Source organism: Camelina sativa, chromosome 17 (assembly GCF_000633955.1).
Source record: "Camelina sativa cultivar DH55 chromosome 17, Cs, whole genome shotgun sequence".
NCBI classification, from domain to species: Eukaryota; Viridiplantae; Streptophyta; class Magnoliopsida; order Brassicales; family Brassicaceae; genus Camelina; species Camelina sativa.
In genome coordinates, this window is record NC_025701.1 from 25,344,328 (window position 1) to 25,412,251 (window position 67,924).

At 34.0% G+C, this 67,924-nt stretch overlaps 8 protein-coding genes and 1 long non-coding RNA gene across 13 annotated transcripts; 6 read left to right on the forward strand and 3 right to left on the reverse strand.

The window, feature by feature from the left end:
• On the forward strand, positions 6,803–8,068 carry LOC104757998 (photosystem I chlorophyll a/b-binding protein 5, chloroplastic). Its single transcript, XM_010480796.2, has 5 exons — positions 6,803–7,064; positions 7,139–7,271; positions 7,363–7,475; positions 7,557–7,753; positions 7,829–8,068. The coding sequence occupies exons 1-5, from the start codon at positions 6,880–6,882 to the stop codon at positions 7,969–7,971; spliced, it is 771 nt and encodes a 256-aa protein (XP_010479098.1). The 5' UTR covers positions 6,803–6,879; the 3' UTR covers positions 7,972–8,068.
• LOC104757997 (protein WEAK CHLOROPLAST MOVEMENT UNDER BLUE LIGHT-like 2) lies at positions 8,003–10,846 on the reverse strand. The gene is made up of 3 exons (XM_010480795.2): positions 10,611–10,846; positions 9,935–10,499; positions 8,003–9,856 (listed from the first exon to the last, which is right to left on the reverse strand). Exons 2-3 carry the CDS (start codon positions 10,472–10,474, stop codon positions 8,183–8,185), a joined length of 2,214 nt encoding a protein of 737 aa, XP_010479097.1. The 5' UTR covers positions 10,475–10,499; positions 10,611–10,846; the 3' UTR covers positions 8,003–8,182.
• On the forward strand, positions 13,152–15,786 carry LOC104757999 (F-box protein At1g53790). 3 transcript variants are annotated; one of them, XM_010480799.2, is made up of 6 exons: positions 13,152–13,365; positions 13,590–14,866; positions 14,955–15,036; positions 15,160–15,232; positions 15,313–15,346; positions 15,493–15,536. In XM_010480799.2, the coding sequence occupies exons 2-4, from the start codon at positions 13,692–13,694 to the stop codon at positions 15,223–15,225; spliced, it is 1,323 nt and encodes a 440-aa protein (XP_010479101.1). In that variant the 5' UTR covers positions 13,152–13,365; positions 13,590–13,691; the 3' UTR covers positions 15,226–15,232; positions 15,313–15,346; positions 15,493–15,536. The 3 variants fall into 3 exon arrangements, with proteins under 3 accessions (XP_010479101.1, XP_010479099.1, XP_010479100.1); XM_010480797.2 differs by lacking the exon at positions 15,160–15,232 and having other exon boundaries at positions 15,493–15,786; XM_010480798.2 differs by lacking the exons at positions 15,313–15,346; positions 15,493–15,536 and having other exon boundaries at positions 15,160–15,305.
• Positions 16,144–20,150, reverse strand: LOC104758000 (26S protease regulatory subunit 7 homolog A-like). The gene is made up of 16 exons (XM_010480800.2): positions 20,056–20,150; positions 19,475–19,610; positions 19,300–19,401; positions 19,045–19,162; positions 18,885–18,935; positions 18,497–18,799; positions 18,350–18,409; positions 18,171–18,261; positions 17,990–18,087; positions 17,843–17,908; positions 17,668–17,729; positions 17,416–17,560; positions 17,060–17,278; positions 16,803–16,984; positions 16,528–16,703; positions 16,144–16,449 (listed from the first exon to the last, which is right to left on the reverse strand). Exons 2-16 carry the CDS (start codon positions 19,570–19,572, stop codon positions 16,289–16,291), a joined length of 1,932 nt encoding a protein of 643 aa, XP_010479102.1. The 5' UTR covers positions 19,573–19,610; positions 20,056–20,150; the 3' UTR covers positions 16,144–16,288.
• Positions 28,076–29,870, forward strand: LOC104758001. Its single transcript, XM_010480801.2, has 3 exons — positions 28,076–28,712; positions 28,934–29,119; positions 29,235–29,870. The coding sequence occupies exons 1-3, from the start codon at positions 28,224–28,226 to the stop codon at positions 29,586–29,588; spliced, it is 1,029 nt and encodes a 342-aa protein (XP_010479103.1). The 5' UTR covers positions 28,076–28,223; the 3' UTR covers positions 29,589–29,870.
• Positions 31,144–33,329, forward strand: LOC104758002. 3 transcript variants are annotated; one of them, XR_762595.2, is made up of 4 exons: positions 31,144–31,274; positions 31,729–31,785; positions 32,401–32,524; positions 33,101–33,329. It is a non-coding gene; the product is annotated as an uncharacterized LOC104758002 (long non-coding RNA). The 3 variants fall into 3 exon arrangements; XR_002036192.1 differs by having other exon boundaries at positions 31,756–31,785; XR_002036191.1 differs by having other exon boundaries at positions 31,144–31,785.
• Positions 37,710–39,258, forward strand: LOC104758003 (probable BOI-related E3 ubiquitin-protein ligase 2). The gene is made up of 4 exons (XM_010480802.2): positions 37,710–37,847; positions 37,976–38,076; positions 38,171–38,511; positions 38,613–39,258. The coding sequence occupies exons 1-4, from the start codon at positions 37,795–37,797 to the stop codon at positions 39,117–39,119; spliced, it is 1,002 nt and encodes a 333-aa protein (XP_010479104.1). The 5' UTR covers positions 37,710–37,794; the 3' UTR covers positions 39,120–39,258.
• Positions 50,636–51,277, reverse strand: LOC109129947 (uncharacterized mitochondrial protein AtMg00810-like). The gene has a single exon (XM_019238995.1). The coding sequence runs from the start codon at positions 51,275–51,277 to the stop codon at positions 50,636–50,638; it is 642 nt and encodes a 213-aa protein (XP_019094540.1).
• LOC104758004 (heat stress transcription factor B-4-like) lies at positions 58,210–59,758 on the forward strand. Its single transcript, XM_010480803.2, has 2 exons — positions 58,210–58,582; positions 58,865–59,758. Exons 1-2 carry the CDS (start codon positions 58,304–58,306, stop codon positions 59,657–59,659), a joined length of 1,074 nt encoding a protein of 357 aa, XP_010479105.1. The 5' UTR covers positions 58,210–58,303; the 3' UTR covers positions 59,660–59,758.

Here is a 67,924-nt window from a genome sequence, read left to right on the forward strand (position 1 = left end):
ATGGAGGTTTGGAAACTGATCGGAGCTGGGCAATATGTCTCTCGTGGAGCTGGACAATCTCGCATCCGCAACCCTGTCCTACGTATCACTGCCAAGTTCCTGAGTAACACCATTTATGCTAGGGCTGAGACTAGCACATTGCAGCTACCTGAGTTGTGGATGTTCTTCCATGGTCTTTGCAAGTTCCTCCATCCTCAAGATTCACCTATCTATCAGCTGAATCATGATGTCAACTTTGGATTCCTGCTCTCTAAGGAGTTTGAGCAAGTCCGGAGGGACATGACATATGCTAAGAACAAGAGAGTTCTGATCGGCAGCTTGGTGACCCCTATCATCGAGTATTGTGGCCTCGCTTTGCCACCGCTTACCAAGTCTTCGAAGAGAAAGTTGCTTGATCTCCAGTATATGTTTACCAGTGAGATTTTGGTGCATCACAATTTCTGCTATCGCTTTCAGGACAAGACTGGTCACCTTCGATATATGCTGATCCCTAGAACGTACTACACTACTCTTCGCAAGGCAACGAACATTGACTTAGAGCCTCCAGCTGATATCCTTTGCGATATAGACGACGTTCTTTTGAGGAATGAACGTGAACCAGCAGCCATCAGATCCCCTAGCAGCACGCAACCTGCGGATGCATCCACATCGTCGCAACCAGCTCACTCTCTTCCACCATTTCCTCCTTTTGATGTGAGCCAGTTTCTTGCTACGACACCTAAGGAGCCACCTCAATCTGAGTTTGAGAGAAGGGTCTACGACACTCATAAGAAGAACAATCTGTTGCTCACTCGACTGGATACTTGGCTCCAAAGTCTCGCACCATCCTGCTTTGCACCACCAGCAGCAGCTCACACCGCTACCAGTGACGACGAGGACACAACTACTGAGCCTCGGGTCTGACCATTCTGCGACATCCTCACCATCTCAACAGTTCTGACCAGTAGTTGTCTCCTTCCGGTTTCTTCTGTCTCTTTTCAAGGATTTTTATTTCTATTTTTCATTTATATTTGTCGGAGGCTTCTTTTTCTTAGCTTTGCTTTCACACCGGGACGGAGTGAAGTAAGTCTGGGGGAGGGATGTCTCTAAGTTATTAATGTCGTTTTCTTTGGTTGTTTTCTTTTTATTTTTCATGTATTTGAGTCGTTTTATCGAGTCTAAAAAAACAAAAAAATTGGGAAACTATGATCATTTCTAGGAATCTGTTTNTTGTCTTCGGAAATTCCAAGTTGAAATTTCTCAAATTTTGAGATTTTTTACTATTCTCTCTTCTTCTTTCCAATTGATGAACGGATTAGTAAGAATAACTATCCTGAATGACTCTTGGAACTAGATTTAAGCTGATGTGGCTTGAATTTAGCATAGGCTTGTAACATAGGTTGAGCTTAGCATAGGAAATTTTTGATTGCCTTGCTTGTTCTCACATGTTGGTTACTTATTCTTTTGCAGAGAATGCCGAAACGAAGACGAAGTGGTAAGGAGACTGCCGCTCCTTCCGAGGAACAGCCAACAAGGGTTTGGAATGATGAGGATACTAAGTGCTTGAAGCTACTCGTACAATGCAAGATGGAGCCGACTCGTTTTGTCGATCGTGAGCTATTCGAGAGGATGGGTATGTTAGCAGATTTTGATGCGTTGGTACAGAGCATGGGATTTGGTACTTTTGCTGAGAAAGCCTGGGACTTGCATGAGCGGCTCGCATGAGAGTTTCTTGCCACTGTTCAAGTGGATTTGCCAGGCGGTTCTGATGTGGTGGCTGAGCAGTGTTCAATCAGTTTCTTCCTGCTCAAGAAGCACTATGTCATCTCCATGTTTGATCTCTGTGATATATTTGGCTTCCCTAAAAACAAGCTGTGCAAGATGGAGAAGCTCGACAGCAGGATGGAGGTTTGGAAACTGATCGGAGCTGGGCAATATGTCTCTCGTGGAGCTGGACAATCTCGCATCCGCAACCCTGTCCTACGTATCACTGCCAAGTTCCTGAGTAACACCATTTATGCTAGGGCTGAGACTAGCACATTGCAGCTACCTGAGTTGTGGATGTTCTTCCATGGTCTTTGCAAGTTCCTCCATCCTCAAGATTCACCTATCTATCAGCTGAATCATGATGTCAACTTTGGATTCCTGCTCTCTAAGGAGTTTGAGCAAGTCCGGAGGGACATGACATATGCTAAGAACAAGAGAGTTCTGATCGGCAGCTTGGTGACCCCTATCATCGAGTATTGTGGCCTCGCTTTGCCACCGCTTACCAAGTCTTCGAAGAGAAAGTTGCTTGATCTCCAGTATATGTTTACCAGTGAGATTTTGGTGCATCACAATTTCTGCTATCGCTTTCAGGACAAGACTGGTCACCTTCGATATATGCTGATCCCTAGAACGTACTACACTACTCTTCGCAAGGCAACGAACATTGACTTAGAGCCTCCAGCTGATATCCTTTGCGATATAGACGACGTTCTTTTGAGGAATGAACGTGAACCAGCAGCCATCAGATCCCCTAGCAGCACGCAACCTGCGGATGCATCCACATCGTCGCAACCAGCTCACTCTCTTCCACCATTTCCTCCTTTTGATGTGAGCCAGTTTCTTGCTACGACACCTAAGGAGCCACCTCAATCTGAGTTTGAGAGAAGGGTCTACGACACTCATAAGAAGAACAATCTGTTGCTCACTCGACTGGATACTTGGCTCCAAAGTCTCGCACCATCCTGCTTTGCACCACCAGCAGCAGCTCACACCGCTACCAGTGACGACGAGGACACAACTACTGAGCCTCGGGTCTGACCATTCTGCGACATCCTCACCATCTCAACAGTTCTGACCAGTAGTTGTCTCCTTCCGGTTTCTTCTGTCTCTTTTCAAGGATTTTTATTTCTATTTTTCATTTATATTTGTCGGAGGCTTCTTTTTCTTAGCTTTGCTTTCACACCGGGACGGAGTGAAGTAAGTCTGGGGGAGGGATGTCTCTAAGTTATTAATGTCGTTTTCTTTGGTTGTTTTCTTTTTATTTTTCATGTATTTGAGTCGTTTTATCGAGTCTAAAAAAACAAAAAAATTGGGAAACTATGATCATTTCTAGGAATCTGTTTCTTTGAACTAACACTCTTATGATTACTTTTGTACCTCTGATTTGGAATGAAGCTTGGAATGAACATGAGCAGTCTCAACACGCCCTAAAAGACACTCGCCAAGGAGGATACTAAGTTGAACCAGAAGTTGTCTCTAGCTTTGACAAGACTTAACCGGATTTAATTTCTTACCTTGGGGCTTGGTATACATCGGACAAGACTCCTCCCTCAAACCTCACGAGACATGCAACTCCTCACAAAGTATGATTCCCCTCTCTCATCCCTTCAGTACTCAGTGAAAAAAAAAAGAAGAGGATATAGGTAATAAAAGAAGTGAACCGAGGGTTGTTCGTAAACTCGTGCATCCTTCGGTGCTCATGGAAACCTGTCCGCAAGAAAAGAGCAAAGGATTGATAAAAAAAAAAAAAAATGATACCCTAGAAAATTAGGGAGAAATCAATCCTTTGGAAGTGAGAAAAGAGAGAGGAAAGGAAGCATGAGAAGGAGGTCTTGGGCGATAAGAGGTTGAAGGAGTCAAAAGGTTCAATGATCGATACTCCCATGGTAAGACCACACCTTTTTACTAATCTGATGTAGAGAGACAATGATGGGGAGACTGAAAGTTCTCTGAGGCCGTGGAGTTAGAGTAGGGAGTGTTGATCCTAATCATGGGCAGAGTACAAAAAGTAGTTCTTGATTTGATTTGATGAAGAGTGCAAAGCAACGGTTCCCAAGAATATGTGAGTTTACATTTTCAAACCTTTTCTCTGATCCTGAGTTTTTGTCTGTTCTTGCTTGAGGACAAGCAAAAATACAAGTCCGGGGGAATTGATGTGTCTGCATTTTATAGGATTTTACCCATAGTTTTTATATTAGTTTTGAGTCTTTTATTAAGTCCAAGTGTGCTTTTAGAGTCTTTTTAGTCTTTTGTGAGTCTGTAAAGGTTCTAGGCTACTTTGGAAGGAAACTGAGTGTTTTGGGGATGAAGACAAGCATCTGAAGCCAATTTGGTGAAGACTGATTAAAATAGCAAGCAGATGGAGCAAACAGATAAAAGCATCCGAGATCGGCTGATCCCCATTTGGGATCGACCAATCCAGTTCTCGACACAACTTTTCCTTTTTCGTTTTAAACCGACGTTTTAGGGTTTTATGTTATTATTTAAGTATGAGGCTCGACTTTGAGTTAGACAACTTTTACTCTATGCCGTTTTTGAGCACTTGTAAGCTTGGGAGAAGATCTCTTATCCTTTCTAACCCCTTGGAGAAGAATTCTGAACCCTCTTTACTTCTTTTTCAATTCAAACATGTTTTCTTCCTATTTGATTTGTGATTGTTTCTGTTCGATGTCTGAGTAGTCTCTCTGTTGGGTTTCGGGTTTCAGAGGGGGTTTTATGATTCTCTAACTTAGGCTGTTAGATTTGGGATTGATCTATTGAGTTCTTCATTTATTGTTGTGCTTATTGCTTAAACTAGATTAGCTACCTAGTTTATGATTTTAGGTTGAATTCATCTAGGCATCAAAAGTGTTGTTGAATTGCTTGAAAGAACATAGGTGAGCAAGGTGATCCTTAGCCAACGACAGTTGAAGTTGGGGCACCTTGTGAACATAATCAAACTTGAACTTATTGCTTGCTAGGATTGCTTAGAATCAAACGACGGTTTAGGATTTATTCAATTCCTTTCATAGATAACTAATGCTGCGACAGTAGGTTAGTTTTATATTTGAGATTTGAGTTCAAGAATGGTTCCTAATGCTATCCCGACCCATCACCTAATTTTGTGATCATATCCCCTAACTGATTCCCTATGCCCAATACTCTCTCTTAATTTTACAAACTCTTATTTATTTTTCGTTTTGTTCGGTTACTTGAATTACGATCTTCCTCATTGCCTTAGCTTAATTCGATCTATATAGTTTCATAGTGTAACCTAAAGTGCTACGACGACACCACTTGATCGTGGTTGAGTGTGCTTTGGGTTATTAATTGAACTCTGATCACGAATGGAGGGTGATAGATGGGGAACGCCGGACACCATCTTCTCCCTTTGCATTTAATTGAAGATCTCACCAAAAACCTAGTATGTGGGTAGGTTTGGTAAGGTAACAAAAGGGGAAAAATAAACATAAATAAGGGGAAAAGCTGTAACAAAGGGACATAGAGCTAAAGGAGAAGAGGACGCGATGACAGTCCGGAGCCGGTGAGCTAGACCTCCACCGGCACCGGCGGGCGTGGTTTAGAATGGTTGTCTCGATATTAGTGTCTGAGAGCTTCTTAGCGGCTATTGTTTTCCTAGTCTTACGTTTTTTTATTATTGTTATGTTTTAAAATTTGGAGAAATTTCGTTTCTACCCCCAATTTTAAATAGAAAATAGATAACATATTCTTCTTCTTTTTTCCATCTTCCTGTAAAATCTTATTACAATTCCTTTTGCTCACCTCTTTTCCATGTACACTGTAATTCTTTGCAACCTATACAAGTCTCAACAACTTCAGTTCGCAATACTGTCCATCACTTCGAACTCTTTCAAACTCTAGTCAGGATTTGCGGTTTATTTCATTTTACTTTCGGGAAAAAAGCTTAAAAATACCTCATCTAATTTTTATTTGGACAAATAATACCTCATCTTTTTTTTTTGGAAAAATAATACCTCATTTAATTAATCAATGTTGATTAATACCTCAACTTCTAAATGTTGGAAGTTTTATAACTAGCACGTGTGTTATTATTTGAGAATTACAATTTTGACCTTAAAAATAATTTTCTGTTTTCATTAAAATAGAAAAAATAAAAAAGGAAAAAAAATGTTTGACTACGGTGGAGACCACATCGGAAGTGGCTGACTCGGTGGTGATAGCTTACGAGGACGAGAGCTAGGTCTTATACACGTTTTCTCCTCTGGTCACGATTCTTTGAAGATGGTGAAGGTAAAGAGGCTTGACTCTAACTCGCATGTTGCCAGAATTATCACCGTCACAAGCTGAAACAAAAACCTATAAATTTTTATTTTAATGATTTGTTTCCATTAAGAACCACCGACAATAACATTAACAAAGCTTTGGAAAAATTGGGCATACCCATACAACAAAACCGAACTCAAATTGGGCAAATTGCTACATACCTACAATCATATATACTTATCTTCTGTTATATGTCTACAATTGTTAGATCTATAAATTTTAGTTTAATTTCGACATCTTGTTTATGTGTCTTTTCTCTTCAAATTGAAAGAGAAAACAAACCCATGGAGAAGTTTTATGAAATCTAATTAGTATTTTTGGTTTTGGTGAATAAAATGAACACAAATCCACACAGCAGGTTCTTACAGAAGAAGAACAACGAAGAAGACGACGTTTTCGGCATGTTTTTTTTTTGTTTGTTTTATAAATGTTATCTAAAATAAATATATTAAACTTTGTTTTTAAGGTCAAAATTGTAATTCTCAAATAATAACACACGTGCCAGGTATAAAACTTCTAATATTTAGAAGCTGAGGTATTAATCAACATTGATTAATTAAATGAGGTATTATTTTTCTAACAAAAATAGATGATGTATTATTTGTCCAAATAAAAATTAGATGAAGTATTTTGAAGACAAAAACATAAATATTATGAGATACAATTAAAACTTCAAACCGTTTCATTCTAAATAGACATAGTTACCCTTTTTTATTTATATTTTTCTACGGATTTTAACAAAATGACTAATTTACGTGGACCACGTTACTTTCTTAGCTTCAACTTGCCGATAACAATAACAGAGTCAGAGCAGAACACAAACGTAAGCAAAAAAAAAAACAGAGCAAAATGGCCGTTGTTTTACGTGGAGGCATCACCGGAGGATTTCTTCACCATCCTCGCGATGCTTCATCCTTCATCACTAGAAGAATCTCATCCGTCAGAGTCGCAGGAGGAGGCATAAATCCGACGGTGGCTGTTGAACGTCCCACGTGGCTACCTGGCCTCGACCCTCCTCCTTATCTTGATGGAAAGTGAGTTCCTTGTTGTCTTCATTTGCACAAAAGCTTTAAATTTAGACCAACGTTTTGTGTTCTTGAAAATAAAGGTTAGCTGGAGATTATGGTTTCGACCCGCTCGGATTAGGAGAGGATCCGGAAAGCTTGAAATGGTATGTTCAAGCAGAGCTTGTTCACTCTCGTTTCGCCATGCTCGGTGTTGCAGGGATACTCTTCACAGATGTAAATCACTAATCTTGAACATTCTCAGTTTTAAAATGTTGATGTATCTCAAAAACATGGCTAACTTAAGAGTTTTGTTTGGTTGCATTAGCTGCTTCGGACCACAGGGATTCGTAATTTACCGGTTTGGTATGAAGCTGGAGCTGTCAAATTTGATTTTGCTAGCACAAAAACACTCATTTTTGTACAGTTTCTACTTATGGGGTAATGAATCAATCAAACTCATTATCTAACTTTATTGTTAACCAACAAAAGCTTAGAATTATTCTTTTATTGTTTCCACAGGTTTGCTGAGACTAAAAGGTATATGGATTTTGTCTCTCCGGGATCTCAAGCAAAGGAAGACTCTTTCTTCTTTGGAATTGAAGCAGCGCTCGAAGGGCTCGAGCCTGGATATCCCGGAGGACCGCTTTTGAACCCGTTAGGCTTGGCTAAGGACATTAAAAATGCTCATGACTGGAAGCTTAAGGAGATCAAGAATGGTAATTAGACTCATTGGTTTGTTTCTTTAATTGTAATCTCTGTGTGTGTAACATTGCTTGATCGGTTTTTAACAGGTCGTCTAGCGATGATGGCAATGCTCGGCTTCTTCGTTCAAGCCTCTGTGACTCACACTGGCCCTATTGATAACCTTGTGGAGCATCTCTCAAATCCATGGCATAAGACCATCATTCAAACCCTCTTCACCTCTACTTCTTAAGTACATTCTTTTGTAGCGAAACTTCGATTACTCGACAAGTGTATCAATACCTTTATTTCATTTAAGAGTACAACAAATCTGGTCTAACCAACAAACACTTACACAAGTTCACTGTTCTCTCTCAATTCAGATACTCTGTTTCCCATTTCCATAACGACATACAAAATAGAACATGTTAAAAAAAGGACAGTAAAACCTACCTGTAAGAAACTCACTTGTTGGGAGACTTCTTCCTTGACAAGAACATGAAGACCTTTGGCATCAAAGAGAATCTTTTCTTTTTCTTTTTTGTTTCAGGAGTCGTCACATTACTACTACTGCTTCCTTGTTCACCAATTACAAATGATGTTGGTTTATGTAAAGCTGACTTCGACTTGCTTAAGTTCTCCTTATTCCCCCCCTCGGGACTCCTATTCCCATTTTCCGACCTCCATTTTCGCAACTCATGATCCATAACAACCTTCCCATCTCTAGCTTTCTCAACTTTCCCCATTGCATCTTGCAGCTCTACTTTTCTTATAGCTGTTTCTCTACTCACTTCCTCAAGATTTTCCAAGATTCTTGATTCTTCTTCCTTAGCCACCTCGATCTTGGAGACGATCTCCGCTAGTTTCCTGTTGGCTGCCTCTTCTACCTCATGTGCCTGCTTGCTTAGCTCGTAATATTCCTCAACTGAAATGATTATGCTTCTTGGTGAACTACTAATGTCTTCGATTTTGTTAGCACATTCAGTCTCTTGCAACGCTTTTATTGCAGCTAAGGCCAACTTTTCTGAAGCTCTAGCAGCTTCCATTTCCTTTTTCGCCTCGATTAACTGACTCTCTATTGCAGAGAATCCTGTTTTCGCTTTTTCCGACTCTTCCTTGGCCTTTCTCAGCTCCTCTCGAGCGGCTACGGCAAGTGACTTTGCCTCCTCTGCCTCTCTCGTCGCTTCTTGCAACTTCTTGGCTATTTCTGTGCATCTCTCCTCTCTTGATTCTTCGCTGTTCCTCTGTTTAGAATCTGATAAATCTCTCTTCTCCCTTTCGAGTTCTGACTGCAATGATCCAACAATTATCTTCAACGTAAAAACCTCGGAGTTTGCTTTCTCAATGTTTGATCTAACTTCTTCAAGCTCATTCCTCGCGGAATCAACAGCTGCTTGTATCTCACTGTTGTTTCTCTTTCCCATGTTCGAGTCTTTGTAAGCCGCTATTTCGGCTCTCAAATCTTGCTGAAGTAAAGAAGCAGTCTGTAGTTTTGTTTTCACATCGTCCGCTGCATCAATCTGTTGTCTAACCCTCTCAATCTCTTCTTCAACCATTTTGAGTTCCTTCTCCTGATTATAAACGTCTTGGTCCCTGGCCATGGCTGCATCGAATTTCTTTTCTTGTGCTTCAAGATGAGCCGCATGTGCTGACTCCAGCAACTCCTTAGTGGCAAGTACCTCTATCGTCAAACCTTCCATTTTCCTCTCTACATCTTTAGCTTCCGAAACTGAATCCACAGCTCTTTTCGCAGCGGAATCTTTTTCCCTCAACAGAGATTCATACTCCTTAGACATTATATCTATCTCTTCTTTTAAAGATCCTAGCTCAGAAACCGCTGAGAAATGCCTCGCTTTAGCCACCTCGAGCTGAGCTTTTGATGCAACACTCGACTCATCAGCTATCCCTTGCTCCATTTCCTCCACTCGCAGCTTTGCAAGATCAGAGTCTTGTCTCGCTTGTTGCTCTTCTTTTTCAGCCTTTTCTAGCTCAAGTTTTAGCTCTTGGACAACACTCCTTGTCCTTTCAAGCTCCATCACCACCTGCTGCTTCACCTCTTCCGCTACAACCGCTTGTTTCTTGTACTCAGGCATATCTTCTTGTATCTTCTCAAGCTCTTGATCCACTGTCTTCCGTCTCTGGAGACAATAATAAAACACAAGACTAAGAACAAGACCGGTCCAATGAAAATCAAGGCAAAAGTTTTATTTTAGTACCTCAATTGTCTGGATTTTATGTGCTTTCCAGTCTGTGATCCCACCAAACTTGGAAACTGCTTCCTTAACCGATTCAAACGGTGCGGCGGTATCGATCAAGATAGGACTTGTTGGTGACCCGAAACGCGGAGATCCAGAAGATCTCGGATGCACAAAAGCTCTTGGTGAGCCAGGAACTCTAAGACGTGTGAGGTCAAGATCTTGAATTCCTCCAGGTGAGCCAGGCAAAATCCTTGCGTCTTCGATATAGTCATCTACTCGAGAATCTAGCGAAAACGAATCTTGATGGTTTATCATGACTCTTGGTGCAATGTACACCTTCGGAGACGACTCTGCTTCTTGATGTCCATCCACAGAATCAAAAAACGGGTTATGTTCCGGTATAAGATTTGGCGTATCTCCAGCATCTTCCAAGTTTAGGAGATCACAAATGGATGAATCGAATACGATACTACCAAAAGGCGTCGAGGTATGTACATTATGGACATTGAGATCAGGGAGTAAACAGAGGTCATTGGAAACTTTATCATCATCCATCATTGGTCAGGGTTTCTCACAAACACAACTACACAAATGAAATTATTACACGCATTTATATAAGATTATAACGTGATCATATGAACAAAAAGGGATTCATTAATCAAAATAACAAAATGCGAGTTTTAACATATCGTACCTTCATAAAAAAGAAATACTACAAAATGCGAGACAAATCTTCTGGGAGATTTGAAGAGATATATAATCTTTAGATAGATCAGATCACACCAACGTACGATTATCAGAAATTGAAGATGAACAATGAGAAAAAAAATTTCAGAAACGAGACAGAAGAGAAAGATTTGAAGAAAGAACGAAAAAAAAAAGGAATAACGGAGATGTCCACTAGGGCGTGGAGGCCACGCCTCTCGTTCATATCTGTTGGTTCTTTTAATTTTCCTTTTTTATATAACTAATGTCAAATATAAATGGGTGAATTAGCTCAGTAACCAAACAAAAAAAATCATACAAGAATATAGCACTATATTCATGGATCATGTTTTGTGTCTTTTCGGTTGAGTATAGGGTTTTTCTCAACGGTCAACCTAATGGATTGATAGTGCCGGAGAGGGGTTTACGTTAGGGTGATCCACTTTCTCCTTACTTATTTATTTTATGTACAGAGGTTTTGATTGCCAATATTCGGAAGGCGGAGGCAGATAAATGGATTACAGGTATTAAGATGGCAAATAAGTGTCCGCTAATTACTCATTTGTTGTTTGTGGATGATAGTCTATTTTTCTGTAAGGTTGATAATGATCAATGTGGACTTGTTTTGGACATTCTAAAGCACTATGAGGCTGTCTCGGGACAGCAAATAAATTTCGAGAAATCTTCAATTCAGTTTGGTCACATGGTTGACGAGCTGGCCAAGATGGAGATGCAAGGGGTCCTAGGGATAACCAATCTGGGCGGGATGGGGTCATATTTAGGTATCCCTGAGTGTTTAGGAGGGTCCAAAACGAAGGTCTTCTCTTTTGTTAGAGATCGGTTGCAAAGTCGGACAACCGGGTGGACGGCGAAATTGCTTTCAAAAGGAGGAAAATAGGTGATGATTAAGTTTGTTGCGGCTGCAGTACCAACTTTTGTGATGTCTTGTTTTCGTTTACCAAAAACAATCACATCCAAACTTAATAGTGCGGTGGCAAACTTTTGGTGGAGTACTAATGGTCAGTCTGGGGGTATGTACTTGATAGCTTGGGAGAAGCTTTGTTGTAGCAAGCAGATGGGTGGTTTGGGTTTAAGGAATATTGATGATTTTAATACGGCGTTGTTGGCTAAACAATTATGACGGCTGATTGAGGTTCCGGACTCACTGTTTGCCAGGGTTTTGAAAAGTAGATACTACCGGAATTCAAATTCCATGGACCAGAATGTAACCCGGACCTGAATGTCTACCGGGTCGCGGTCTGACCGGCCGGTCCGGTCCGGGTTTAAAAACATTGGTTATAATCAAATTAGACAGACATAATCGGATAATTGATGTTAGGCGGATATTATTCATTAATTGAGGCGGAGAAGGTGGGCCTAGCGATTTTACAGGGTATAATCGAAATTATGCGGGGACTTTTAAAACATGCATGAAATAGTCAATTTGCCACGTATACCAACTAGATTAGGATCTGCATATATAGGCTAGTTTATAATTTAAAATTGTATAATTCGTATAAAAAAATAAAAATAAAAAGGATAAATATAAATGAATTACTTTATTTTTTTATATATTTTTTTTTCGGCCAAATTCCATTGAAATAGAAAACCCATTAAAGCATTACAAGTGGTTTACGGAATAAGCCCATCAAGCTGGACTTTTACATTTTAGGATAAGGACAAAATATCTTAGAATATTTTACACAACAAAAGTCCAACTTTAGGACACGTGTGATGCGTTTGATAAGTCTCCAATGCTCGCCGACAATAGCCTTCCGCCGCAAGCTCTGTTCATCTCATCACCGCTTCACCATCAAAGCTGATATCCTTGTAGATCCATAAAACTCTTTGTATGATCAGCTTAAGTCCGATTAGCCACTTGATAAGTCCTCTAACTCCTTTTGCAGAATTCTCTAGATGTGTATAAAAAGAGATCCAAAAACCAACAAGGTTGAAGCGTCGGAAAAGATGACAAGGGAAGAGGTTTTAGACCCAATAGCAAAACACGCTCTTCTGAATCTGTCTTCACCATCCATCAAGTTTCCAAACATCTCGATCCACGAACAAATAAAAGAAACCTTCATCCTAAGCCGATTACGGTACCAATAGGGTATGAAGCATTTATCCTTTTTTGCAAGGAAATCGAACAGTTGATGATCTCTTGAACCTCTAATTTTCACATTCGGCGTTTGTCTCCTTCATTTGAAGAGATTTAGTTACTGCAAAAGGGAAAAGCCAAAACAAAAAAAGAACATAGCCAAAATGGCTAAATGAAACTCATACTTAGACAAGAGAAACAATCGAGACTAAGCTGGATAATATCTTATAACAAAATAACTAGATTAATATCGAACAAAGTCCAATTTTAATTAGAAGAAAAACTTTCTCCCTCTAAAAGATGCAAGAGATAAGAGAGAAAGTTTTTTTAATTAGGGTTAACAAAGACTTTTTACTTTATTTTTCTATATATTTGTGTATTAATTATGAATTCAATTTTCTGGTATATTTTGATTTTTCTTAATTCGTATATGAATGAGAGATTTACCGAATGTGAGATAAGGAAAAGGAACTACAAAAATGTAAACAATGGCCCAACAATTTACTAGTCGAATGTCCCATGGCCTTTTTTATTCTGACATTGTATTATCCCTAAAAACAAAAGACTCTGCTTTTCCCGATTACTTTCGTTTAACCCCTCCCTCCCTTTATTCTCTATCTCTTCTCCCTCGATCGGCTCCTTTCAGGTTCGTTTATAAATTCTGGGTTTGATTTCTGAAAAATTGGAACTTTTGATTTGTGGGTTTGATTTCTGAAAATTTGGAATTTTTGAATTTGTGGGTTTGATTTCTGAAAAGTTGGAACTTTTGATTTCTGGGTTTGATTTCTGAAAAATTGGAATTTTTTATTTGTGGGTTTTAATTTCTGAAAAATTGGAATTGTTGATTTCATGATTTATGATTTTTGGTAGGTTGTAGTTTGAATCTGCTCTAAATAGGAGATTTTGATTACTACTGCTGCTGCTTCAGTCACCACAAGGTTTTGCTAGTTCGTGTCTAAAGCTTTTGAAGAGATGGCCATGAAAATAATACAAGAATGTCCGAACTCGGTGGTGGTAAGAGAAATCCCGACCGATCTCCTAATGGACATCTTTTCTAGAGTTCCTGCAAAGTCTGTAGCTAGGTTTTGTTGCGTATCGAAACTATGGGAATCCATAATTTGCCATCCTGATTTCGCCGAGTTTTACTTTACTATGTCTTCTTGTACTACTACTCCTCCTCGTCGTCCACCTCTGCTCTTTTTCACCTTGGAAGATGATGGCAAGTTATTCTTCTTCTCTTCACCTCACACTCCCACTCAAAAGGATCCACATCATGAGAACAAGGCCTCTCTTGTATCCACCCGTTACCATGTTCACCGTAAGAATACTCCCACTAATTATGCATCTGACGTGGGTTCTCCTCTTTGTGGATTCATTTGTCATCGAGACAGGGGAAGTCCAGATACAATCGTTATTTGTAACCCAGCCACGGGACAGTCTGTAACCTTACCCAAAGTGAAACTGAAGGGTATCAATACTGATACGAGACCTTTTTTAGGGTATGATCCGATCGGCAAACAGTTAAAAGTGTTGTGCATCAAGTTCGATATGATCCCGAATCCGTGTTATGAGCATCAAGTTTTGACATTGGAGGATAATGGAAAACGTTTGTGGAGAACAGTCCAATGCAAACCCCATTATCCTAAATCTGATGGAATATGTATAGATGGTACTTTGTATTATACAGCTGGGTTCAGTCCGGGGACAAGGGTTTCCATAATAGTGTGCTTTGATGTTAGGTCCGAGAAGTTTAGCTCGATCAACATAGATGAATGCATGTTGATGACTTATTGTACTTTGATCAACTACAATGGTAAATTAGGTGCACTTCAGTTTACTTCTTTCTTACGAGAACGGCTTGGGTTTTGGGTTCTACAAGATGCTGAAAAACATATATGGTCCAGAGATTTCTACATGTTGCCTCCTTTGCCGAAAAACAAATTTGAGAGAACCGAGTTAGCCATTGTTGGAATGACTGTTGGAGGTGAAGTTGTGTTGGCACCGTACTGTCTCGTAGATGAATTTTACCTTTATTACTTCAATCTTGAGTGCAAGAGTCTCAAACAAGTTCATATACAAGGTTTTGAGATGTTTAAGAATATGAGAGTTTACACCTCTCTAGAATATGCTGAGAATTTGAAACTTATGTAAGTGTTCATCTCTTGTTTTAAAACTTTTTCTAGTTATTTTTCAATTGGTTAGTGACGACTATATATTCCACTCTTTTATTCGAAGGACTGAGTATGATACAGGAGTCGACACATTTACTCCGGAAAGGAGGCTGTTTCAAGTCAAGTCTGCCACTAAAGCTAGCAAGGTAACTTTTTTATTAGTTTCCCGCGAACATATATAGCAGCAATTTAGGGGAAAGTTGAAGAAAGGGTTATGTTTTGTGGCCATTATGTATTGAGTGTTAGAAAGCTAGTTTTTTTCATAAAAGGACAAAGCACACCTGGTGAAAGGGAAAGAGGCAAGCAGCAATACGCTACATTTTGTTCTATTCTGAGTGTTTAGTGAGTATGATTAGCTTATTGTATATTTATGTATTCTAAACCGTGTTTATCTTTCGTTGCTCACTATGCTGTCTATGCAGTTATCGGAGCCTAACTTGTCAAACAAAGAGAAAGGTATAGCCAGTTATAGCGTATTGGAAACCCACTTACGCTGCACATTTGTTGCGCATAATCATTTGAAGATGTTGAAATTATTCTGCCTTATACCAAATGATCAACTTAACTTAACAACATCTACGACTTGTAAATTATTTTTGCAGCTTTTCATGGGAGGTTATTTCACAACAGAAACCGTGAACGAATTCATCTGTTGACTGATGATGGGACAGCGACAAACAATACCTTCTCCAGTAAGATCTTCGATAGGATTTGCCTCCACTCTGATAATATACCTAGGCAAAGCCAAGGATTGTTATTGGAAATCTCATCATTTTCTAAATAACATTTAGCTACAATAAATTGAAATTTAATTTGTCGCAAACAATAAACTGTTCTTGTTACAAAAGTAATGTATGAATCTATTCATATGAACATGATGTTGCTTCTTCCTTTTATTCTTCTTCCAAAACTCCTCAACTGAAACCACTACATTCCTCCCAAAAAAGTATTAAAATTCAAGGCCTTGTAGCCAAGTTAAAGGTGATATGGTCAGCTCATTGGTTATCAGGTACAATGAAGATCATATAAAAACATCTAGCCCCTGTCACATTCAAAACTATTACTAGTTGTCGATTTTTATTTTTATTTTGTCGGTAAGCACTAGTTGCCGATTTGAAGAAAGATATATTGTATTTGTCTGCTTTCAAAATTTGATTCATAGTTGAGAGTTTTAAGATGATCATGTAATAGTGTCACATTATGCACTCATGTTTTTCTCTCTTTGTATTTTTTTTTTCAAATTATCTCTTTGTATTATGTTTAAAGTTCCACTGATTTACTGTGATTTATGTTTCCAAATTCTAAAAAAAAAAAAAAAAAAAAAATTCTGCAAAAGAGATGGAAGGTATAGAGGTCGAGGGACAGAAATGATAAGTTTTCTGACTTTTTGACTTTTCTTTATGTGTAGTAGGCCATATACTTGGGAGTTGCACTGAACTTTTGATAACCTCTAACCACTTTGTTCACTGCGTCCAGGAAGTCTTTCTCAGTCACAGCCTTTCTCCTAGCTCCGATTGCATACATCCCTGCTTCTATGCATACGCTTCTGATATCAGCTCCTGCAAGACAGATTAACAAAACCCAATTGAAAACAAATCTAAAAAGAATGAGAGGTCTTTGATGGTTGGGATCCTTACCTGTTGAATTTGGGCAGAGACCAGCTAGGAGTTCAAACCGGATGTCTCTTTCACAGCTCATGGTTCGCGTGTGAATCTTGAAGATCTGTATTCTTCCCTCCAGATCAGGCAGACAAAACTCAACCTTGCGGTCAAGACGTCCATGTCGTAAAAGAGCAGGGTCCAGTATGTCATGCCTGGGGGTGAACAACAGATATATGAGTGCTTTCAAGTCAAACTCTACAATGTGCTTTTGTGTAGTTTAGTTTCCGCTGGTAACGGGATTGCGGACTGACCTGTTTGTTGCCATAATAACCTTGACGTTACCACGTGGGTCAAACCCATCAAGCTGATTCATAATCTCAAGCATAGTACGTTGGACTTCATTATCACCGCCTACACCGTCATCAAACCTTGCCCCACCGATGGCATCAATTTCATCAAAGAACAAAATGCAAGCTCTCTTTGACCGCGCCAGCTGGAAAGCAGAGTATCAAACAATTAGCTAAGACAAAAACTGAGATGGACAGAAGGAATTTTTACAACTAACTACCTGAAACAGTTCACGAACCATCCTAGCTCCTTCACCAATGTACTTCTGAACGAGCTCACTGCCAATAACCCTGATAAAGCAAGCACCGGTTCTGTTCGCCACAGCTCTAGCCACAAGGGTTTTTCCAGTGCCGGGAGGTCCATAACAAAGAACACCCTTGGGAGGATCTATCCCAAGCCTCACAAATTTCTCTGGATGAAGCATTGTCAGTTCAACGACCTATACAATAAACAAAGAAAACAATACTATTTTGACAATTATTCCTTAAAAACCTATACCACAACCGTAAAAATTTACAACTCTATCTGTTAAAACGAGAAGATCAGGACACGGGATAAAATCTAAGCCCGACATACCTCTCTAATCTTCCCAATCTGCTCCTTGCAGCCACCGATATCACTGTAAGTCACATCTGGTTTCTCTTCAACCGTCATCATGGTAACACTAGGACCAATCTTTGGAGGTAGAGGAATCTGAATTTGATATTTCTTCCGATCAACTCTGCAAGTACAGATCAGAGACATAACTTTCTCGTAAGTTTTCATCCACATGAGAAATTTACAGCGACAAAGATGGTTTTCTTTGAAGCAACACAGAGGGAAACATACCCCACACGCATTCCTTCTTCAATGTCAGTGGGAGAAACTTTATCGCCAAGTCCAACAATAAACTGCAGTTATAAAAAAAAACTTATATGATTCTATCAGTAATAAACCAAACACCAAAAGGTTCTACAACACACAATTGGTCATGCAGCAACAGCAACCTAGGTATATTGTTTACCTTTCCCATTTTGTTGATATGAATGACATACTTGTGTGGTCTTATTATGTGTGTGCATGTAGCAACCTTAGGAAACAAACGGTTAGTTTAATCCATTATTTTTTTTATGGGAGAGAGAAAGCAAAATTGAGAAGAAGAAAAACCTACAAGCAGAGGTTGGTCTTCATCAATCATCTGCTTATCAGATACGAGATCCCATTGATTGGGAAGAGTTAACCCAGTATCACTGTCAAAATCCTTGCTAACTGCAAATGAAAGGGAAAACTTCACTTTAGTCATGTCCTAAGTAGAAGTCACTAAATCCAAGCAAGAAAGAGTGAGAACATACCACAGAGATTGTTCATCTTCTCTGCAAGATCACTTATTTCTTTCTCTATTTTCTTTATACGTGCAAAGCAATAAGAGTTGAGGCGCTCATCCTACATGAGACAACAAAAAAATAACAAAATGTTACAAACAGAGGATAGGAAGCTTTGCTTTTCAAATTTAAACATGAAAAATCCCTACATCAGTCACATGATTCAGACCCCAGATGTCAGGATCCACAGCCTCGGGGATTTCTCCTATCTGCAACAGCAATACGAGGTCAAGCATTAAACATAATTTGACATAACATAAAAAAAAAAAAAGAGCAACTGAATCAGCGATTTTTACAGTTTCAAGTACAAAAGCACTTGATTGGGGAGCCTTTTGGTTGATAACCTCCTCCAGTTCTTGTGGACCAAGTGCTTCATCCATTGGAACCCAATTATCTTCGAATCGCTCGTCATCTATGACCTCTTCTTTCGCATTAGCATCTGGTATCATTCCAGCCAGTTGTGGCGGATCATCAAATGGATCTACAAGTACAAATGTGAACAGTATTTGTATGGCTTTAAGTGGTCTGTTCTTCGCATCAACAGAAGCTTCGGCTATCGTATTCAAAACGTCAAACCCCTCGACAATCTTCCCAAACACCTGAAAGAAAGAGTATACTATATAGGTAACTGATATATACACACACAAAAAAAGACTAGGCAGATCATTAATAATTTGTGCTTACAGTGTGTTTCCCATCAAGATAGTCTAGATTATCGCAAAGTGTGATATAGAACTGAAAAGAAAACGGAGAAATCACATTGAGGACATAGGGCACCGCAAAAGTTGATCCACAGAACTAAAGCATAAAAACTTGGTAATTCAAGCAAAAGATTTTGGTTAACCTGGGAAGCATTCAGATTTTCTCCAGAACTAGCCATTGCAACAGTGCCAGCCTTTGAGTGTGTCAGTTGATGGTGAATCTCATCGGTGAAGAACCGAGCATCGTCACCTTCCAGAAATCTGGAATGGGTCAGGAAAGTCATGAATTAAGTGGAGGAAAATGGACTTAGAGAGAAAGCAGCACACACACACACAAGGCAACACAGAGTAAAGGATTCAAAAGTTAACGAATGAGCACCATATAAACATAATCGTACTTGTAAATCGAGTCTCCACCTGTCCCTGTCCCTGTTGGATCACCCGTCTTGGCTATGGAATCTTTTATAGTGTGGAAAAGACAGTCATTGTAATACTTGATCCTAACAAAATAAGTACGTTAAAAAAACCCTCAGTGGAGATGTTTCTTAGGTAGATACGCAAGAGAACACTTACTTGCAGAGTTTGAGAAAATTAGTGCAGGTTATAGGGCATTCATCCGTGTGCAGATGAATCACCAAATTCCCTATGTTTGTCACAATAATAACTGACATGTTTCTCGAATTTGTAGTACCTGAAACCAAAGACTGGGCTGTGGAAGCCAATTTTAAAAGTTAGAATACCTGACTGAAATTTGCAGCCTCTACATAGAGAAACAAAATACAAAAGTGTAGGAGTGAAGTATAACCATAACGAAGAAAACATCGAGACTTTTTTTCAAGCGACCACAAGGATCAGATTGAAGATAGATACGATTAAAAAACAGTCATCGACATCGCTAACATGAAATCCCTAAAATATCTCCAACAATCTCAATTTCTCACTTTAAATCCCCCTAAATTCACTCATTTCCATATAAATCTTTGCAAATTCTCTAGAATCGCTATAGTATCACTCATCGAAACATCAGAAGGAACCGATAGAGTCAAACCTATGCAAAATTAGAAGTATCTAAACCTCATCCTTCACGATTGGCGAGCAATGTAACTGAAACTAGTAGAATAAGAAGGGATGATGGATGAACGATAAGAACGAACCTCAGAAACAGAGCGCCGGAGAAGAAAATTGCACGGCGGCGATCTTGGAGAAGTCGGAAGCTGTGGCGATTGAGAGATTCGTCTGTTTTGTTTTCGCTCTTCTTTACGCGCCTGCTCTAAAGAGTCCTCCTTTTTTATCTCATTCAAAATGCAATAAACATGCCTGTTGTTTTTTTTTTCCAGATAGAAGATTTGATAAAACTACGTGACGTTTTCTTGTTTTTCCCTTTTTAAAACATCTTATTCGAATTTTCGAACTGTGAATACCAAAAAATTATATCTACAGTACATCATCAAAGATCAGATTATTTAAACTCGTCAGTGTATACAAGGATTCATAATTTTAAACTTTATAAGCCATGCTAAAAGAGAAAGAAAACAAAAATCAGAAGCCTTATTATAAAAAATTAGAAATTAATTATTTTGGTTCTTTTATTTATAGATTGATTTATTTCAATTATATTTTCTCAAATATTTCCAAATATATAGGTATTCTTCATATGTGAGTGAGATTATATTAAATGTGATAACAATGCTTAATTTTTTCCCCTTCATTCGAATAATAAGAAATGTAATCTTCTATTAATAGTTCCCCTAAACCCATATTTCATGTAATTTTTTAAAAGAATATTTAACCACCAATATACTTATACCAAATCTTAGTTGATATGGCATGTGACTATCATTTGAACTTCAACTTCTTTTTACATAATCAACTCTCAATACTCGTTAATATAGGCTCTGACTGGTGACATGACTTAACATTGAGTTAAGTTGAGTTATGGTCTTAACTCAAAGTTTATTTAAAAATGTTACCAATCAAGAAAAAAAATAATATTTTTGAAGTTGAGTTTGAATAATCATGTGTTATGGTTGATGTACAAATTTGAGGTATATCCTTTGTAAAATGGTTAACTCAAAAGATTATTCAACATCATGGAAATTTCCATGTGTTAGAGTTGGGTTATCAGTTTTAAATTATTCAAACGATTATTAAAAAAAAAAAAACACCCGTAAACAACTTTGGTCAAAGATTTTTCAAAAAATTTCTAAATTTCTAGTTTTCATTAGACTCTTTCAAAAAAAAAAAAGTTGTTCCTACTATTATTCCTCGTTGAAACGTACATGGAAATTTTAAGTTGTATATATAGATGCCTAAAGCTTATTGTCAAATAAGCACACTTTGAAGAAACAGTAGTATGGTTTTCTTTCTTCTACTCTTTTTATCCATCGAGTTTATTATATATGTTTAAAAATATTAGTGCATATTACTAATTTATTTTATTTGTTTTTGATGAAGATGTCTAATGAAGGTGGTGCAGCTGGTGGCGAGGATGTTGGTGGGAGTGGAAGTATCCGCCGTAAGGTAATGAATATGTCACATGCGCAGTTTAAAAATGTTGGATGTTTAGTATTTAATTTTTACTGTGTATTATAGAAACAAATTGTATGGGATGATGAGTATATCAGAATATTCTTGGAACTTCTTGATGTTGAATTAGCCAGAATTAGATACAAGCAGAAGCTACCAAAAGAAATCAGCCGAGTGCGGATTTGTGAAAAGTTTTTTGAACAAACTAAGATAAATCTATGAATAAATGATGTTTAGTATTTGATTTGCAGAAGGCGAGCTTAATCGACTTGAGGAAGAAGAGGGAACAAATGATGGCCAATATATGAATAACGTACGAGATGAGATAGCAAATATGCTATGGAATGTACGTCGTCATTAGTTTCTCTCTTTTTATTTTCTATGTCTCAAATGTTTTTTTACGTAGGATCATTTTATTTATCTATTTTGAATTATTCTATTTGAAAAATGTTATTGTTCTTAATAATTTTTTAATTTTTATTTCTAATAGATACTGCACCTGATACATCAGAAATGTTACCAGTCAGTCGTTTAAAGAAAATATTTAATTCATTTTTTACTGCAAATTCACTACATCAAACTGCCGTTTATACCACATAATTTTTACTGCAAGCTACATCGAATTTTAATACTTACTGCAACTCGATTTTGATAACTCGTGTTACCAGTCAGAGCCATAATATAAAATGCAACAATTATTCAAGATTACAAAATGCGGCTGAAATAAAAAAGAGGCCAAAGGAGAAGACGACAACTTTCTTTCATTAAGTGTTGTAGTCATGTTTTGATATGTTATTACTAGCACAAGAATAAAATTTACGTAGCTTAAGTTGCTGATTTAATCTTTACACTTTACTTAAAAGCAATCTTAACACCATAAGGATGAAGCTATGCACAAAATTAGTTACCATATATCATCAACGATACTATTTGGTCAAGAGACCAGTAAGCTACCTAAACCTACATTATCATCAATTGTAGCGTTCAGCTATGCACACAATTCTTAATTAATACTACTACAAGAGAACCTAAATTGCAATCAAAAGAAGTTGAATTAATGCACCATACCAGAACTTCAAGTAGCCATGCATGCGAAAATGAAGAGCAATGTAGTTCTTGCCAAGGAAATTCTGGATAAATCTCTGTGTAGTGAGCAAAATTAGCCGGTCTGGTTCAATTGAAAGTCTTGCATTTGTGGTGAACAAGACCACCAGGCTTCATCACCCACTCTCTCTCATAGAACACGTCACAATTCACAAGTCGAAACAACATCATCATCTTATCTGAAATTAATTAGTCTCCACTTCCTTGGTCGTCTCGTTGCTTGGACTCGCAATATCTTCTTCCGATGGCATGTCTAGCTTCCCTCCAATGGTAATTCCCAAAGCTTTAAAGTGGTCTTACAAATATTAACAAGTTCTCAAAATAACATTTTCTCCAACAATTTGGCTTAAACGTGAGACCCTGTATTTAATAACCAGAAATGCTCATCAGAAGAGACATTCACCAAAAGTCAAACCTTAGACTGAAATAGTCACCACAATCTATTCTTCTATCTTTGCCTTCATACTTACTAAAAACCGTTCTTAGCAACAGCAGTTACATTCTTGCTTTTTATGTGTTGGTAAGTGTCTCTCGGTGCATCTTTTTTTGCCCCTAAGATTGATTAGTCCCTCTCTTTTATGGCATCTGAACCCATGTTCTTCTCCGCTTCAATTGCGGTTCCACACTATTCTTACAACTTGATCCAATATCTCCGGATTCAGGCAACAGTACTAGTGAATCTGTTTTCTTCTCTTCCCTTGTCTGTTCTTTAACCAGCTCATCTTTTCTTTGTTCCTTGAACTTTCCCTCTCTATCTTTGTTATATGGAGCTCCAAATTTCACATTTTTCCAATGTTGAAGTAGAAAATCACTCAAGTATATCTTCTTTGTGACCTAATTGAATCAAGTTGGAAACCAAGGAAAAGGGTACGTGGACTAGAGACTAGAGTTTATATAGTAACAAAAATAGATTGAGTTCAAAATCGACCACAGCTATATCTCCTCATCAGTTGCAAATTTGCAATACAAAGAAACAAGAAAATGACTTCCTAAAACTGAACTTGGGAATTATCCGAGCAAGCAATAGTTTAGTCGGCCAGAAAATGCAAACATATGATATAGACTTATAGTGAAGGAGGAGACATAACGTACATCATCTTTTTCCTCTAGAAGTTCACGCAATCTTTCTTCTGACAGCCATTGATCTTGTTCCTCTCGTTTCCGAGTTGTACGTATACTTCTTCTTTAAACATGCATTTGTAACTTTCTAAATTTGGGATGATGTTTTAAGATTAAAATTACATACAAAAGCCTCATATTATTGTAAAGATACTGATATTCAGATGTTACCTTGAAATCAGTGATATCATGTTTACATATATATGGAATGATCACACCTTTTGGAGGTAATTAATAACTTGAGTGAGAATCTAACTGAATCGAGACATTTGTTCAAAAAGGGACAAGAGATTACAGAATTTGAAAAGAAATATATTTGTCTTAATCAATAGTACTATTTAAGAAAGCTTTAGGCACTCAACGGCGGCCAACGCCAAATCGCTTAGACGAAACTTAGGTGAATATGGAAAGATAACATATATATTGTAAATTAGACAAAAAATCATTTATGGGTTTTTTATAGGAAAAATATCCCTCTAATTAGCTATTTTTCGACTTTATCATTCATGTACAATAATACAAACAATGCAAATCAATCAAACGATGTCAAAAATAATATACAATGTAACGCTTATACAAATTGTCTAAAAGGTTTTACAGTCATATACATTACATTCAAAATTTTACAGATAGTCTTTCCTTCTCGCGAGGGTTTTGATTTGTTATAATTTATTCAAATTTTATAAACTTGACTATAAAATTTGCGGTTAAACGGTATTATTCGTCTTATTTTTATTTTTCTCTCATACTCCTTTGCAATGTCATAAATGGTCTTTATGAGTTCNTTTTTTTTTTTTTTTTTTTTTTTTTTTTGAACAACCGATCTTTATGAGTTCTCTATCCCAATAATTTTAATGTGATTTCGGCTGTGCCCTTATAATATGTGTTAGGATTAAAACAGGTTATGTTAAAGAATTGAATCCAAAAAGTGCACATTTGTAAATTTCTTCAAAATCTCCTACTATGAAATAAACACGCCAACGCACAAAACATCCAAGACTGAATTTGGATTACAAGCCTGTGTTTCTTTTATCTGAAGAAGTTGAAAAACATACCAGAGTAGTAAAGGAAGGATTGAAAAATTAAAACATACGAAATGTATAACCTTTGAACTGACCTTTAAAATCTTAAATCTTAAAAATTGGTTTAATGGTTTTTGTTATTAAGTCGCATTCTTAATGTATACTCTTTTAATGTTCATAAGTGAATTTTGATATATACTTTTTCCAAATACAAGTTAACATTAATTCAATAAGTTCTTACAAACAGAAGTAGTATGTAACTAAAAGTTGTATGAACAACAATATGGATTTTTTTTTCTATGGGAAAGGTAATTTGTAATTTGGTAGTATGCTCTTTTAATGTTTATCAGGGTATTTTGATTTTTTTTTTCAGCATCAGTGTATTTTGATAGATATACTTTTTTAAAATGTAAGTATATATTATTTCAATAAGTTCTTGCAAACAGAATAAGTATGTAACTAAAATCCAGTGTGTAACAAAATGCTAATGATAAATATTATTGACTTATTGTATTGATATATGTTGTACATGCTGAAACGTGTGACAATGGGTAAATGATATATTCTATTGGTAAATAGAGAAAAAAAAAAAGGGTAAGGACAAGAAAAAGAAAAGAAGTATTGTGTACCGCCAACTGGAGTGTGGCTGTATTCTACCTTCCACTATCATAGAAATGAAATAAAATCTCTTTGTCCTTTGCTTCTTCCATGGAAACTCTCCGTTAGTTAAATTCTAAATCCACTTGTTCGTTAATTCATAACAAATACTATATTAATTAATTCAAACTTTACTGTTGATTAAAGATTCAAAATATTTGACTTTTTATGTTATTTAGGTTTAAGATACTCTTTCTATGAATTATCAAGTGTTTAATAATAGTATAGACATCTATAAGATTGTGTCAAAAAAAAAAAAAATATATATATAGATATATTATCTCAGAGTGTTTATAACCCATTTAAGAATAGTAAAGTTTAATAACCTAAATCTGACGTGGATTAGACTATCTATGGGTTGATTTCAGTCATCTTACATGAGTCATGACTTTCAAATGTTACAGTCCAGTCATGTTTTTCAGATTTGGTGTTATGTTTGTCGGTGCTTCAAAAATAAAAATTTCCTTTTTTTAGCAAACTGATAATTATATAATTATGTTTTTTTTTTTTTACTTTTTTTTTGTCGATTAAAGAATTAGGATGATTAATAATCGATAATTTTAACCTCGTAATTCATATATAAAAAACTGGATTTAAATTTAATTTAATTTATTTTAATTAAGGCAATTAGTCATGATCATATGAAAGCTACACAACAACTAAATTGTTTTTAATTATATGGCATGCATAAATTAATCTACTTGAAAATATCAAATGTTTTAATAAACGGACCCAAAACTCTCCATTTGCAATAAACGGACTGACTCATTGTGATTTTGCCATCTCAACAATGACCGACAATCTATATAATTGTTTATTAATGTCGTGTATCAAAGACTAAAATATCATTCGTTTTTTATTAACACAAAAAACCAGTTGAGAGTAGTTATATAAAAATAAAATTTGTAAACTTCACACTTTTGTGTAAATGGTACCGAAGTAGATAAGACTTCTTTTACACTTCTACTAAAGTTCCATATACATATCGTTTTTTATTAACACAAAAAACCAGTTGAGAGTAGTTATATAAAAATAAAATTTGTAAACTTCACACTTTTGTGTAAATGGTACCGAAGTAGATAAGACTTCTTTTACACTTCTACTAAAGTTCCATATACATATCGTTTTTTATTAACACAAAAAACCAGTTGAGAGTAGTTATATAAAAATAAAATTTGTAAACTTCACACTTTTGTGTAAATGGTACCGAAGTAGATAAGACTTCTTTTACACTTCTACTAAAGTTCCATATACATATATCTCTTCTTCTTATTACTAACCACACTAAGATATAAAATATACAAATAAAGGAAAAACTTAATTGTCAAGCAACTAAAAATGAAAGTTTATAGAAAAAGGAAAAAGATTTTTGATGGATCCCAACTGTAATGTCCTGAAAGCTCAGGCTTGGAATTTTCCGGTACCACCTAAAATCAAACATTTTTTTGGCAGATCGCTTCTGGCTCTCTTCTGATGACGGTACGATTAGCCTCTCGGAGAGTTAATTGTTTCATGGTATGCAAGAGATGTGATTTAGAGGAAGAGTCTATTAATCATACTTTATTTGAGTGTCCTCATTCCCGTCAGGTTTGGAAGAGGGTTTTTGATGGATCAGATACGGATAAGTTCCCGTTTGGCTCGATCTACTCAAACTTGGATTATATATATGGTAAAGGGTTAGCCCCTATGGCTTTAGGTACTATTCACAGTTCAATATCGTGGCTGGTCTGGTTCTTATGGAAGGATAGGAACAAAAAGTTTTCCAAGGGTTACAATCAGAGACAATATATATATTAATACTCAGGCTTTACGTGAACAATTGTGGTGGGAGGAAGCCTAAATAGCTGCAAGGGTTGGTTCCGTTTCGACGGAATCTTTGCATACTCCGGAGATGATAATTCATTGTCAAGTTGATGGTTCGTGGAAAGCTACGGAACCAAATTCAGGTTTAGGATGGTGGTGTGGTGATGGTGACAATCAGACTTTAGTTATGGGTGCCAGATGTCAACGTCACAGTGCAACCCCACTTCATTCCAAACTAGAAGCATTATTATGGGCGATGGAGTGTATCCTGTCCAGAAGAATTGATTGTCGAAGGTTCGAGACGGATTCTGCAGAGTTACTAGCGATGGTACAAGCACCGGAGGAGTGGCCGGTTTTCTCTACATTTTTTGATGAGTTCCAGATGCTTAGTGCTTCCCTGCCTCCTTTTACTCTTTCCAAGATCCCAAGGACGTCTAATGTAAAAGCTGATTGTTTAGCTCGTTTTTCTAGAATGCTCTTGTCATAAACGATTTATGTAAACTCATTACCTTGGACAAACAATCTAGAAGTTTTATTTTAATTAATGTTAGGTTGAAAAAAAAAAGATTTTGTTTTTGGCCTAATACAAATCTTTTGGATAATTATTTTTATGTTGAAATATATGTTTAGTAGGAAAAAATTCAATTTTTTTTTTTGACAAATTTATCATCAATTTGCAAGAAATTGTAAATTAAAATATTTGAATTACTATAAAAAAATGGAATCTCTCATAACTTTTTGAATCTATATATTAAAATTTTAAAACTGTAATACAGACTATATTTGATTTTATGTGGAGTTTTCTGCCAATTGTCAAAACAAATATTAATTATAATTTTAAGACAAATTTGTGTCATTGTCAACAACTTAAAAAACTAATAATATATTCCATATATATATTATGACGAACGCGTTTAGGTAAAAAATTAAAATTAACAAAAGCCTTCAAAGTCCCACTCATTTTGACAACAGACTCATCTCTCAGAGTTTACATTACACTTTCCTCTTTTTGCCTCTCTTCTCCCACACTTCTCAAATAACCAAAACCTTCTTCGTCGTGCTCCTCCCATCTTCCCTAATCGGAAAAAAAAATGCACGCCAAAACTGATTCCGAGGTGACAAGCATCGCAGCTTCATCACCAGCCAGATCTCCACGTAGACCAGTCTACTATGTCCAATCACCGTCACGCGACTCTCACGACGGAGAAAAAACCGCGACTTCGTTTCACTCAACTCCGGTGCTAAGTCCGATGGGATCTCCGCCGCATTCTCAATCGTCTATGGGTCGTCACTCTCGCGAATCGTCCTCTAGCCGATTCTCAGGCTCTCTGAAGCCCGGATCTAGAAAAGTCAACCCTAACGACGGCTCTAAACGGAAAGGTCACGGCGGAGAGAAGCAGTGGAAAGAGTGTGCGGTGATTGAAGAAGAAGGTTTGTTAGATGAAGGTGATAGAGACCGTGGTGTTCCTCGTCGCTGCTATGTTTTGGCTTTCATCGTTGGCTTCTTCATTCTCTTTGGTCTCTTCTCTTTGATTCTTTACGGTGCTGCTAAACCTCAGAAACCTAAGATCACTGTCAAGGTTAGTTTCAATTTTAGCATTTCTTTTATTTTCTGAGTTGATTCAGATCTTGAAATGTTGAGTTCAGATATGTTTTTCTTGCTACAATTTAACAGATCTTTAGAGAATCGAGCGTGTAAAGTCAATTTAGATACTAAATTTGTTAGATCTAAGCTGAACTGTTGAGAGTTTTTGTGATTGGGGTGTGTAATTGAGTTTTTGGTGATTTGAAATTTTTGCAGAGTATAACGTTTGAGACGCTTAAGGTCCAAGCTGGTCAAGATGCTGGTGGTGTAGGAACTGATATGATCACGATGAACGCTACTCTAAGAATGTTGTATAAGAACACTGGAACATTCTTTGGTGTTCATGTTACTTCAACTCCTATTGATCTTAGCTTCTCTCAAATCAAAATCGGTTCTGGATCCGTAAGTTTTCTCTAATTACGTTGAATATGTTACGGTTCGAATAGACCAACACTTACATGGGTTAAATCCATATGGGTTCTGATTTCTGTTGTGGGTTTTGGATTGTGAAATGCAGATCAAGAAATTTTATCAGTCAAGGAATAGTCACAGTACAGTGGTGGTGCATGTGACAGGAGAGAAGATCCCATTATATGGAAGTGGTTCGACTTTACTTCCACCGGCGCCTCCAGCTCCACTACCCAAACCAAAGAAGAAGAAAGGAGCTCCTGTTGTTATTCCCGACCCGCCAGCACCACCAGCACCGGTGCCAATGACGCTCAGTTTCATTGTCCGATCACGGGCTTACGTGTTGGGGAAGTTAGTGCAGCCAAAGTTCTACAAGAAGATCATGTGTGACATCAACTTCGAACACAAGAATCTTAACAAGCATATAGCCATCACCAAGAATTGCACCGTCACTACAGTTTGAAGAGAGAGAGAACCTGAAAAAAAAATTTAGTAGGCGCAAAAACGATGTCGTATAGTGTAACGTGATTTACAGCTCAACGGGCAGTATTTTGGGTTGTCTGGGGCAGCTACGTAGAGGTGCCCGAAGGAGAGAAGAAGCATCGTATCGTCGGTGGCCTTTACTTTAATTTATTTACATGAGTGGTTTATATCTGTCTGTGGAAAATATATTAATTTTATTATTGTGTGTACGATTGCACTGGAAAAACACGAGGAAATCACATTTTATTTATTTTTTTGTTTCTTTTTTTTTTTTTTAAATATGTGAATTCTTAAGTCTTAAGTTACGGGGATCTTTATAGAAACACAATTACCTACTCTGAAAAGCAAAACGTACTTGACAATCACCTCTTGAATTCTTGTTTTTTTTTTCTTCTAGTATGTAGCAACTGTAACCAATTTTTTTTGGTTCTATAACCAAATTACTAAGCTCAATCGTGTAAGTTGTAACACTAATATTGTTATAAACTAGATATTCACCCGCGGTACACCACGGAGCTATTTTTTAATAAAAAAATATAATTTATTATATATATATAACTAATGTTTAATTTGTATTTATTAAAAATGTACAACCTTACAAATATAGATATATTAGTTAATATAGAAATTAGAATAAATTTTGTTAGTAGTATAGAATTCCTACGTGTACTAAAAGTATGAATGTTATATCTACGGCTAATACTTAACTATGTATGTTTTGTTCATATATTTATAAAAAAATAGATGTTATATTCATAAAATATAAACAAACCAATAAACTAATAGACTCGTGGTTCAACCGGTCCGACTAATTGACACAGCAACCCGAAAGACTTCCGGTTCACCTTCCAGTCCGATTTTAAAAACATTGTCGTTTATTGATTAGGCCGATTGTTTAGGAAATATTTCTATAGAAAAAAATATTATTTTGTAAAATTGGAAAGTTAAAATTAATTAAATTTATTTTAAACATAATATTAATGTTAAATGGAGTGGTTCCTATTGTTTTAAAAAATTTATTAAGATGAGAAATCTTGTTTCCAAAAATTGAAATTTAATATTAATTAATTAATTGAAAAACAAATTAATAATTAATGCTAATGGCATACTTGTAAATAGATATGAACTCTAGGATTATTTCATAAATGTCTCCAAAAATGTATATATAAATTAATTAATTAAAAATAAATTAATAATTAATGCTAATGGCATGCTTGTAAATAGGTTGCAACTCCATAATTTATTTGCTAAATATCTCCAAAAATGTATATATAGATTATAAATTATTTTAAGATGTTTATACTATACATGAATCAAATATGTAATAACATTTTAGAATAACATTTATACTACAACTTATCTTAACCTATTTACTCTAATTGTTTTTCTTAACAACACAAAATAACTCATTTACTATTTGGACCTTCAATTCTACACCAAAACCCATACGACTTGGCTTCTTTCTTCTTCTTCCACATTACGACACAACAACAACTCTCTTCTTCTTTTCTTCTTCTCTTCCCTTTCTTCTTAAGTTCTTAATTCTTATGACTCTTTTCTTATTCTTTCTTCTTGTAATTTCTCTTGTTTTCATATTTGATTCTATTGTGTAGGATTAATCAAAGATGAGACTTCAACAAAATCACCCGATTCTGGTTGATCCGAGGTTTGTATCTAACCAATTCACAACTTAATCGTTTTATAATTTGTGTGGTTGTTGATCTTCAAATTGAACCCAGTTCGCAATTCAAATTAAACATCACCCCAAAAGATATTTGTAAATATGATGACAATAATTTCCGATTATATACTGATAATCATGAAAAACCAAATACAAAACTTGGGGTTTATACAATTTCAAAATCGAATATGAATTTTGTAAGTTTGTTTTCGTTGAAGCAACTATGCATCTCAAATTCAGGTTTTAATATGAATCAAAGAGACCTTACTTTCGAAATCTTTTTTTTTTTTTTAAGATGGAACTTTATCCCAAATTGACATAGAGAATCAATCACAAAGATAAGGAACTCAATCTAATCCTTTCATAGGTTTATAGTTTAAACACTCTTTTATTTTTCTAACTATGTTTCAAATGAAAACATATCCTCAAATCAATGAAGATGCTGCATGGTCTAATATTGTTGTAGGATGGTCGGCAATGACACCAGAATAAAAAGGTTGGTTCTCAATATCACTGAATTTAATTTTATTAATTCAACCTCTCATAAAAATCGAGTAGGTAGGTATAGTATACCCCAACGATTTGAGATCCTGAATATTCAGCTTTTCATTTCACACTGTATGAAATAAACCCCTGCAAAATCAGAAAAGGATAAATTTTTAAAATTAGTGTTAAGAATGTATAATCTTCGAAGTAGGTTTAAAATATGTTTCTATCTAAATTACATTGTTTTATGATTTCTAGTTCGGAAAAAAGCAGGGGTTTATTTCATGCAAGCAGCCAAAGCACAGTCATCAAACTCATTTTGTATAGATGATGCGTTGGTTTGAACTGACCACTGGAAATACTCAAGCTAAAATGTTCAACTGATCTCCACTCTTCGGAATGATCTTGTTTCCAAACCGGTTCATCAAGTCATTTTTTACGGAAGCGTGGATCTTTGTACCCTGAAATAACATTAGATTTGTTTAGTTTTATAAGAATACAACTTGAATATGTATGTATACAAAATGGTGATAGTTTAAAAAAATTTCTTTATACTCACTTCACTTGAACATCAGCGAGTAACATGTCCAAGGTTTCACCCAATTTTGCTGTATACGTCTTCCAGGTATGAAGAATCCAAACTTGAACTGTCCATGAAGTCTTCTAAGGCTTAACATCTCGGAGGAATGCCAAGGATACAACCATTGGCAATACTTTTTGTGTGTTTAGCTACTTTTAAAGGAGGAATGGTAAGTGTCTGATGATTTTCGTAGTGAGTTTGATGACCATATTTATAGATGAATAGTACTTTAGGGATTAGGTAAAAAGGTATTAATGTTAGTTTTTTGTGAAAGCAAAAAATCTTGGATACACTTAACAGAAAAAGATAGCTCATCAATTTAGAATGAATAATTGTTGATTTACGGGAAATATTTAATATATGACGAAGGATTGATTGAGCGTTGATTATGGAATTTTGGTTTATTAGATAGTTATGATTTTTTTAGATTTTGTGGTGATTAAGTTTTGAAGATTTCTTTTTATTCTTATATTTTTCGATTATGCATGAAATAACTAATGGGCAAGGTTTTTTTTGGTGGTTTTCGTACCGGCCGATAATTCAGGGTTATGTAATTTTCGGAAAAAGATGGGTTTGGGCTAGTTATGTTTGAGTTGTAATCGTTGAACCCAAACTTAGTTTTTTAAAGACAGTGGCAGAGTTGTAAATAAGTTGGAAGTTAAGGAATTATTTCATAAATGTTTCTGAAAATGTATATATAGATTATAACACTTAATTGGATTGCGTCGTGTTCTTTCATATTTAGGTATTTCCAAAGCTAACCATCCATCCTGAAGTACTATCGCACACAATATGTCGATCAAGGATTTAAACATAATAAAAGACGTTAGCTAAAGATCGCTAAATGCAGGATATGTGTGTAAATTGCATCTTCTTTATGTTAGACAACATGCATAAACACAAATCTTGAATATTCACTGTATATTTCCACTTATGTGAGCTAAAGATCCCTAAAATCAGTTTTGTATGATCATCTATTTCAGTACTAGTTTTAGCTTCCTATGATAAGCAAACTTATGCTTCTGAATGTAACTTAAAAACAAATATATATATTTTGCCCTATCTTAATAAGATTAATACTATTACAAGAACACCAGCAATAGATATCCCCCTTTTAATAAAAGGGAAGTACACAACTTAAGTTTTGTAGACTTTATAAAAAATATAAATGGTTACAAATGCATACTAATAGGTTATATATAAGATATACATTAACCATATACTCTTCATAAGATAACTCTTTATATATAGATAATAAATAATAAATCCATAAATCGTGGAGTATATAGATAATAAATAATAAATCCATAAATCGTGGAGCAAATATATCATGAAGATCACAACATAGTTATTTCAAATGATCTTCTTTTTAATAAAAGAAAAGTACATAACATAGTTTATATTATTTATATTATAATATAAAATAAAGAGAAGTACACAATATAGTTTATATTATAGTGATTAAATTATATTATTTAATTTAAAATTATAATCGCGGAGTTATTTCAAATGATCTCCTTTTTAATAAAAAGAAGTACACAATATAGTTTTTGTAGACTTTATATTTTTAATTAATTATAAATGATTACAAATAGGTTATAGATAGGTTATAGATTAATTCATATATTAATGGTTACACCTAAATATTGGGTGCAACCTTAATTGGAGATATTCCAAATTGATAATTGATATATTAATGGTAATAAATAAAATCATGGATCTTTCAAACTGTATTTTCAGAAGATTTTAGTCATATATCAAGTTGTTTCCAAAGATCTTTAAACACAATATTAGAAATTTACTTTCCACAGATTTTATTGATAAACCATAACGTTCAATAAAAATTAGGACCATGCTAGAGCACAGATTGAATTTTGTTTTTATATTATAATTTTAAGACTTACAAACTCAAGCACGAGTTAAATTTTTATATACTCTAGCACGGAAGCTGCTGGACACACTCTAGCACGGATTAATAATTTTATATACTCTAACACGGGTTAAAATTAACAATATAAGACTTACATAATACATTTACATTTCATGAATAATATTTACAATAAAAATTATTTGCATGAGTTGCATCCAAATAATATTATATACAATTACATATATAATATTTTAAAAATAATAAAATGTATTTCAACCCGTGCTGTAGCACGGGTCCAAATCTAGTGATATAATGATTACTCATCTTTATCAACATCTTCTCCATCTTTTTTCTTTCGCTTGAGCGGATTTTTATCTTTGATGTAGGACACTAACTCAATAAATAGTTAGGAACTAACATGAAGCTTCTTCAAAGTACGGAAGCTCACTTTCTAAATCTTATTCATCTCCGACAATCCTAGAGTCATAATGTTACATGCGATCGAGCATGATATATCATAGAAGACCTCTCCAACTTCTAGAGTAGAAGGTGCAATACAGTTTGCAGTCAAGTACAATCCTTGTGGCTCCTTAAAATATTGGACCGCAACCAATGGACATATAGCTTGCTCAACATGCTATATTAATCTGTAGAATAAATGTTCTTTGGCATAAAAGAACTACTTCCACAACTCTCTCCATTATTCTAGATGGATAGTTACCAATAGCTAAACTGCATAAGAACATTTATTCCACAGTATAATATAACAAGAAGAGCAAGCTATATGTATTGGTTGCAGTCCAATATTTCGAGGAGCCACAAATATTATGTCTGATTGCAAACTGTATTGCAAAAAACATTTTAAGTAATGCATCCATTAAAGAAAAAAAAAATTTATATTTTTATTTTAATAACTCATACATTAAAGAAAAAATATGAATGTTTTTATAAATTAAATGACAGAATAATTTTTTTACTTTTCAGTCATAATTTTTAGTTATTTAATTTAGTAAGATTTGGCCTATCTTATTATTTTACTAATTTTTTGGTCTATTTTAATAATTCTTCCAATAATAAAATTATAAAATGACAAAAAATGTAATCTTTCTGTTTGACTTGTATAATAGGATGGTAGTATACTAAATTAATATAGAATCTTATTAATTCTTCCAATAATAAAATTAATAATAGGATGGGCCAGCCAGTTGTGGCTGGCCCATTAGCCAAATTCCTACATTCATAGAAGCCGGGACTCGATCCCGGATGTGATTGTGCCTTCTATAAATGGACTTACCTCCTGCCATTGCACTAAGGTCACTTCACTAATATAGAATCTTTAAAGTATGCAAAATATATTAACTTTCATGTATGTTTGTAACACACCTAAAAGCGATTATATTTTTTCCCCTCTTCTAAATATTTGTTTTCTCAATTAATCTACCATCAGATTATACAAGTCAAAAGAAAAAAAAAATTATCTTTGTCATTTTACCATTATATTATATAAATTTCTAGTCAAAATTTATTTTGACCCCATTTTATTATGGCAATTTTTTTAATTACACATTTTTCTATAGATCCCAAATTCTACACCAATAAGGGCATTACCATAAAATTGAAAACAATACAAAAAAACAAAAATCTGAAAGATATTTGAATATAATTGTCCCACTGTTAAAAATTTTATAATTATAGCCAAATAAATTATAAAAAAATTCCATCAATTTTATAGATTCTAGTTTAACATTTAAAACATTACAAATTTATCAGAGTTATAATTAAAAATACCACAATTTTCTTCTCTTTGAAAGGTAAGAGAAAATTGTTATAAATTATATCTATAATATATATATATATATATATATATATATATATATATATATATATATATAAGGAAAATAATTTGAAAGTAGATCCAAGTCGGATATGAATACCAAGTCGGATATGAATATCATGTTTCTCAAAGATCAAAATATTTGGATCTAGATCCGAAAATTTTCATAAATCATCTTTCTGCCTTAGATCTCGAATAAATTTTCAACACTAAATATGAACTCGGATTGTTTATCTGATGAACAATTTTTTGAAAGATTCTTAATATTAAATCTAGATGAATTTTCTTTTTAATCTTTTCATCAAAAACTTATGAGTCAAAATAATAAGATAATCAAAGAGTATTCAGTAAAAAAACCAAAAATTATGCAAATAATTAAATCATTTGAATGTAAATGATCTTAAACTAGGCTCACATACCTTCTGCAAAAGAATTGAATCGAATTCGAAGTTTCTTCATTAATGCGTTTAAATAAATCCCAACACTTTTTAGGATATGTTTTTGCTATGTTTGCAAAAAAAAAAAGAAATACGGCGGATATGATGAAGACATAAAAAAATTGGGAGTTAGATCCACTTATATAACCAAAATGTTAACCTAGGTGATATAAAGATGGAAACATGTCAAATGACGTCGAATAAATTGGTATTTACACGACGTCGTTTGACATGTTTTATTTTTTTTGTTACCTAAATCTTTCTAGATCTGCGTAAAGATTGAGATTGAATTACTAAACACATTTGCATAAAAAACATACAGTATATAAAAAGCTAAGTAAATTTCAAACCTTTAAGCAAAAAATTTGGTTCTTCTTCATAGCACTTCAGTTTCCAGAGAACAAGACCATTATCATACAATATGATTGGTTCAGTTCTACTCGCATCACATATGTGTCTATGTAAACAAACATATAAAACAACAATATTTTTACTTATTTTGAGATGTCATGTCGTTTGCTTCCATCTCGTCATGAGCTTCTTTAGCATCAACTATTATTTGAGACATAATTAAGTTATGCTTCTCAATGGACAATGGAGCTCCGTTTTTCCCCATAATGGTTTTGGCAACATCATCTTGAATCTTCCGTTTGAGCTTCTTCTCCTATATATAAAGACAAAACGATATAGCACAACAAAAAGATTAATTGACAAATTGATCTTATAGATTTTGGAAAATATTCCTTTGCTGCTGCAACCTTTTTTTTTCTGTTTTTCACACTCTTCAGTTTGGCTTTTAATGTAATTGCTCATTGTCCTGAGAAAAATTCACGCATAAGTGAAATGTGTGAAATAATAAGATAATGTCGAGGACATATATATAAATATATATACATACATATATATATATATATATATATATATATATTAAAACTATATTTCACACATATCTGAGAACTATACAAAGTTCATCAATGGCTCTTAATGAATATCGGAAAATGTGGACGAAATCATCTGTAGGACTATATGAACCGTGATATTTTTATACATATACCAGTTGGTAGGAATCAATTAAAATTGGGCTAAACTATTAGTTTCATGAATATAAGGACGAATTATAAAACTAACAAAACTATTTGGTCAAAAACAAAGATTAAGCAAAATATAAAGGACCCGATCGTAAATAAAAATCTTAAAAGAGTTTCCAAAATCAGAAGCCATTTCCGTCTCCTTCTCCGTTGCCTTCTCTTCTCTTCTCTCTCTCTCTCTCTCTCTCTCTTCTCTACAAAAGTTCATCAATGGCTCTTCCTCACCATTTGGATCCACACCTTCAAGCTTCCAAGAATTTCAGGTAACAATCTCTTATTTTCCTTTGTTTATCTTCAGTTGTGTTTGTGATATAAAAAAGCCCTAAATTTGTTTCTGTAAATTTTCAAGAATCAAAAACCCTAATTTTAGCCAACTTGTTCTGTTTTTCAGGGACTTTTGCGGAATCGACGGCCAGATTTCGCCGGAATTAGGGTTTGACAGCTCTGCTAATCTCCATGATCAATCTCAGCATCCTCCATATATTCCTCCATGTAAGTTTCATCTATTTGTAATTGAGTCTTAGACTTAAAGATTTGGGTTGTTAGGAATTTAAAGTTTTGATTTTTATTGTGTTTGTTTACTTAGTTCATGTTGCTGGTTTTGCACCTGGACCGGTTGTGCAAATTGATGGTTCTGATGGTGGTGGTGGTGGTAATGGAGCTGACTTTGAGTGGAACTATGGTCTTGGTCTTGAACCAAGACGTGAGAGGGTAATTAAGGAACAGGATTTTTTGGAGAACAATTCTCAGATATCTTCTATTGATTTTTGGCAAGCTCGGTCTGTATCAACCGGATTGGGTCTTTCCCTTGACAATGCTCGTGTTGCTTCTTCTGATGGCTCTACTTTGTTGTCGCTTGTTGGAGACGATATTGATCGTGAGTTACAGAGACAGGACGCAGATATCGATAGGTTTCTCAAGATTCAGGTAAATAAACTTGTCATTTGGTTAATGTTCTTATGAGCTCCTTGTTCTGTTTAGTCGAAGCTATGTGATTTGGTTTATGTTTCTCTCTTTATCTTTGACAGGGGGATCAGTTACGTCATGCTATCCTCGACAAGATCCAGAGGGGTCAACATAAAACGGTGTCACTCATGGAGGAAAGAGTTGTTCAGAAACTCCGTGAGAAAGATGAGGAACTAGAGATAATAAACCGAAAGAACAAGGAACTCGAGGTGCGAATGGAGCAGCTGACAATGGAAGCTGAGGCATGGCAACAACGTGCAAAGTACAACGAGAACATGATCGCTGCCCTCAACTACAATCTTGAGAGAGCTCAAGGTCGGCCAAGAGACAGCATTGAGGGATGCGGAGACAGCGAAGTGGATGACACAGCTTCTTGCTTCAATGGAAGAAACAACAACAACAATAACACAAAGACGATGATGATGTGCAGGTTTTGTGGAGTAAGAGAGGTGTGTATGTTGTTGCTGCCATGTAAGCATATGTGTCTGTGTAAGGAGTGTGAGAGGAAGCTTAGCTCTTGTCCTTTGTGTCAGTCCTCCAAGTTTCTAGGTATGGAAGTATACATGTGATTTTACCGAACTAATGTCTCTAATTAGTTAACGAACGAACTCTATTTGTAATTTTCGTGTCTTTTTGTTTTTTTTGGGTTTGTTAATATCATCGGATTGACATATTTAATCAGACTAGACCGGGTTGGTTTTGAATCTATGTTTTCCAGTCATTGTGTACGACAGTACGAGTGTTGAGTTGAAAAGAGAACTAATAAATCGCTTTGACTCGAACCAAACAACAGAAAACAATTTGGCAACCGAACTGATTAATTCAAAGATTGAAAACTGTCATTCTGATTTGTACTATATTTCACTTTCGCAAATGGCTGTTAGAAACTGTAAATCCAAAACGATTTATCCAAGTTTAAACTTAAATAGTCGAAATAACTCCGAACCGATAAAGATATGGTTTAGGTTGGTTGTAATTTCTTTGCCAAAACACAACACAACCCTAAATCCAAGCCGAAACTGATCTAACACTGAACACTCAATCGGTAGTCCAAATAATAAAAACAACCATGTTCGAAACACAACAATTTTTTCTTTTCTTTTTGTTGCTATTTTGGTATTTTGTAAAAGAGAATTTATGTCTAATTGAATCAGCCCATAGTAGCCCACATACCTTATGTATGAGGCAAAACTGTATTCATTTTTCGTTTATTATGTCAATTATTTTGGGACTTAGGAGCCTATATTCCTTGGAAATAGAAAGAAGAATACATTTCTTTTTCGATCTGGCTCGTCTTTGGTCCACCTAATTTTGATCTAGAATGAAATAAATAAACACCATATAACTCGACGAAAATGAGGGACAATGCCCTAAAAAAACATTCAACTAGTATTCTCAACCGATGATGAAAAAAATTATTTTAAAATTGCTTTCTTAAAGCACGAATAAGAGCCTGTTTGCTAGCTAAGAGGAATCTAAATTTCATACCAAAGATAGTAGAGATCAAGATCCAGCATCCCAAACGGCCAAACCCCCTGCGTTGGAGAGTCCAAACAAATTCTGACCATATAACATTTATTATATGATAATCTATCATGATTATGGATTTTTTTTTTATTAAACAAATTCATTGATGATTTATGTAAAATTTTAATACTCCATGCGTATATAGAATAAGAACATATATTACTCTAATAATTAAATACCATACGATAAACAAAAAATATCTTACCATGTAAAATATTATTGTTTTTTTTTTGTTTTACATGCTAATTTAAGTCTTTCAATTACCATTTACGGTATTGTTTTCTTTTTTTACGTAAGGGACACCAGTGTTACCATTTACGGTATATATATTATGCATATCGTTAATGTTGTGGTAAGAACGTATGCTTTCAAAGTAAAGTGTCGAGATGATTATTAGTGAAGTTTCACCTAATCATGCCTTACAAAGTAACGACAAAGAGAAAAGGATCTGTAAAAGAGAAGTTTGCTTTTTCTTTAGATAATAGAAAGATAAAATTCCAAATATACCATTAACACAACAAAAAAAAAAAAACCGATCACAATTTTTTTTAAATAGGTGCTCTTTTCATCGTTAAAAAAAACATTCCGACTTAACGAACATATGATCGATTTTTTGAGTCCTTACTCCTTAATGCCGGTTGGTTTAGAAAGTTATACTGTATATAACTCTACAAAGTCTACTTACATGCATGTATGTTTCAAATATTATATGTAGAAATTTGAGGAAAAATGAATATCTATGTTTTGGATATTCTTTTCATGTTTTGGGACATATCTTTTCGAAAATCTATTGGACATGTAAAGACACGAATCTTATAATTTGNTTGATCTAGAATGAAATAAATAAACACCATATAACTCGACGAAAATGAGGGACAATGCCCTAAAAAAACATTCAACTAGTATTCTCAACCGATGATGAAAAAAATTATTTTAAAATTGCTTTCTTAAAGCACGAATAAGAGCCTGTTTGCTAGCTAAGAGGAATCTAAATTTCATACCAAAGATAGTAGAGATCAAGATCCAGCATCCCAAACGGCCAAACCCCCTGCGTTGGAGAGTCCAAACAAATTCTGACCATATAACATTTATTATATGATAATCTATCATGATTATGGATTTTTTTTTTATTAAACAAATTCATTGATGATTTATGTAAAATTTTAATACTCCATGCGTATATAGAATAAGAACATATATTACTCTAATAATTAAATACCATACGATAAACAAAAAATATCTTACCATGTAAAATATTATTGTTTTTTTTTTGTTTTACATGCTAATTTAAGTCTTTCAATTACCATTTACGGTATTGTTTTCTTTTTTTACGTAAGGGACACCAGTGTTACCATTTACGGTATATATATTATGCATATCGTTAATGTTGTGGTAAGAACGTATGCTTTCAAAGTAAAGTGTCGAGATGATTATTAGTGAAGTTTCACCTAATCATGCCTTACAAAGTAACGACAAAGAGAAAAGGATCTGTAAAAGAGAAGTTTGCTTTTTCTTTAGATAATAGAAAGATAAAATTCCAAATATACCATTAACACAACAAAAAAAAAAAAACCGATCACAATTTTTTTTAAATAGGTGCTCTTTTCATCGTTAAAAAAAACATTCCGACTTAACGAACATATGATCGATTTTTTGAGTCCTTACTCCTTAATGCCGGTTGGTTTAGAAAGTTATACTGTATATAACTCTACAAAGTCTACTTACATGCATGTATGTTTCAAATATTATATGTAGAAATTTGAGGAAAAATGAATATCTATGTTTTGGATATTCTTTTCATGTTTTGGGACATATCTTTTCGAAAATCTATTGGACATGTAAAGACACGAATCTTATAATTTGTCATGATTTTTCGAATCAAAGATGCTTTAGATTAAAATACGCTCATATTAACCACGGTATTTCCTTTTAATTTTATTTGAATCATATTGTATCAAGAAAAAGTGTGCTTGCTTTGTCTTTCATGAACTTTCTTATATGGATATATCCATTATGTTTGATACGGTTAATTAACACCATAATTTTCTAGGAGCATCACCATCACAATCTAACTCCATTCACACTTTACGAGGATAAAAGTTCAAGAAAAGAAAAATGATAAATGATTTGTAGAATTAAATTAAAAATATATCTTTGAATATACCATTAATAACTGTATTCGTACACATGAATCTAATCTACCTAATATTTACTAATCACGTAAAGAAAAGAAGAAAAAGAAAAGAAAGAAAAGTAGTTGAGTTGAATGATAGCTCAAAATTAAAGACAACTTTTCTCATTTGCATTTCAATCATTCTTTTGCATATTCGACTTTGTAAAGCTGCGATCTTACTCTTCGATTCCCTTTTTCAGAGAACAAATTAAGTTTCTCATCTTTTCTTCTTTTATTTTTTCCATATAATTAAAAAAAATCATAATATAAATATTATATTTTGAACCAAGTTATATAAACGAACTTTCAAAATTGAATATATCTATTTATTGTAAATCCTTAAATTCGTTCATTAAACTAACTTTGATTATTCTAACCCTATACCAAAAGCTCTTGGTTTTTACACCACTATGAATATTTCTTTTAGTTTTTGTTCTCATAATTTGGGTCATCCGAAGAAGAAAAGGGATGTGGCCTGCATCATCCTCGTAAAATCAAAAAACTAATGGTTCTTTTATTATACCTTAAATGATCTCTATACTAAAATATCACCCTTACCAAACCACAGAAGCCTCAATAACAAGCAATTCTTGAAAAAGTTTGTAGATCGCACATACAAGTATACAACGCAAAAATTGTATTAGCACAACTGAGAATATATATGTGCAGGTTCCAACTATTTCGATTAAATAAAATCACAACATAATGCTACGACTTGACCATTTTATTTTTTGACCATTGACTATTAATTCATTCACAAGTAAAAACATGTGAATCTTTTTGGATATCTTGAGATGGTGCAAGTACCAACACCAACAAGGCCAGTACCGTACATGATTTTAAGATCATTCTTAATTTAGTTTCTTTTGTAGTTAGTGCTCTACGCAGAACTTAGTAACTTGCTCGAGGCCCAATCCTATCATAACCTCTTACTATATAATGTCATCCATTAGCGATATTGATATCTTTTCTCTTAACGCTGAAAAACCATATGCCACACTACTTAATCAAACCTTTTTAATTAGTTTATCTGTTTTCGTACGTTGTGATAGTTGTATATTTCATTTACGTCGGAACAGGAGTTTTAGCTAGCTTATTTAACGATCGAGGAAAAGTGAAAATAAAGTTAATCCAAGTGGAGAATCAAATTAAGACTTCTCTGGTGTGTCGCTTTTTATCTTTATGTAAACAATATATGTACATATAAAGAGTTTCTTCAGTTTGTCTCATTCCTTGTAATATGTGTTTCTCGAAACAGTGCATAATTTTATCTATATCATTTGTAATATATCGTCCTACTCCATCTATACAAGGACTTATAATAAATAACTATATATATGAATTAGTAATACAAATATTATGTGAGGATAAACTTGCATGCATTGTCAAGAAAAATTTCAATATTCTTAGGGTGAAACAAGATCGGGATATCCTAGAGAGTTTCAAAATATTCTGGTCCAGATATATGACTTTCAGACATACGTACGTTAATAAAAAGATCATTCTGAAAACTTGATATATGCATGGACCTACGAAAAAAGGTTATAATAATTTAGCGTTAAAAGAATATATGAAAAGACCAAAGGAAAAAATTGGATTATTGGATGTCTTTTTTGTATATGAAGGAATAAAGGAGAACTTTTTCTCATCTTTGCATGGAAAAAAAGACATTCCATTTTTTTTTTTAAAATCCACTACTAGATTACTTCAACTTATGTGACCCAATTATACAAAATCTATTCCTTTTCATCTTTATTTTATGGAATGGTCCTACTCCAACTAAGTCATCTTTTTTTTTAAGCAATCTTTTATCTTTGTTTTGCTTTTTGAAAATCCGTTCATAGTTTCACTGCCATGGAATTAATATAAGATTTATGTGCAAATATGTTAATAAATATAATGGATATATGTTAAATATTGTCGGTTTAATGAAAATACACTTTTTATTCTTGAGGTTCATGTGGTATCAAATGAAGAAAACATCACATTTTGCTAACATCACCTGGAAAACTTGTATTCCAACCTAAAAAATATTTTCTCAACAAAGAATGTATATATAAAAATACATTCTTAACAAAAAAAAATGTACATATAAAAATAAGTGGATAAAATCCATCGAAAAGGATAGTTATAACCTCTAGGTTTGAACTTAAAATTGTTTCCAAATGAATTTCAAACTAAGAAGATCTTTTTAGCTATTCATCGACCTATATCACTACAAGATACAATATTTTAGTATCTTTTCCCATTCTTCTTGGCATTGGCATGAAACTCTCGACGAGGTCTAGCAAAGCTCTGATCGCCTCAACTACATTTTCTCCAATTTCTGAAGACCATATGGTTCATATCCATATACACCATCTGAAACTTGCAAAACTATAACAGTCACGCCTTCTAACTGCAACCATTGCATAGTAGATAGACAAACGAGAAGTCAAATCATCTCTCTAATTGTCAGTGATATCTCCTCTCCAAGCAAGACAATAATCATCGTAATATATATACTCTCCAACTCGAAGCAAGACGTTAAATGTTGTAGCCTCTTCTCCAAGTCTTGAAATGACTATATAGATGGAGCTGCACCTCTCATTCAAAACACACAACTCAACATCGATTTTTCTTATATTAAAATTGTAAGTGGCTAAAGAGAGTATAGATCGTATAATATAAGTTCATAGATTCTATTATCGAGTGTTGCAAAAATGGTCTTAACATGGTTGTATTCTAGGATTCAAAAATCGCACACTACCATCACACTACGGATAATTAATTGAGTTGATTAAAGAAGATCTCATATATATCTCCTATATATGTGTCTCAATCTTGTTTCCTACTCTATCTTTTCATTTCTAATCGTATAATAGGATTTCATATTATATTTTTTAATCACCTTTCCTACACATTTTTCGTTTTTTTTTGTTCCAATGATCTTTTGCATGTCTTCAAAATCTCAAGATTTTCAAACTTTAAAAAAAAAAAAAAAATGAGAGATCTCAAGATTGATATCTAAATAATATATATAATATGATAATAACTTTATTAGTATTATATTATTATAAATAAGGAAATATAATTATTAATATTTGACCACATATATGCGTATCCAAATATCCAATATATGTATGTACGTATGTATAGTATACACATTTACACATACTAAACGTTGACAGGAACACATGCATGTAGAGAAGTACGTTGCGATTAATTTTTACTGGGAAGATTTAAGGAAAAGAATATGGAAAAAAGGCAAAAGACAAAACGAAGAAGAAGATGTCCTTGTCTTAAGATAAACACAGAGAATCAATTTCTCGTGAAGCCAATTTAATAAGCCTCTCGTGACTGACCACTTCTTCTTCTTCTACTTCCTCCATTTCTCATTATTATCTGTCCTTTTCGATCTTCCTTTGACCTCATTTTGTTGACCCAATCTCTCTACCTTGTCTTAAACATTTTCACATTTTTTCTTTACATTTTTAATTTGCATATAGCAATTCAAACCACTTGATCTGACAAGTGGCAACAAATGAATCGTGATCTAATATATATCGACGTGTAGAATATACATATTTGCAAAGTTGATACTTGGAAGTTGGAGCCAAAAGCGTTAATAGCTCATGGACCTTGGACCCTTCGTGTGTCTTTTACCCTATGTAACATCATCTAATTAGACTAAACTACGCATAGAAAGGATTAATTATACGATTTCATGCAAGAAAAATATATGGATAAGCTTAGAATTTCACTAGGCCATTTAACCCATATATACACACAGGTAGTAGAATTAATTTGACAATAGAATAAACGTGATGTCTAACCATGTTTCATAATCGAGCTTTGGTCAGTAAGATACAAATCTGTCTCTTCAACTTAGCTTCAATGCCGCACCGTAGTCACGCAACAGGTCCGAAATATTAAAGTCCACTACACGATAGCTGGGAAAGAACAACTTTACTGCAATGATGATCTAGTTTACAAAAATTTAGTTAGCACATAATTCTATTGTACTTTTGATCAGTAAGGAAATATTTAATTTGATAAACTCATGAATCAAGTGTATAATGAAAATATATGTACCTATCTCACAATTATTTCCTACTGATATAAAAATGTGATTTTCTTTTTAACACTAAAGACTTTATTATATTAAAGTATTGGAAAATAAATTATTTTCTAAAAAGAGACAATGGAAACCGATAAACTTACATGGAATACAATATTCACGAATATGTTTTTATTAGCTAAATAGACAAACCGAACATTGCCACAAAGCAGAAAATACAATTTAAAAATGTTATTTAGTTGTCTTGTAGTATGAATTTATCAAAGCATACATAACTACTTCTCAAAAAAAATCTACATAAGAAAGCTCTAAATTGCATCAAGAATTATAGGTGACACAATACCAAAAATAAGACTTAACTTGTTTTGTTAGAGAACCTATTTAAGCAAAGGTTTGTAAACTCGTGCCACTAAAATGTGTTCTGGAATGAGACAAAAGAAGAAAGCAAATAGAAGAGACACGAGAGAGAACCTTGTAGGGGTACCCACCTTTGTCGTATATACCACAGGATTTTGATTCTTTCCATATTCTAAAAGTATTCATAACATAAATAATTAAGAATTTTAAACCAAAAGTAAAATAATAGAACGATCTGAGCATCTTGCGCAAATAAATAAAGAAATGAGTGTTGATTAAAAAAGAACTTTTAGGGGGTGCAGATGTTTCCTTTTATCCTTATTCGCTCTGTGGTCTCTCTTGGAAATTCACGTGTCTCGGGTTTAAATTAGACTTATAGTTTCACGCAATTCGATTTGTATTTTTCTCTTTGTTTTATCCTTCACGTTCTAATATTGAAAACGTAACAGAGATATGAATTATTTTTAGTTATATATTCGTTTTTAGAAGAAAGAAGATAAAGTCATGTGATGAAAGAAGCTATTCGTGGTATTCAAACTTCAGTTCACTTTAGAAGTTTAATTAGAATAGAATCTTCTAGCTCTCCATATTTACAACCATAGGGCCATGTCCATGCACACACTCACATTTATATATCTTACACATACAATTCAACTTGTTTGGTTTGTGTTTTGGTATGAACGTACCTTAACGTCAGCTTTTTATTTAGTCGGATAATTTTCTGTGAGGAGTACCCAAATCTCAAAATTAGCTAACTAAACCATTCCATCATGATTTATATATGATCATTAGTTATTGATTTATATTTTAGTTTATAATTTATTTTTAATTTTCAGGGATTAATTTAAAAATAACCTAACAATAAATAGGTAAGGTGTGTGTTACTTTTTAACGAAAGTTAAAACATACATAATTTCGTATTTGCAAACAGTTTCAAATTTGTTTAGGTTGGAATAAGCTTTACTAAATTTATTTTATAAACCAACAACAAAATACATACGGTTTACAATAGATTAACTTCAATGCTAGTACTTATCACTGTTTGTCATCTTTGTTCACCTAGACGTGTTCCAGACTCTTTTTTTTTTTTTTTTTTTTTTTTTTTTTTTTTTTTAATATTGCATACGACACTGCTTCTTCTAGTTTCCTCAAACGTTGTTATCTTTCAATGGGGTCTAGTTTGCGTGTCAAGACTCAAGACGATCACATGTATATATCATAAATGAGTTGGTATTAGAAAACTGTAACCCTACAGAAGATTGATTATATTCTGCTCAATCTAGGTCTTCAAATGTTCATCATGGACTATAGACATTGCGCACAGAATATAAGGAACTGTCTAATGATCTCTATATTGAGAAGTCGACGACAAATGTCGGATAACAATTTCTAAGGTTAAATTGTTCTCGAAGAAAACACTCTTTAATTCCTAGGTTTCATATATAGTTGCAGGATTCAAACTACACCTCCGAATATATATTTTTGTTTATAGTTTGTAAAGATCTAGTACGTAGCTACTTAATTTTCTTTTGTTAAACCAATATTTAAAAAAAAAAATGTATATCATCCACAATTAGAAAAAAATATACATTTAAAGAAAAGAAAATATAAGTAATACTAATATATGATTGATGGATCTTATCAATACAAGATTATATATAGATTATAGTGCATGGAAAACCCAAGAAAAATCAAAGATGTCTGAGCTGAGCTTATCTTGATAATTTTCTCATATACTTTACATATTTTTTAAAATCATTATTTATATTGTAACCCTTGATTAGATCTTAGATCCATTCTAGGTATCTATGCCTTAATTCAGTTTTTTTTTCTTTCTTTCTAATTACATCAAACGATTCCCTCGGTCCGTTAGATCTTCGTCCCTACATTTATAAAAATATATCTTTTGTCATCCTTGCGTCCATTATGCTCTTCTTTGTTGGATAATCAACTCACAAATTCTTATTGTAGGTTTTTTTTTGAAAAAGAATTCTTATTGTAAGTTATGAAAACATCTTTTTCAGTTATACCAAAATAAAATTAGCTACTGACGTAAGATTTCTTGTAATACGTGGTATATAAATCATTCTATTCGAAGTTTGTTAGATTATCAAACAATAATAAAGTACAGAAGATTATATTGTGGCAGAAGAAAGCGGTATTTTATGTGGTTTCTTGTATAATAAATACTACTATACTTCGTACCATCTACAAATGATCAAAGAAAAACTATTTTTCAAGTTCTTTTAGTTGTTTAAATTACACATTTTCAAGTTTATTTATATTAAAAATATATTATTTTCAATTTTTTTATAAAATGTATTAGTCAGATTGGTAAACTATAAATCTCTTATTCACGATGCTGGTTAAACTTTGATCACCTATAAGCTAGGATATATTCAGTAATACAATAATAAGCACCACTACTTTAAAGATTTAATATTGAACAACAAATATCAAATGATTAAGTACATATTGTATGTGAACCCCAATATCGAAATCATGAAAGGGCTCGAAGAGAAGAATAGTTTGCAAAGAAGAGTTTGGAGTATGTCTGTTTCTTCATTGGAAACCTCAATCTTTCTTCTTGAGAATCTACAAAACAAAACAACCAAATAAAATAATTACAAAGAAGAAAGTATATCCTTTGTTTTAACTATTAAGATGATAAGATTCATTTAACTGATGAGGAGTCAAATATTCAAATAGTTTATGCTGTAGAGTCTGATGGGCTCAGAACAAAAACAACGGTACAAAATAGAAGGGTGAGATGTAAAAAGGAGAGTCTCATACTTCGAGATTCTCTCTTTTCGTTTTGTTTGTATAGATAAAACATTATTGATCAAGTAGTATAGTGTGGCTACAATCTCCTTTTAGTCTTTAACCCAATGTTAAATTTCATCAATATATATATATATATATCACGGGCTATAGGGTTTAAAATATACTCTCTCCGTTTCATAATATATAATGTTTAGAGGATTATTTTTATTTTATAATATAGGATGTTTCCAACTTTCTATGCAATGTTTAGATTAATTTTATATTTTATATTATGCAGTCTTAGGTATGATTGTTTAAACTTTTTAAAAGTAACTTTTTCTTAGTATTTGTATTTCTACTAAAACATCTTATATTTTGAAATGGAGGGAGTATGAAAATGATAGAATAAATACAAAATAAAAAGAAACTATTACTCTAAACTTGTAGTTTTTTCTCATGGTAATGACTACTAGATAAACTGACTGTTTTATTCGAATAATCTTCAAAAATTATGGGATACATAATTTTACAAATTCTTCTAAAGGTGCATGCAATTTTCTAATTCTAATATTCCCGCTAAGTAAATTTACATATTCTATACTTTCAGTTTCTTTATGAGTTATATGATAAGAAACGATAATATTTATAGAAACACAGTTTGTTAAGAACACAAGAATTAAAAGTATAACTCACTTTTATGAGCTTAAGAAAATCTCTCAAAAACTTAAGCTCTCAATCTCACTTCTCTCAAAACCTCATAAGTTATGTCACACTTCAACATATCTTTATATATAACTTTGCTATTCCTAATCCTAGTAAGAACTACTAATATTTAGATATCTCCTAAATACTTAGATCCTTATTTCTCTGCAAATACAACTATTCTAGGATTAGGAGTAGCTTCTAACTCAAGCTTTCCTCAAGCTTATCCCAACAATCTCCTCCTTAAGCTTGAAAGCTGTCTTTGTCAGGTCTTGAACTCCCATGAGACTCCTCATTTATCTGAATTTGGTTTTGTCTAAATGTTTAGTAAGAATGTCAGCTCTTTGCTCACTTTCTGGAATATGCTCCACCTCAATTTGGCCATTCTCAACTCTTTCTCTTATGAAGTGGTAGTGTCTATGTATATGCTTACTTCTCCCATGGAAGACATGTTTCTTTATGAGAGTAATTGCCGATTGATTATCAATACAGATGATAACTTTCTATTCTGCAGCTCTAGTGATCTCAACCAGTAAATTCTGTAACCAAACGGCTTGCTTCGCCGCCTCTGTCCCAGCCATGAACTCTGCTTCACAGGAAGATAGAGTTACTAAATCTTGTTTCTGTGAGCACCAAGTGATAGGACTGTCTCCAAGATAAAAGATATGTCCTGAGGTGCTCCTTCCATCGTTTGCATCAATGTTATGGCTACTGTCGCCATAACCTATTAACCGAGGCCCCTTCATCCTTCCATAAGATAGACCGAGATTGGTGGTTCCCTTAAGATATCTTAAGCATTGTTTCATGGCTGCTCCATGTGACTCCCTTGGACTCTGCATATAATGACTGAGTATCCCTATACAATATGAAAGGTCCGGTCTAGTATGTAGCAGATACCTTAGACATCCAACATTCTTTCTATAAGTTGTTGCATTGATCTCTCTTTCTTTCTCAGCTTTAGATAACTTCAACTCTGGTTCCATAGGTATAAGAACATTATTGCATTGTGACATTCTTGTTTCTTCTAAAATCTTGTGAGCGAATCGGGCTTGACTCAAAGTGATTCCATCTTGATGTTGATTAACTTGCATCCCGAGGTAGTATGTCAACCTCCCAAGGTCACTCACTTCAAATTTAGAAGCCATCTCCTCCTTAAATTTGTTAATAACAACCAAGCTTGTTCCTGTTACAATAAATCATCCACATAGACACCTATGATAAGTAAATCAACGCCAATGGTTTTCCGATAAACAGAAGGTTCCTTTGAGCACTTCATGAACTGCAATCCCTGAAAAATATGGTTTAACTTATTATTCCAGGCTCTAGGTGCATGTCTTAAGCCATACAAGGCTTTGTTGAGCTTGTAAACCTTCCCTTCACTGCCTTTTTTCTCAAATCCCTCTGGTTGAGAAACATACACAGTCTCCTTAATCTCTCCATGAAGGAAAGCTGTCTTGACATTGAGATAGTATATCTCCCAACCATGTGATGCCGCAAGATCAATAAGCAGCCTTATGGTTTCGATTCTAGCAACCGGAGCAAAAACTTCTTCGAAATCAACATCGTATTTCTACACATACCCTTTGGCAACAAGTCGAGCTTTATACATGTTGATACTACCATCAGAATTTCTTTTCAACTTGAATACCCACTTTAAGCAAATTGGTTTTTCTCCAATAGGTAGATCAACAAGCTCCCACGTTCTAAGTTTCTCGATCGAACCTATTTCTTCTTCACAAGCCCGTGTCCACTCCTTAGACACTATTGCTTCACCAAAACTTCTAGGTTCATTATTATGACTAAGTAGCAGGAACTCACCTTCTTCCTCTGCAATTAAGACATAGTCTTCTAAATACTTTGGCTAAATGCTTGGTCGTGTTGATCTTCGTAGCTCAGGTTCTGTCGAAACTGCACAAGAATCTGCAGGCAATGTTGCAGTCTTGTGTGACTCATGTTCTATTTTTTCTTTGTGTGTTACTCCATCTCTGCTCTCGGGGTGTTCAACACTCTCTGTTTCGCTCAGTGATTTTCCATCAATATTCACAACTGCAATCTTATCTTCTTCATACTCTTGAAGCCCGTGATTGCCGAATACACCAAAACTGATCCTAAAATTCTCATCGTTTTCCTCTATCGACAAATTTTTAGTCCAATTCCAACCTTTTGCTTCGTCGAACACAACACACAACATCTCGACTCACTATGATTCGTTTGGTCTGAGGGTCCAGCAAACGATACGCCTTAGAACCAGGTTCGGTTCCTAGGTGAACAAGCACCCTCGTTCGATCATCCAGTTTTTTAAGATTCGGTTTCTCTACCTTGGCATATGCAATACACCCAAAAATCCTAATATGCTCAACTGTAGGTCTCTTGTCCCGGAAAATCTCATAACGTGTCATATCTTTCAAGGCCCATGTTGCTACTTTGTTCAGTAAATAAGTAGAGTGTCTAAGAGCTTCTCCCCAAAGATAGTTAGGCATGTGCATATGCTTTAAGATGCTTCTGGTCATCTCCATCAATGTCCGATTTCGTCTCTCTACAACTCCATTCTGCTGTGGAGTGTAGGGTGCTGTCAAATATTTTTTTATGCCTGCGGTTTCACAAAACAAGTTAAACTCATTAGATACAAACTCTCCTCCTCTATCCATTCTAAAAGTCTGTATTTGTTCTGCAACTTCCTTTTCAACCATAGCCTTGAACTTCTGAAACTTGTGAAACCCTTCTCCTTCTTCTTTTATTAGCATCGTCCACATGTAGCGAGAGAAGTCATCAATGATCACAAAAACATATCTATTCCCAGTAGGTGTACTTGATGTAATCGGGCCACAAAGGTCTCCATGTATAAGTTCTAACCTTTGTTAAGCTCGAAACATTGTTGCTTGAGGAAAAACGCATCTTGTTTGCTTCCCAAGCAGACACGAACTACAAATTTCTTTTCCAGCAGAAAGTTTTAGAGCTCCTAAAACCAGTTCTTTCCCTAGCATTGAAGTTAAAGTGGCATAATTGATATGTCCCAGCCTCGCATGCCACTTACTTGGTTCACTTACATATGCAAGATATAAACAAGTATTGTCTTGCAGTCCCATCTGAACCTTGTACCGGTTCTTAGACTTCTCTGTTTTCACAAGTAGATTTCCTTCTTCATCACTAATAGTCAGGTAGTTCCCTCTTAACTGAATGTCACAACCTGCTTCGGTGGCCTGACCAAGACTTATAATATTGCTCTTAAGGTCAGAAATGAAATAAACATCTGTCATGGTTCGTGACTTTCCATTCTGATCAATAAAAGCAATTGTTCTTTTTCCTTTGATATCGATCTTAGAGTCATCACCAAAGCGAAATTTTCCGGTTACAGAGCTGTCCAGCTTGTTAAAATACCTTTTATCCCCAGTCATATGGTTACTTGGGCCGTTGTCAAGGTACCATATGTTATCTCTTCCTGAATTTGTCTCAAACTTACTTGGTATACAATCCTTCTCATTTAGGTAGACCACTTCATGCATCAAGAGCTCGTCTGCATCCTCTGTATCTTTGTTGTTACTCTCTTATGTTTCCTGCAGTTTGAGCAATAGATCTAGACAATGTGAAGCGAAGTGGCCAGTTTGATTGTAACGAAAACAAGTGATCTGAGACAGATTTCTACCACCGTAGCGTCCTCGTCCTCGTCCTCTGTAGAACGATCTTCCACCTCGACCTCTTCCTCTGAAACCTCCGGATTCACCATTGTAATCTCGGTAGTGTTGATTCGTCTGTGACTCCGTGTACATCAATTTTCCCTGCTCCTCTTGAGTATCCTCTTCCTCACAGATACGTTCCTCATAGGCTTTCAGTCTACAACGATATCGTCAAAGCTGATGGTGTTCAAATCTAGAACTTGTTCTAGAGAGGCAACTATGTGAATGAATTTCTTTCGAGGAAGACTACTAAGGAATTTCTTGACAATCTTTGATCTTCTATCTTAGCTCCTAGGGCGGCTGACTTTGATGATATCGTAGCTAACTTTCCAGAAAAGTCATCAATGTTTTCAGATTCTTTCATCTTCAATCTTTCAAATTCTGCCATCAAGGTTTGAAGTCTAGCTTCTCGAACTCTTTCAGCTCCAACGTGTCTAGAACGAATTGCATCCCACACTTTCTTTGTTGTAATAAGTTCTTCAACTTGCAGTATTAAGCTTTCATGTATCGATTGAAACTATAAAGCCATAGCTATATCGTTATGTTCATAATCAACTTGTTTGGTTTCTGGTTCGATGGCGTCTCAGACTTTGTGTACTCTGAGAGAAATCCTCATCTTCATTGCCCAAACAGTTTAGTTGTTGACGTTAGCATTGGACAAACGATAGAAGGAGATCCTCCTTCTTCTTTAGGTCGTGGTGTGGCTACGGTAATCTCAGACATGATTTCTTGGTGAAAGATTCAGGCTCTGATACCAAATATAGAAACAAGGTTTGTTAAGAACAGAATAATTAAAAGTATAACTCATTTTTATTAGCTTAAGAAAATCTCTCAAAAACTTAAGCTCTCAATCTCTCTTCTCTCAAAACCTCATAAGTTATGTCACACCTCAACATATCCTTATATATCATTTTGCTATTCCTAATCCTAATAAGAACTACTAATATTTAGATATCTCCTAAATACTTAGATCCTTATTTCTTTGCAAACACAACTATTCTAGAACTACGACTAGCTTCTAACTCAAGCTTTCCTTAAGCTTATCCCAACAATATTGAGTCGGCATGCACTTGTACTCTATATTAAACTTTATACATATTTAGTGAACATTTTAGATTCATTGACCTAAACATATATCATTCAATTCGTTTTATCTAATTCCATGTTTTGTATAATTATTCCTATGGTTTAATTAACAAAATGAAAATTTTATTAAATCGCAATTATTTTTCTATAGAGGTGATGTTTATGCACTTTCATATCATTTACTAATTTATCCAATATTTTTTTATTCGTGCATTTTTTTGGTTTTGGTTTCTTTTCCATCTAGATTTTTTTTTTATGGCAGTCAATGTTCAGTAAATAATCAGAGTTTTATATATCTTAATGTGTTGAATTTGAGGAACTTTTTTTTGTTTCTTGTTTAAATTCAGAAGTTCCTTAACCTACACATATCTAGGAAAATGAATCTCTTAAAAAGAATAAGTGTAAAAGCAAAGGACTGTTTTACATGATCTCTGTAAAACAAGATAAATTTATCGAATTTTATGAATGGTAAATGGATAAGAAATAAAATAAAATTTAAAGAATACGATTTATTCATGATTTACTCTGTAAGTCATATAATAATATGAAAGATAGAAACTAGTCAAGTACTAGTTGCCCGAGGAGAAGCAGACCCTCTCATGTGATATACACATGACCTAAGAAATTAAAGGAAAAGTGGAATATACACATGACATACTTTTAGTTTTTATTACATAATTTATGGTTTTCACATGAATCTATAAGTCAGATTTTAATCAATAATTAAAGTTACACTTTGCAAGATCCAGAAAGATTAAAGATCTCTTAATACATTTTTTAAGTTACCTATGAACAGTTGAGAATCCATATTATTGTGTATAAGCCCTTCTGTATGAGATTTTTAGATATAAAAAGGACAAATATATATATATATATATATATATATATATTGGTAAAAGGAATTTGTTTATTAATGTGAGGGAATATAAGAAAGCAAGAAAAGAAAGAAACAGTTGGTTGTGAGTAGAAGGAAACAGAAGAGAAAGTTTCCAGTAATAACAATAAGTTGAGAATAGTTGCACTAAAGAAGAGCAGAGAAGAAACCTCAAGAAGAAGAAAAAGTGTTGACCAATAAAAATACAGAGTAGTAAATTGAATTGAATTTGGTGTATACTAAAGTTGTAAAAATAGGAAAAAATAGTAAAAGAAAAAGAGAGAGAAATGATTGTTTAAGAAAGTAAGAGAAGGAAGTGGTGGGTGAGGGAAGGGATCGTAGTTTTGTCAGAAAAGAAACAAGTATGAAGGAGAGGAGAGAGTCACGGGTTTGTCTTGAAAGCCACTTTTGTTTATTTTATTTTTTCAGACACTCAGACACATATTCCCCTCCATCTTCTCATTAATCGAGGTTGCTAACTTCCAAATTCTAATTTACATTTTTCACATAAACACTTTTCTCTTTTTCTTTTTTAATATTTACTGCCTCTTCATGTTGATCAAAAACTTACTTTTTAGAACTTTTCATGCATTTGATTAATTGTGAAAGAAAAGTTTAAATTTTCACATTAGCTTTGTTCACATTAGTCCGATGAATTTAGGATATGGTTGTTGTTTTTGTATGCGATTATTTTGTGTTGATTCGTTCATAGTTTATTGTAAAAAACAGAAGCTAACATTTTCAACATTTTGATCGAATAGTGTGAAATAAATTAAGTGGTAAACTGTGAATGTCCTTATATATACCTCTAGGAGGACACTAGATTTAGATACAAGAAATGACTACTATTATATCTTTAAATTGAGCTTGAGCTAACACAAAAGTTTTATTTTCAACGCAAATCTAAAATTTTCTAGAATTTTTGGAAGTGTTAGCTACTAAATAGTTTATGAAAAATTGTTATGTAATTACTAATTAGTAAAAGAAATTTCGAAAGAGGCTAATCAATTAATTGTTGCAATTTTATTCTCTCATATGTTTACAACTTTATCTTCTCTCGGAATATACACAAAATATAGGATTTCATATTTCGTTGTCTCCTTTATATGATTTTGACATGATATAAGAATCTTTAAAACTAATAAATTTAACTAATTTGGAACCTTTATTTTTTTCTTTCGATAGTTCTTCTACAAGAAGAAAAGTTTTCCAATAATATATGCACAGCTTAACCAACCGCAAAGGATAACCCGAAAACTTTGTTAATTGAAGAGTGATCACCATATCGGGTTAGGAGGTTGCATACGATATTGCAAGCAACATAAAGAAAAATATCGGATTTGAAGATAATGTTATCGTTAATTCGAACTATAGTGCATCAAAACTTAAAAACACTAGTGGACGACAAATCAATGCACCACCAGTCTCTATCAATGGAATGGTTTTACAAATAAGAAAGCATGAATGTTACATGCTATTATGGTCTCTATTGACACACGGTTGTGGGAAGATCTCAAAAAAATAATGTTTGGTAAGAAAATGTTAAATAGAAGAAACATTAATTAGTTACTAAAACATAAAAAGTAAAGAAACAGTGCGACATTGGTGTTACATTCTATATCCGTGTTTGGCGTTAAGAAAAAGTGAATTCACGTATGGAAGAATCTCTCACTCACGTATACATAAGTCAATAAGTCTACTCAATTGCATATCCATGATATTTCTTTTCTGAATCAAAACTTAATCATTTGATGATCATTTTAGGCACATACATTTTTTTACCAATTTTTTTACCTCAATTTTTTTTTTTAACCAAACATTATTTTTGTGTGTGGGCATGCAAAAGCAAAAGTAGAACACACTACTCTTCCAATTTTCATATATACCATACCAGGAGAAAAATAAAAAGTCTCTAATTAATAGTAGTTACACATGAGGACAGATACACACACGTACGATCTATAAACCTCAAAGAAAAAAAGAAAAAAAAAGTTATAATAACAAAAAAACAAATTAGTACTCAGTCACTACTCAGTACTAGACTACCATTTTTATCCCAACCCCACTCGATACAAAACAAACACAAACCTTCTTCTCTTTCTCTCTCTCTCTCTCGGGAACTCTCTCTCTCTAATGGCGATGATGGTTGAGAATAGCTACGGTGGTTACGGTGGTGGTGGAGGAGAAAGGATACAACTTATGGTCGAAGGTCAAGGCAAAGCTGTTCCAGCGCCGTTCTTGACAAAGACTTATCAANAGAACACACTACTCTTCCAATTTTCATATATACCATACCAGGAGAAAAATAAAAAGTCTCTAATTAATAGTAGTTACACATGAGGACAGATACACACACGTACGATCTATAAACCTCAAAGAAAAAAAGAAAAAAAAAGTTATAATAACAAAAAAACAAATTAGTACTCAGTCACTACTCAGTACTAGACTACCATTTTTATCCCAACCCCACTCGATACAAAACAAACACAAACCTTCTTCTCTTTCTCTCTCTCTCTCTCGGGAACTCTCTCTCTCTAATGGCGATGATGGTTGAGAATAGCTACGGTGGTTACGGTGGTGGTGGAGGAGAAAGGATACAACTTATGGTCGAAGGTCAAGGCAAAGCTGTTCCTGCGCCGTTCTTGACAAAGACTTATCAACTTGTTGATGATCCTGCGACGGATCATGTCGTCTCTTGGGGTGATGATGACACTACTTTTGTCGTTTGGCGTCCACCGGAGTTTGCTCGTGACCTTCTTCCTAATTACTTTAAACATAACAACTTCTCTAGCTTCGTTCGTCAGCTCAACACTTATGTATGTATACACAAAGCTCTATCTTCTTTTCTCTAAAAAGTTTCGATTTTTATTATATGGGTTTTGAAATACGCAATGTTTTGTGATTACCCATCTCTTAAAGATACGATTTTTATATCCAAAAATGGACGAAAGATTGTTTATTTTTGAGATTTTGTGACTACCCATCTCTTAAAAATCAAATCTTTATACCAAAAACAGAAGAAAATCTGATTTTTTTTTAGATTCGGGTTTTTGATATTTTAGAAATGTTCTTGATTTTGTGATCTTTGATTTTGTTAGGGATTCAGAAAGATAGTACCAGATCGATGGGAGTTCGCGAACGAGTTTTTCAAGAGAGGAGAAAAGCATTTACTTTGCGAAATCCACCGCCGCAAAACATCTCAAATGATACCACAACAACACTCTCCGTTCATGACACATCACCACCACGGTCCGCCGCAGATTCCATTCTCCGGCGGAAGTTTCTTCCCTTTACCACCACCACAACGTGTCACCACTCCAGAAGACGACCATTACTGGTGCGACTCACCACCGTCAAGACCAAGAGTTATCATACCACAACAAACCAATAATACCATTCATGACACGGCGGCGCAAGTGACGGCATTGAGTGAAGACAACGAGAGATTACGACGGAGCAACACAGTGTTGATGTCTGAACTTGCTCACATGAAGAAACTTTACAACGACATTATCTACTTTGTTCAAAACCATGTCAAGCCTGTCGCTCCAAGTAACTCTTATCTCTCCTCGTTTCTCCAGAAACAACAACAACCTCCAACGCTTGATTATTACAATACCACCGCAACTGTCAATGCCACTACTACTAATCTCCATCATGGTTTGAACTCATCTCCTCCAACTTCGCAAAGCTCTATCACAGTTCTTGAAGATGACACTAATCATCATCAAGATCAGAGTAATAATATGAGAAAGACTAAGCTTTTTGGAGTTTCGTTGCCTTCCTCTAAGAAGAGATCACATCATTTCTCAGACCAAAGTAGCAAAACTCGACTTGTGTTGGATAAGTCTGATCTTGCTTTGAATCTCATGACTGCTGCTTCTACACGTTAATTTGGTTTTGTGCTTTTTTTTTTTGAAGTATCAGTCAGCATTATTAGCACTAATGTTGTTATATGATGATGACCATGAATATTAAGACCTTTTTTTCTCTTTTTGTTTCTTTGATTAATAATCTTCTTTAATTAGTGTTTTGTTTTGTTGTTTAACTTTATGGTTTTGTTTTCTGGGCTTGTTGTCCAGAGAAGATGAGAATGTCAGTGATGTCTAAGGTAGATAGGCTTTTTAGGTTACTTTTATGCATTTTCGAAATTTTCATGTGTATTGGAACCGATCCAGTTATTATTAATGCTCTTTATTTAATGCATTCACGTCTCTCTCTCATTTTTTTTTTCCATATGTTTTGTTCTTTTTTTCTTTTCTTTTTTGATCGATCGACGTCATCTTTTTCCCAGTTTCTGGTTCCCAGAAATTTTTGTTTGTATCACTTGTTATTTTAGGTTGTTTTTCCATTTTCTTAAAAAAATGAAATTATTTAAAGGACCTTTAAATTTCGTGTTGATTAGACTAAAGTAATTTTTGTGTTTGCCAGTACCACAAGAACAAATATGTTTTCTTTGTTCATTTTGATTTGTTTGGGCCTTCATGAACCTAAAGCCCACTAGATGTTTTTAAAAGTATTAAACATCATTACAATTTACAACTAAAACTATTTGACTATACAACATGATTATTCTTCTTAGACCATCTCCAATGGTTTTCCCTATTTTTACCTCTAAAATAGAATAACTCTATAATAGAGGTGATTTTTGCTCTAATGGATACTTCTATTTTTTCTCTAAAAAAGAATATACCGTAGAGATTCTTTTTTATTTTACTATTAATACCTTTTACTTATAAAAGTTGCAAACTAACCCATTTATTTTATTATTTATGAAACTTTCATAAAATTATAATATTATTTAAATTTTTAACATTCATAAATATTATTTAAATACAAAACCTCTACTTCATTAAATTATTATTAAACTATTTAAATATATATTTTATTTATTTTGATCATAAATATAAAAGTGTTAAAAGTTCATGACTATTTTATAAATAAAAAAGTTCAACTCTATTATAGAGAAAAAAATAGAGTTCCTCTATATATAGAGGAAAAAATAGAGATCTCTATTATAGAGGTAGAATTAGAGATGGGTTGGAGTAGATTTTACTCTAAAATAGAGTTAAAAAGCAAATATAGAGGTGTGTTGGAGATGCCCTTACTGATTTGGCTAATTTATCACCTAGCTTTGAAGATTAGTATTAAATTGTGAACTTCCAACTTTCTCCTTATGTTTAGGCATGAATAGGTGGCCCAATTATTAGACTGAGCCGATTGTGAATTGGGTTGAGCATGTGTACTGTGCTCTGATACCATATTAGATTATGAACTTCCAACTTAAAACCAACAATGAGTGACGAAACTTATATCTTATATATATACCACTTAAGATCTTACTCAACTTCCAATATAGGATATTGTATCCCTAATAATTAGTTGCTCTGATGTTGATGGCTAAAATAGAAAGTAATAGATATAAAGGACTGGAAAGAAACAAGAAACTTTTTATTGAATCAACCGAAGGTGTGGCGGTTTACGAACTAATTCGGAAATTTTGCCAAGCTAGAGGATACAATAAGATAGCAGAACTAAACAAGTCGAAAATAGTGGATTTAATATTTAACTAGGGGAGGCCCGTGCTACAGCACGGGATTTTATATTTTGTTATTTACCTTTTTTGTAATTTGTATTTTTGTAATGTTTTATATAGTGTTTATTTGTATATTTGGGGTTATACAGTAAATTGGAAATCTTAATAGAGTAAGGGCCTGACTGGTTCAAACGCAGCGTTTGCGGTTGCGGTTGCGGGAGATTACGGAAGCGGGCGATTGCGGTTTCAAACGTTATTAAGCGTTGTGAATGAGTGGTTTAGCATTTTAAAATGGGTGCGTTTGCGGGAGTTTAACGATTGGTTGACCAACAGTTGCATTAGCGGTTAAAACATAATAAATATAATATATAATTATATAAATGTTTAAAAACACCAAAAACTTTATTAAATTCAATTTATAATTAAAAATCTTTAAAAATACTAAAAACATTATTCAAAAAATAGATAAATTTCATATTGAAATACTTATTACTTTTTGGCTTTTCATCCAAAATTTAATCAAATAATATTATAAATGACAAAACTTATGCTTTAGATTATAGATCTTCTCTGCTAAATCTCACACACTCAATAAGTTCCTCACATTTAAACTACAAGGCTAAGGTAAATTAATTATGAAAGAGTAAAAAGAGTCATTGGTAATTTGTTTTAATATTTTCATAAATAATCTTATTTTCTTAAACTTCTGATGAAATGTTATATTTTTTTAGATTTTTTGGAATGTATGTGCGATGTGCCAATAGTTTTACATCATATTTTTGTTGGTTTTTTGTTAATTGGAATCTTATTTTCTTGTAATTGTTTATATTCTAATCTCCTCAATCGTATTTGTACTTCAATTTCTCTCATGTTTTATGGGTACAATGGTTGGGTTGAAGATATAAGAAAAAAAAATTTAGTATTTTTTGACTTTTTTTTTGTTTTTAAAAAAAAAGTTTACCAACCGCAAACGCCCGCAACCGCAAACGCTTGCAGGAAGCAGCTTTTAGAATTCAGTGGTTGTGAGTGATTAGCAGCGGTTGGGAGTGATTGGAAGCGGTTTGTGTGATTGGCACCAATCGCTACCATCCGCAAACGCAGCGTTTGCGGGAGGTAGCGAGAGAACCAGTCAACACCTAAGTAGTTTGCAGAATGTAGCTTTTCATGGAAACAGACACACCACAATATTGGATAGTAGTTTTGTAAGAGGATAGACACCCCGCAATATTGGATAGTAATTTTGTAAGAGGATAGAAACACTTAATATCGGATAGTAGTTTTGTAAGAGGATGGGTTTTTCTTTATTTTGGTTTGTCGTCAAAAGAGGATAAGTTGTTTGTTAAATTTTAGTGTGAGATATTTCAATGGTTAGGAAACCATTGTATTTATAGTGAGATTAGATATATTTAGGTTATCATTTAGAAGTTAATATTTGATATATCAAATCTCAGGAAAATATATCTTGTTTCTTGTTTTTTTTATAACTAAAAGATAAGTATTCTATGTGTAAGATTATCCCAAAAGATTGTTTTAGATTTGCAGTTAAAAACAAGAGAATTTGTTAAAAATGCCCCTTTTGATATACCCCTTTTCAAAAATACCCTCTTTTCTGGCCATTTTTATTTTTGCCCTCTTTTAATTTTTAATGACCATTTTACCCTTAGATGAAAATTATTTTATTCAATAAAAAGAAAAACAAAATTTTCCCGCCAAAAAATTTCCGACATATTTTCCCGCCAAAATTTTTTCGAAAAATATTTCCCGCCAAAATTTTTTTTGTCAAAAAAATTTTGTTAAAAAATTTCGACAAAAAAATTTTCCCGCCAAAATTTTTCCCGCCAAAAAAAATTTACAAGGTTTTTAAAAGGTTTTATAAGGTTTCTACCTTATAAACACCTTGTAAAGGCTTTTACAAGATTTTTTAAAGAGTTTTAAAAGGTTTTTTAAACAACTTGTAAACGCTTTTAAAAGGTTTTTAAAAGGTTTTTAAAAGGTTTTTAAAAGGTTTTCAAATAGTTTTTAAAAAGATTTTTAAAAGGTTTTTAAACACCTTGTAAACGCTTTTACAATGATTTTAAAAACCTTGTAAAAGTTTTTATAAGATTTTTAAAAGGTTTTTAAACACCTTGTAAATGCTTTTAAAAAGTTTTTAAAAGCGTTTATAAGGTGTTTAAAAACCTTTTAAAAGCATTTACAAGCTTTTTAAAAGCATTTACAAGGTTTTTAAAAGCGTTTACAATGTGTTTAAAAACTTTTTAAAAACCTTGTAAACGCTTTTAAAAGTTTTTTAAAAGCGTTTACAATGTTTTTAAAAGGTATAAATTTCAATATTTTTGGCGGGAAAAATTTTCGATTTTGGCGGGAAAATTTTTTTTTTGGCGGGAAAAAATAATTTTTTCGGGAAAAATTTTCGATTTTGGCGGGAAAAAAAAATTTGGCGGGAAATTTTTTTGGCGGGAAAATATTTTCGATTTTGATGACTGTACATTCTTGCTGTCACTAAAAAAGGGTAATTTGGTCATTTTGTATATAAAGAGGGGTAGTTTTAAAAATGGTCAACATGAAGTGGTATTTTTAAAAATGAGTATGGAAAAAGGGGCATTTTTGAGAATGCCCCTAAAAACAATCTCGGCAATCAAGCAATTTTGTAAGATTTGAAAATCAAAATATATGGTTTAAATTAAAACCATTGAAAAATATGTGGCCAAGATATAATATTTTAAACTTTCGACGGAGTTCAAATATTTATAATAATTTAAACATTCGATAAAAATTTAAATATTTATAATATCTTAAACTTTTTAAAAAAACGTAACTATATTATAATATGTTTACTTTTTAAAAATTTAAATATGCTCAAATATAGAACCAAATAAAACTGTTAAATTTGGATACCTGATAAATCAAACTTACTGCTCATTTGTATTCAAAACATATTAGTCATATATTTATAGTGATTATGAACCATATTACAAAATATTTAGTCGATGTGGGATATACAATACACATTTTCTGTAAATTAGTTTACAACTTTACATATATATAATTTCTGAGTTTTTAATTCTTTCTATCTATACTACTCATAATTAATTAATATAATTTCGTTAAGTAAATATTGAAAAATCTTAAATAAATGATGATTTGTTTATATTTAATTATATTAAGTTGATTTGTTGTTTCCGTAAATATCTCACAATATAAAAGCAAATAAAATAAGTTTATTTATATATATATATATATATATAATTTCATATTTAATCTATTGATTATTTTGGAAGCAACAAAATTACAATTGATAAGTATTAAAGATTTCTCATTATTATTAATATTCGTAATAATTATTTGATAAGTAGTTAATATTTGATATTACTGAAGCCATTAAATATTCAGATACCAGTTTCCTTATTTATAGGGATTATACCTTTGTTTGGCGAGGGGAATAATTATTCTTGAATCAAACTAAATACACGATCCGAATAGTATCAACCCGGATTACAAACGGATCTTCGTGTTTTGAAGACTACTATTGTCGGGTCATACAGGATCTGCGTCCCAACCCAGTGGTAAATAAGGTGTCGACCAAAGGGTATAACCGTCATTTAGACTTATTTAAACTATAGGTTAATTTTATTTAATTAAATGATTCTATAATCATTAAATAATGTACCACTAACAAATAAATGAACTGTCCTTTGATATCCTAAAAATAAAATAACCAATAAGTTATAAGTTGAATAATTCAAAATCAAATAAACCATGAAGAGAAAATCCTAAAGAAAACCAGCCAAATTAAAATCAAATGCCTAACAACTGGAAGTTTAGGACTTAGGAGAAAATATAAATAAAGAAAACCAGCAACAACAATGTAACATAACAATTTTCCATGACCCATCATCTTCTTCCACTGATCGTTTATTTAGACGTGTGCTGATACTAGGATTTTGTGTCTCCTAGTAGGTCTCAATTAACCTTATGTGTTGTAGTACTTAAGGTGTCAATCCAAATGGGATGTTGCTAACAATTAAGATGCAATCAAGAAATCACAAGTCAAGCCAATTCAAAGAGAGTGTTTGTCTAACAATCCTAGGGTGGTCAAAATGCAAAACGGAAATGAGTCACAGAACTAGAAACGAGAATGCATGAAAAGAAGCGAAAATGAATAAGTGAAACCGAAAAAGAGTCTGAGCATGAACTAAAAAGCAAGAAACAAAAAAGTCACAGAAATGTAATAAAAATCAGAAAGAAAGAGGTCCTAAGGATGGGATTAATTGATGTCGGTGGAGCACCCTAGTCTATAGAGTGTTTAACATGCCACAAGCAAATCATCCCTAAACAATGAACATCACTTCTTAGCTAATCCAATCTCTTGGCATAAGCTACTCAAACTCAACCACTTCCAAACCTAGCTCTCGCTAGAGAAACATGATCAAGCATGGCATGAAAAACAAATTCATTCACGTCAACATAAATCCTAGACAACTAATCTCTTAGGCTAGGGACGTAAGTCACTGGCACTAGTTGGTCAGACATTTCATCGAACACCTTTTGGGTGCGGAAATGTCTAAAACCTAGTTCCAATTGATCAGAGAAAAACTAGTATTTCTAACTCTAGTCTAGAAGGGAATCATACGATCAAAGCTTAAACACTCTACATCCTAAGATCCTCCACCTAATCTATCACATCCTCAAGAACTACCACACTACTCAGATCCGAAAATCATCATCAAGGATGCAAACTCAGAAAACATTGAAACAAGCATTATTAGGTAGATAAAAATGAGATGAACAACTTGTAAAAGAAATCAAATGCAAATACTCAATAATCTCAAAGATATCGGAATACAAAGTCTCAAGGCGTTTTGGTGGCTCGGTGAAAAACTTCCAGAAAAGAACAAAACGAGAATAAAAGATAAGATGTCCTCGCAGAGACTTAACAAAATGCATATATAGTAGTCCAACATGGAAAGCCCTAAAACTTAAAAGGACAAGGTAAATAGTCAGTTTGGGAATTCCCTGAAGCGTGTGAGACCAAACATCTTTCTTCCTGACATGTGCGTTCGAGTCCGTGCGCGTCGAGTGGAATGCAATGTCAGCTTAGCTCGGCCTAGGTGGCTCGAGTGAAGACAGCTGGAGTGTGTGGCGAGTGAGAGTGGCTCGATCAGATGGCTGGAGTGTGTGGCGAGTGAGAGTGGCTTGATCAGATAGCTGGAGTGTGTGGCGAGTGAGAGTGGCTCGGTCAGATAGCTGGAGTGCGTGGCTCGAACGGACGCTGGGGTGCGTGGCTCGATCGAATGCGCTTCCAACGTCTCCTAAATACCTGAAATACTCCGAAATGCACAATGTATGCAAAGATGATGCAAGAACTACCTAAAAATGCAAAGTGTATAGAAAAGACTAGATAATGATGTAAAACAATCAGTTATCCTAGCTAAATGCATGATAAATATATGCTAAGGAGAGACAAAATATAGACATATCAACTCCCCCAAACTTATTCTTTGCTTGCTCTCAAGCAAACGATCAAGAACAAAGTATGGACAAGAGGTGTTAAGATGGGGTCTCAGAACCTAAAACATGCTGAATAGAGTAGTTAGAATCAAGGTCCTTGTTTTTAGTTCTATGATGCATGGTGAAGGAACTTTATTTCTTTAATCTACACATGCAATCCTATCAATCATTCCCTTTAACATTCATTAACAGAGAACCGTGAATCAAACTATGCAGTGCCGTTGAACTCATTTGGCTAGGGTAAAAGGTCAGAGACAAAGATGGTCTCCTTCTCAGGTGGTTTTATCAATACAGATGATGTTCATATATTTTACCTTGTTTTCCCTTAGTTTATTCACAACTTTTGCATCTTTTGCTATCCATTTAGGCCATTATTGTGTAGCTTTAGGACTAATCATGCATTAGAGTATAGTTGCATTGCATTTGCATCTTTTCATGCATAAACAGGTGATTTTGGAGCTTAAGGAGCATGGAAGCAATGCTGAAGAGAAGTGACAGCAATCATGAGGAGAAAGCAAGAGAGAGTTAAGGCTGAAGCAACAAGGTCCATAGTCCAACTCGACTGCTCACTCGACCAGACACTCGACCGTGTGCTGAGGAGGACTCGACCGAGTGGAGGAAGCAGAAGAAAAGCCAACTCGACCAGCCACTCGACCGAGCATAGGGTCGAGTTGACCGAGCTGTTGACTATTTTGTCTTTTAGTATTTTTAGGGCTTCCCACCTCCTCTCCTATATAAAGCCTTGTACCTGCAGCCACCAAGGAGTCCAGCTTTTTAGAATAGTCAGAAACCTAGTTTTTACCCTTTTGGGAATTATTCTTTTTGCACTTTTATTTTTCTTAGATCTTGTACTCTTTTAAGAGAGAAAACATAAGATTCTTGGATTTTGTTGGTTTCATAACTTTCAAGATATTAAGAATTCGTGTTTGATTCCTTCTTGAATATTAAAGATCTTTGTTTTATCTTTCATTTGATGCAAGTTTCAGTATTTTCTTAGTTTATGACTTTGATGTTCATCATGTGTTCTTGTGAGTAGTAGCGNATCATGAGGAGAAAGCAAGAGAGAGTTAAGGCTGAAGCAACAAGGTCCATAGTCCAACTCGACTGCTCACTC

What these genes read in the sequence shown, in the direction of transcription:
- LOC104757998 (XM_010480796.2), top strand. Translation starts at nt 6,880, where the DNA reads ATGGCCGTTGTTTTACGTGGAGGCATCACCGGAGGATTTCTTCACCAT. An exon ending in CCTCCTTATCTTGATGGAAA is followed by an intron (nt 7,065 to 7,138) that starts GTGAGTTCCTTG and finishes TTGAAAATAAAG; the next exon opens with GTTAGCTGGAGATTATGGTT. An exon ending in CAGGGATACTCTTCACAGAT is followed by an intron (nt 7,272 to 7,362) that starts GTAAATCACTAA and finishes TGGTTGCATTAG; the next exon opens with CTGCTTCGGACCACAGGGAT.
- LOC104757997 (XM_010480795.2), bottom strand. Translation starts at nt 10,474, where the DNA reads ATGATGGATGATGATAAAGTTTCCAATGACCTCTGTTTACTCCCTGAT. An exon ending in ATAAAATCCAGACAATTGAG is followed by an intron (nt 9,857 to 9,934) that starts GTACTAAAATAA and finishes TATTGTCTCCAG; the next exon opens with AGACGGAAGACAGTGGATCA.
- LOC104757999 (XM_010480797.2), top strand. Translation starts at nt 13,692, where the DNA reads ATGGCCATGAAAATAATACAAGAATGTCCGAACTCGGTGGTGGTAAGA. An exon ending in GCTGAGAATTTGAAACTTAT is followed by an intron (nt 14,867 to 14,954) that starts GTAAGTGTTCAT and finishes TTTTATTCGAAG; the next exon opens with GACTGAGTATGATACAGGAG. An exon ending in CTGCCACTAAAGCTAGCAAG is followed by an intron (nt 15,037 to 15,312) that starts GTAACTTTTTTA and finishes CTGTCTATGCAG; the next exon opens with TTATCGGAGCCTAACTTGTC.
- LOC104758000 (XM_010480800.2), bottom strand. Translation starts at nt 19,572, where the DNA reads ATGTCAGTTATTATTGTGACAAACATAGGGAATTTGGTGATTCATCTG. An exon ending in ATATCAACAAAATGGGAAAG is followed by an intron (nt 17,730 to 17,842) that starts GTAAACAATATA and finishes TTATAACTGCAG; the next exon opens with TTTATTGTTGGACTTGGCGA. An exon ending in GAAGAAGGAATGCGTGTGGG is followed by an intron (nt 17,561 to 17,667) that starts GTATGTTTCCCT and finishes CTGTACTTGCAG; the next exon opens with AGTTGATCGGAAGAAATATC.
- LOC104758001 (XM_010480801.2), top strand. Translation starts at nt 28,224, where the DNA reads ATGCACGCCAAAACTGATTCCGAGGTGACAAGCATCGCAGCTTCATCA. An exon ending in AACCTAAGATCACTGTCAAG is followed by an intron (nt 28,713 to 28,933) that starts GTTAGTTTCAAT and finishes AAATTTTTGCAG; the next exon opens with AGTATAACGTTTGAGACGCT. An exon ending in TCAAAATCGGTTCTGGATCC is followed by an intron (nt 29,120 to 29,234) that starts GTAAGTTTTCTC and finishes TGTGAAATGCAG; the next exon opens with ATCAAGAAATTTTATCAGTC.
- LOC104758003 (XM_010480802.2), top strand. Translation starts at nt 37,795, where the DNA reads ATGGCTCTTCCTCACCATTTGGATCCACACCTTCAAGCTTCCAAGAAT. An exon ending in CAAGCTTCCAAGAATTTCAG is followed by an intron (nt 37,848 to 37,975) that starts GTAACAATCTCT and finishes TCTGTTTTTCAG; the next exon opens with GGACTTTTGCGGAATCGACG. An exon ending in TCCTCCATATATTCCTCCAT is followed by an intron (nt 38,077 to 38,170) that starts GTAAGTTTCATC and finishes TTGTTTACTTAG; the next exon opens with TTCATGTTGCTGGTTTTGCA.
- LOC109129947 (XM_019238995.1), bottom strand. Translation starts at nt 51,277, where the DNA reads ATGGCTTCTAAATTTGAAGTGAGTGACCTTGGGAGGTTGACATACTAC.
- LOC104758004 (XM_010480803.2), top strand. Translation starts at nt 58,304, where the DNA reads ATGGCGATGATGGTTGAGAATAGCTACGGTGGTTACGGTGGTGGTGGA. An exon ending in TTCGTCAGCTCAACACTTAT is followed by an intron (nt 58,583 to 58,864) that starts GTATGTATACAC and finishes TGATTTTGTTAG; the next exon opens with GGATTCAGAAAGATAGTACC.